Below are 62,791 nucleotides of genomic sequence, written 5' to 3' on the forward strand. Positions count from 1 at the left end.
ATGCCATAACCACATTAACACGGCAAATCTCCGTTAGCGACTTAGCGCGGATCGCCCAGTGCGTGGGGCTGCATGGTGTCGACATGTTAGCGCGATTCAGCCCCACGCACGGGGTGTGAGATTAACGATGACAGCACTATAAAAATCATATTTTACTTCGTACTTCTGGCACTTCGGAGACTGAAAACTTTGTACTTACCTCATCACAAATGTGAAGTGCAAGAATCAAAGCCATAAAGCCAGTGGATGGATAACGTCCCTTATTTCCAAGCCAAACCTCATGTACATATTTCATAAAAGCTGGATTTACCACCATGACCTGTTAGAAATTAGAATGAACCTTTAAACAGCTTTTATTTTTAAATATTACCATTGCCACCAGGAAGCTTTGCCATTGACGCTACTCACCAAATCCTTGTTAGTTTTGATCTTTGATTTCACTGGCATATATGACCTGTTGGAAACAGCATGACTTTGAAAAATATGAAGTAGGTGTTTAACAAAAACAAAGCTAAAAAAGGCATGGTCCGTCTTGAACATGGAGAAGGATCAGAGTAATGGTTTGATACAGAAATTCATCTTATTTCACCTGAAACTACATCCATTATCCAAATCCTTTTAAACTGTGTACATGTTGAATTCATGCACTGGCATTCTATTTTTGCATTTGATGTAAATTCTGTGCTGTGATGTCTTCATGGAATACATTACAGAAAGACTCAGGTAACAAGCGTCATATCTATACTCATTTGCTAACCGAGAACATGATACCTTCATCTCTGACAAAAATGTGGAGAGGTGTGGTTTGTGAGGATTTCCTTATGTACCCATGTTCAGGTTTGGAAACCGCTTCACCCATTTTATAAAGGATAGTTAGATAGTTAGTCACACCAGGACAAAGCTGTATCTTGTTTATTGCATCACAGATTACAGATTACACAAATGAAGAAAATCCCTTTTCTCTGTGGCTGCTTTCGTCCCCATAAAGTGTGAGTAACCACCGGACGAGCTATATTTCAATAATTTTTTTTATTGAACAACAAGAGGGTTGCACCTCACGACAAACGAACAAATACTGTTAACTATAAAAACACGTCCACAATCCACATATATTCATCTTTCTGTCCGATAAAGATCTTGGCATATTAGTTCCGCTCTCTGTCACTTATTAATGTGGACACACCCCGATTATGATTTTCCCCGATTATGAATCTTTTCCTTATAAATGTCACATGATCAAGATTATGTTAATTGATGTTATGTTTATCGATGTTATCCCCAATTAGCAGTATAATTATCAGTAGTGAGTAATTATCATTACTGTTAACCATAGCCCAATTAACTGGATATGGGGTTCCTGGGCAAAATTCTTCTGTTGGACTGTAATGGTCTAATGGTATGCATTTATTTTTAGGGAGAATATAGCTGGAAAAATTATTAATTAAAATTTTATTTATATAGCACCTTTCTCGACAGAATCACAAAGTGCTGCACATAAGATAACAAGTTATAAAAAGATAAAACTGTCATGGTTCTGGGTCAGTTTTGACCTAGTATTTGACCCAGTATCAGTGTGTCCAGCTTTGCTCCTCCTGTCTCGTTAGCCCCAATTTCTCCCAGCTGTGTCTCCCTCCTGTTACCCATTCCCTGATTACCACCCTGTGTATATTGGCCCCGTGTTTTCCTCAACCCAGTGTTGCGTCGTACCCTCAGATCCTGCCTGTGTGTTCCTGCTTGGTTTAATGGGTTGGTTTCTGTTTTGGTTTCATGCCAGCAATAAAAGCTGTGGTTTTCAGTTACATTTCATCTCGGAGTCCTGCATTTGGATCCACATTTCCACCTGCCCGCACGCAGAGCCCTGACAAAAACAGACAATATAAAAAAGCCTAGAATTAAGCAAAAGCAAAAGAGTCCAGAGTTTGAGGGAGAGAGTTCCACAGTCTAGGGGCCACAATGGCAAAAGCTTTATCACCTAGTGATGGGCAGATGAAGCTTCATGAAGCACTGAAGCTTTTCATCCAATTGGTTCACCCCAGCGCAAAGCTTCTTGAAGCTTCATTTGCTCTAGTAGGACACCTACTGGACGTAAAAATATTAGTTGGCATGAATTTGAAGAGTGTGGCCTTTTGCACACAGCCTGTAAATGTCAACAACAAAAGGAGTGTGTAAAACATGTATATTGTAGTATATATGGCTGTATACTGTGTATTTATACTGGCAGTATGGAAAATGATCATTTGGAAATGCTTAAAATGGAAATGATCATTTACTGTGAGGTGAGGTGTGGTTGGGGTGTGGACAGTGGATGTGCTTTTGTAACGTTGAGGTATAGACAGCTACACACTGAGGCTTTGAGCCTCAGTCCTGCCCACATTTTATTCTGTAAAAACTAAATTTCCACTGCTTTTATGGCCTTTTTAGTGGGGAGAACATAGCTAGGATTTAACGATTTAACAAATCTTTTAAATCCGTTGTCCTCCACAATGCTAAATGGCTGGGAGTCCTCGATCACCATGCTAACCAGGTCTTCATCTATTTGAGATTGTTCTCCTGAGGAAAGACAATAAAGACAAAGCACAAATATAAATATCACACACGTAACTTATAACAGCTGTATAATATTGTTATATCATTTAGTAACATTAATGCATGCTATATTATCATGGCATTTGATGGCTCACCTGATCTTGCTCCACAATCGGTGTTTCCCCTATTCTCATGCAAAGCTCTGTAGTGCCTAAGCATGGATGAGGTGTTGTTGTTATATCCCAGCTCCCTGGCACATAGCAAACACTTCACCTTGTACAAAAGTAAAGACAGCTTAACATAAATTGTATTGCACCATCAGTATTATGAAAATACATTTTCTGTTGAAATTTACATACCTTGTTGGGAGGAATAAAACCAAAATGTTCCCACACAGGGGAGGACAGCCTCCTCTTCTTAGCTGGCTCCATTCTCTCCTGACTTTCTCTCCTCACTCTCATAAACCTCCAAACTGTCTACAAACTCTCACTAACCGCAGCTCTCCATCAAACACCCACATTTTGAATAAGTCTGAGGGGTTTATATCTGTCATAGCTCGTGGCAAAGTTTGAACCACTTCGTGAACCAGTCACGTGGTACAGCCGGGCAGCGAGGCTTCGGATGTCATCATTTTCAGCTCCTCCCATAAATGAAGCAAGCCTCGATACGCGCATTGCGTTACTCGACACAAGCTTCGAAGCCTCGATACAGAATGTCACATCACTACTATCACCCTTAGTTCTCATCTTAGTTTTTTATAGCAAGTAAGCCCTGATCAGATGACCTCAGGGACCTGCTAGGGACTTAAGGCTGTAGCAGATCAGAGATGTAGGCTGGTGCAATCTGTGCAAAGCTTTAAAAGTCAAGACCAGGATCTTAAAATGGACTTTGTCAAAAGCCTAGCTGCAGCGTTTTTCACAACCTGCAGACGATGCAGATCACCTTTGCTTAGACACATAAACAGTGAGTTACAATAGTCCAAGTGTGAGGAAATAAATGCATGTATAGCAATCCAGTTTCCAGTTCAGAGCGAGATAAAATAGGGCTTAACTTAGCTACATTTCTTAAGTGATAAAAACAAGACTGAACCAGAGATTTAGCATGACCGTCCAGTGTCCAGTCCCTACCCTCACCTATGGCCACGAGCTGTGGGTAGTGACCGAAAGAACGAGATCGCGGATACAAGCGGCAGAAATGAGCTTCCTCCGAAGGGTGGCTGGCCTCTCCCTTAGAGATAGGGTGAGAAGTTCGGCCATCCGGGAGGGGCTCAGAGTAGAGCAGCTGCTGCTCCACATCGAAAGGAGCCAGCTGAGGTGGTTCGGGCATCTGACAAGGATGCCCCCTGTGCGCCTCCTGGGTGAGGTATTCCAGGCCTGTCCCACCGGGAGGAGGCCCCAGGGCAGACCCAGGACACGCTGGAGAGATTATATCTCTCGGCTGGCCTGGGAACGCCTTGGTATTCCCCCGGACAAGCTGGAGGAGGTGGCTGGGGAGAGGGAGGTCTGGGCCTCTTTGCTTAGGCTGCTGCCCCCGCGACCCGGCCCCGGACAAAGCGGATGAAGATGGATGGTCCAGTGTGAGAGTCGAGTCAAAAGTGACACTTAAATTCCTGACAGAGGATTTAACATATACTGAGAGAGGACCAAGGGCTTTCACTATGGGATAAAGATCTGTCAGGAGCACATATAAGGACTTCAGTTTTCCCCTCATTGAGTTGGAGGGCATTTGCAGCCATCCAACATTTGATCAAATCTAAGCAGTTTGTATTTGCTGAAATTACCAGCATGTTTAGTACATCAGGTTTGGTTGTAATTCATTTCCTGTTTTGTTTTATTGGCAAGTTGTTTCATGTGTCTTGTGGCTAGTTTAACTTCCCCTGCCTTTTAAGGAGTTTTTGCTGTGAGTAATCAGGCTCTGAGGACAATGGTACCCTGATTTCACCAAATAGAAAGAAGTCTGTCAGATTAAGTAGTTAATTTTTCCCAACATGTATCTTGTGGATTACTGGATGACCCAGACACTGCATTCTTTGTCAGACAGCTGCAGAGCTCACCCAGCACTCCATCCACACCATCAGCAACACAGAGAGAATCTGCATCAGCATCCTCCTCAGCCAGCCCTGCCTCAACACCGACCGAAACAGCCCCAACCCCAGTCAGGCCACCTGATTCAAAAAGAAAGAGGTGTCAGGTCTGCCCAAGCAGTAAGGACAGAAAGACAAATTTATTGTGTTTCAACTACAAAAAATATCTCTGCAAAGAACACACAAAAAGTATCACTTGTCACCTGTTCTGCTTTTCTTTTCTTTTTTTCAGTTTATATTAAAGTTCTATTGCTGGAAAAAAAAGACTTTTTTGCCCTTTCTTCATGTAAATATCTATGGGTCCAAAATTGACCCATAAAACCATAGATGTCACTTTAGTTGTTAATATTAAAATAAACCTTTATTTAAGAGATCTTTTCTATACCCCTCAGTATTAATCAGGTAACAGGTGACAACCTTTTATGTACTAATATGATTCTCTTGAGGTTCATTTTACCATTTTTTTTGTAATTGAAAATGAGGGGTATTCTGAGAAAAAAAGGCCCCACCACACCAAAAGTATTGAAACCAACATTTTCATGGATAAGGAAACCTAAGAAGGTAACCAAGAGATGAGAAACAAATTGGATGATAGCTTGTTGTTTTTAGTGTATTTTATAGCTGATTTAATAAACAGGTCAAAACCAACCCGTTAACATGAGCGATGATAACAGAAAACTAACACAAGAAGAAGGGTAAAGGTAGCTAGGTCCCAGCCTGCCCCAATCCCAAGGAGAAAGGGCGCTAGACTCCACCGTGTCCCTGCACCCAGGACCAGAACCCTCCAGACCCTCCACTGCTTTGCCTGAACTCATTGTGTCTCCTGTGACAGCCCACTACGACACTATTGCTCTGACTGGTTTCTCACCAGAACAATCAGAGCTGGCTATCCCGGTGAGTTTTCTGTTCCTGTGTTTTCTGCTCCTGCTTTCAACTATCCTGGGCCATTCCAACTAACCTAAACTGGCTAGCTAATTCTGTTCAGTTCCAGCAACAAGCGCAACCAGAGAGGCACAAAAGGAGCATTTAGGTGCCAAGCAGCTAAAGCCTGAACTTGAGTCTTGGGTGTCATATTCCCTGAGCCTGATATTGTGCGTCATTGTCTCAGCTGTTTAGTTTTCTCTCCTGTTACTGTTTGTGTATTTAACGCCTCATTCTCCCCTCAGTTATTTGTCTTGTCATACTGTGCTATACCCTGTTTTACTTCCTAGTGTTGCTGGTTTCACTTAAGTTTATAATATTTTTTACAATCGGAATAGTAAATCGTTTTTTTTGTATTTTTGTTTGCTTTGATTATCTTATTTTTGATTATCTTGCTTCTCTATTAAAAGTAATTTTACCTTTCTGAGCTTTGTCTTGTCTTTCTCCTGAAACAATTCATCTGTCAGGCAGGCAGGCACTGCCATGCTTTCATTTACTGTAAGGTTTCTCTAGAAGAGTGAGTGTTTGTCAATCACAACAAAACTATATCATCATGTTGATAAATATTAGTACAGATTGTACATATGAACCAGGGTCAGGACACTGTTCCAACTTACTGCTTCTGTCATGGTCCTGCGGCCATGACTCAGTGACTTTGTGTTTGTGTTCCTTATTGTTATTATTCTCTTTATTATTCTTGGGCTGTTTTGGGATGGTTTGTGTTTTGGGATTTTAGATACTGGGTTTTGGGTTTGTGCTCCCTCTATTGGTCCCTGGTGTTAGTGTTCCCCTGTCTCGTCAGGTTAATCAGGTCCAGCTGTGTCTCCCACCTGTGTGTGATTTCCCAGTGTCTCTTTGTGTACTTATAGTGTGTGTTTTCCTCTGCTCCTCGTCGCGTCGTCTGTATTCATACCTTGTGAAATCCCCTGCGTGCTCTCCCTGCTGTTCACCCTTCATGTTCAGGTTTGCCACTCCTTTGTGTAGTTTATCCCAGTTTAGTTCGTCCTTAGTTCTGTTTGCCATCTCCACTTTATGTCTGGTATTGTTAATAAATCACCCTTCACGTCTGAATAAGTGCTGCATTTGAGTCCTCCTTCCACTCTTCACACGGCCGCTGCCCCGAACCGTGACAGCTTCTCACATGCAGTAACATAGTATTTATTGACAGTCCAAATTGGTGAGGAGGTCTTTGATCCAGGAGCAGATGGCAGGGGAGATCTGAAGGTGGTACAGTTTGGTAGTGAGAATGTCCGGTATTTTGGTGTTGAATGCTTAGCTGTAGTCCACAAAGATCCTCACCTAGCTCTACCTGTTCTCCAGATTTCCCACTGCTCTGTGAAGGGTGATGGTGATGGTATCCCCCGTGGCCAGATACGCTCTGTAAGCAAACTGGTGGGGGTTGAGAGAGGGAGTTAGGCAGTCTCTGATGTTCCTAATCAACCTAACCTAATCACTCGCAACACTTCATGACCACAGGTGTGAGGTCTATAGGTCTTTAGTCATTGAGGCTGTCTATTCCAGTCTTTTGGGGGATGGGAAAGATGGTGTGGGCCTTCAGACAGGTAAGAACAGTGGCATGAGTCAGGGAGAGGTTGAACAGCCCAGTGACGATCCCTGCTAGTTTGCCCACACAGGCTTTTAACAAGAGGCCCTGTGATGCCTTTTTTTCCTGCTTCTATGTCAGGGCTGGTGAAGACCGGGTGAGCAGTACTTACATGTATTATATTACAAGGGAGTGCCAACTGCTTCCTGGCTAGTCACATGTTTGAAAAACTTATCATGCTTAACACATGAGTCATTTTTGCATGGTTTCATCCAGTGCTAGTCAAAACTACTGTATGTTAGCATGTTTACTGGTTCCTTTGAGGCAAATCCTGTTCTAACCATGCAGAATGGTGTGGCTGTTCCACTGTCTCTGTTGAAAGTGAAATATATCAATAACTATTATTTACATTATTTTATATAATTATAGTTATAATTTGTTTATCTCTACATTATGACTCCTGTTAGTAAGTGGGATACATTAGGGAGCAAGTGAACATTTTGTCCTCAGCAGTGATTTGCTTTTTTTTTTTATTTCTGAGTTTTGCAGTTTAGCACTGATTTGTTAAAACCAGGAAAAATGGGCAAGTGTAAGGATTTAAGTGAGTGTGAAAAGGGCCAATGGATATGCTGAACAAGCAAGTCAGCTCCATGGAGCCCCCACCTCACAGCTTACAGCACCTATTACCCACATAGCAAAATTGGTATGGCCTGAATCTGGCCCCCACAATGTGCTTACACACAGCCAACATACCGCAAAGAATGACGGCCCTTTGGTGGCCCATGTGTGGTTTACCTCTGGCAAACCTGATCTGGGCCACCAAAGTGTCGTCATTCTTTTTGGTATTTTGGCCATGTGTAAGTTGTGTGCAGCCACGGGCCAGTTGCAGACACTATGCTGGCCCTGTGCTGGCCCAGAACAGTTTCACCTCTGGCTCCAGATGTCAGCCTAATGTGTACCTTAACAGAGCCATGTAATAACAACATAATAGTGCAAAAGAAACATGGCGAAACTATATTCAGACAGGGAATGGACTGATTCGTACATAGGGCTTTTCTGCTTTCCCGGATTACTCACGGTACTCTATACAACATGCCACATTCACCCAATCACACTAGGTTTTTGATAAAGTAAACCCTCACAAACCTGTCAAACCTGCATTTGCAACGTTGGCTACCATAGCAGTATAGTATTGCAACGTGGCAGTTAGGTCTTCTAACTAAAATAGGAAAATAGGATCATAAATAGTGCCATCATTGTCAGACCTGGCCCACATCTGGTTGACATACACCCTGCCATGACACCAGCCAGTCAGAAGTGCCAGCTTGATGCACAGGCCAGACCTGTTTTCTATGAGCGTGGGCCATGTAAACCAAACCGAAATCAGGCCAGATGTGGCATGCCATCACACAAACAGTGCCATCTATGCCAGGCCTGGCCCTATCTGGATCACATACCACTTACCATGCCAGAAGTCAGCCAGCAGTGCCGGCTTGACACCAGATCTGGGCCAGACCTGTCTGCTAAGTGGGTACTATCTATCTATTAGCAAACCCAGGAGTTGAAGAGGAGTTGGAGGAGATTAGGAAATCGCTTAATTTCATGCCTGATGAACTGAGCAAAGTGGCTAAACAACAAGGTATGCTACATCACCAATGGATGAAATAAAACAACTAAAAAACCTCATAAAGGACAAGGACAAGAAAATAGACGACTTGGAACGGCGAATCGAGACCCTTGAACAATACACAAGAATGGATGATTTAGTCATAGGTGGACTGGAGACGCAACACCGAACCTACGCCAGAGTAACAGCTGGCGGAGGTAAAGACGGTGAAGATGCCCCAGTAGAGGAGCTGCAAACGCTTGAACAGCAAGTGATAAAATTCCTTCAAACGAAGAATGTAAGTATTCAGAGCCATCATATCGCCGCATGCCACACGCTCCCCAGAAAAGACAGTTAAAGCCATCAATTATTCTTCGGTTTGTGAGTCGCAAAACAAAGATTGAGTTACTGAAACAGGGAAAGAAGCTAAAAGGGACTGGTGTGTATTTAAATGAACATTTAACGAAAAAGACTGCTGAAATTGCAAGACAGGCACGCAGCCTGAAACAAAATAAGATACAAGAGACATGGACGAGGAACTGCAAAGTAATGAGACTAAATGGCACTCCCGAAGAAGCGAAAGTTGTGATGATAAGAGAAAGACTTAGAGCAATATAAATAATCAGGAATCTGCTATGGAATCTATTGGAAAAGTGACGATTGGATAATAAACAATGGGTATGGAAAGTGTTTCTGGCCTTATGGCTCAAAAACAATGGAAAAGACAACAACAAAAACAAAAAACACATAAATGACAAGTTTGGACACAGATTATAGGTTTCCATTCAGAGATATTGAAGAGGAAGAATTTGATTAAGAAAAGGACTGTCAAGGTGGTTATTTTGGCACACACTGAGAAAACGAACTTCAAAACGTTTAACTATGCAGAGCACAACATGCATGACCCTGAAAGTAACATTGACCCAGATAACCACTTCTACAATAACAACAATAATACTTGTGAGTACTATACAGATGACCAATTCAATATGAATATTAAAATGGCAAATGCATTGTCGGTCATACATTTCAATAGTAGGAGCCTGTATAAATTTTTTTCTAAAATTATAGAATGTTTAAGTAAGTTAAAAAAGTTTAATATAATTGCAATATCAGAAACATGGCTCGATAATGAGAAAGTTAGTGAAATGGGACTGGAAGGATACCAATTATTTACAATGAACAGGGTGAATAAAAAAGGAGGTGGTGTTGCTTTATATATAGATAAAGTTTTGAAATGTAGTCTGATTGAATGTATGTCAAGCACCATAGATGACGTATTGGAATGTGTTACTATTGAAATCCATGTTGAAAAAGCTAGTAATATAATTTTAAGTTGCATCTATAGGACACCAGGTTCATGCCTTGAGACATTCAATGAAAAACTTGCTGCTATGTTTAGCAACCTAAATAATAAAAAAGTGCAAATAATTTGTGGTGATTTTAATATAGATTTGCTAAACCCAAATGGACATCAGAAAACAACAGATTTCATAAATACAATGTATAGTAACTCCCTTTTCCCTGTAATTATAAAACCAAGTAGAATAACAACTGATAATAACAACTGATACAGCTACATTAATAGATAATATATTCACAAATAAAATTGACCATGAAATAGTAGGTGGACTTCTTATAACTGATATAAGCGATCATCGTCCTGTTTTTGCAATTTTTCAAAATTATTTTGGGATTAAAACTAAACAAAAGAATCAAACATTTGATATGATACGACATAGAACAACAAGAGCCATTGCTGCCCTCCAGGTGGACTTAAAGGAACACAATTGGAATGAGGTTTTTGCAAATGAAGATTCAAATAGTGCATATGATGCATTCCTATCAACTGTAATTTCACTATATGAAAAACATTGTCCTTTAATGAAAATCACTAGAAAGCATCACAGATCAAATAAGCCATGGATCACAAAGGGGATAGAAGATGCATGTAAAAAGAAAAATAATCTATATAAGAGATTCATAAAACAGAGGACAAAAGATGCTGAAATAACATACAAGTTATATAAAAATAGATTAGTGAATATTACCACAAATTATTGGAGCAAAGTAGAAGTAACACACAAGAAACATGGAGGATATTAAATAGTATAATCAAGAAGGGCTCAAAAAATAAGAATTATCCAGATTATTTTAAAAAAGATAAAGATATTGTGCTTGATAAAACTAAAGACATTGCAAATGAATTTAATGATTTCTTTGTAAATGTTGGCTTTAATTTAGCAAAAGAAATTCCAGAGTCAAGAAATAATAACGACCTAAATAAACGTATTACTCAGATTGTGTCCTCCATGTTTATTGATGCTGTAACTCATAGAGAAATAATTAACATTGTGAAGACATTTAAAAATAAAAAGTCCACTGACTGTTTTGGTATTGACATGATATTAGTTAAAAGTATTATAGAATATATGGTGCAACCTTTCGCATACATTTGTAATCTGTCCTTTCAAACTGATGTATTTCCGTCACAAATGAAAATAGCAAAAGTTATTCCAATCCATAAAACGGAGAGAGATGTCAGTTTACCAATTACAGGCCAATATCACTACTTCCACAATTCTCAAAAATGTTAGAAAAGTTATTTGTTAATAGACTTGATAAATATATTGAGATGCATAATCTCCTAAGTGATAACCAATATGGTTTTAGAGCGAAAAGGTCCACTTCGATGGCAGTGATGGAACTTGTTGAAGGGATATCTAATGCTATAGATAATAAGGAATATACTGTTGGTGTCAGGCTCAGGAGGGACTCGGAGGCAGACCGTCACTTAAGTTCGTGATTTATTTACACACACAGACACCAGGTGCGAATATATACGGGTGAGGGGGGGCACAGGAAGAGGGTCTCCGGGGAACACAGGCACGGGAAGAAGAGGGCTAGGTACAAAATCCACTGAAGCGCAGGTAGCTCGGACTCCGGCTTTAGCTCACCAACGGCGGTCCTCAGGCTGGCGAGAATTCTGGCACAGAGAGGAAAGGCAGGTAAGTAGTGGCACGACAGAAACTCGTAAAACGGCTCAGATAGGTGATGACACTGACGAGTGTTACACAATAATCCAGCGAGGAAGCACTCTCAGCAGCCGCCTTAAGTGGGTGAGATGATTGCTTGCAGGTGTCCGAGCCAGGGGCTGGAGCCATCACGACTCCGCCCCGGTAGAGCGCAGTGCGCGGGAGGGGAGAGAGAGAGATGCAGCACAACAAAAACACTTGTAGCCATACAGAGTCAGCCGAGAAGGCACAGGGTCATGACAGTACCCCCCCCTCAACGGGAGCCCCTCGGCGACCCACCCGGCTTACCCGGATGCCGCCGGTGAAACTCGCGGAGCAGACCAGGAGCCAGAACCGCCGACCGGGGCACCCAGGAACGTTCCTCTGGCCCGTAGCCCTCCCAGTCCACCAGGTACTGAACGCCCCTCCCCCGCCGCCGAGAGTCCATAATGCGGGTGATGCCAAACACTTCCTGCCCATCCACGAGCCGGGCAGGCGGAGGGGGCCCGGAAGGAGGGCACAACGGGCTGGAGAGCACGGGCTTGACCTGGGAGACATGGAAAACATTATGGATACGCATATTGCGAGGCAGCTTCAGACGGACGGATACCGGATTGACCAGGGCCTCAATCTCGAACGGACCGATGAAAGCCGGGGAAAGCTTCTTCGACTCGGCACGAAGGGGAACAAAGCGTGAGGAGAGCCATACCTGTTGCCCAACTGTATAGGCAGGCGCAGGGATCCGGTGGCGGTCGGCGATCTCCTTATTGCGCTCCGCCGTCCGCAGCAGAGCGGCTCGGGTGGACCGCCAGGCCCGGCGGCACCTGCGGAAATGATGTTGCACTGATGGAACGGTATGCTCACCTTCCACGGCCGGGAACAGGGGTGGTTGGTAGCCTAATGAGGCTTCGAACGGCGACAGTCCAGTGGCTGAAGAGGTCAGGCAGTTGTGGGCGTACTCAATCCAGGGGAGCTGCTCGCTCCAAGTGGTCTGGTTGAGAGAGACGACACAGCGGAGTGCCGCTTCGAGCTCTTGGTTGGTACGCTCGGCCTGTCCATTGCTCTGAGGGTGGAAGCCCGAAGAGAGGCTGACCGCGGCACCGAGCAGCATGCAGAACTCCTTCCAAACCCGAGAGGTAAATTGGGGTCCCCGGTCGGAAACGATGTCCATCGGAATGCCATGAAGCCGGAAGACGTGGGTGGTGAGCAGCTGGGCGGTCTCCAGGGCTGTAGGGAGCTTCGGGAGGGCGATGAAATGAGCCGACTTAGAAAAACGGTCAACAATAGTGAGGATGGTGGTGTTACCGGATGACGGTGGGAGCCCCGTAACGAAGTCCAGCGCTATGTGAGACCAGGGCCGTCCTGGCGTGGGGAGCGGTTGAAGAAGCCCGGCGGGTGGTCGGTTGGGACGTTTGTTCTGGGCACACGTGGTGCACGCCATGACGTACTCCCTGGCGTCCTTGTCCAAGGAGGGCCACCAGAAAAACCGCTGGAGGAAGGTGATGGTGCGGCGGGCTCCGGGATGACAGGTGAACCGGGCAGTGTGGCCCCAGTGTAGTACCTGAGGTCGGACAGCAGCAGGGACAAACAACCGAGCAGGGGGGCCCATCCCCGGGTCGGGGTCAGTATCCTGGGCCTCGCGCACGAGAGCTTCGATCTCTCATGTGACAGCTCCAATAACACAGGTAGCTGGAAGAATCGGTTCTGGATCGGAGTCTCCCTCCGTACTGGAAAACTGACGGGAGAGTGCATCGGGCTTCACGTTGCGCGACCCTGGTCTGTAAGTGATGGAGAAATTGAATCTTGTGAAGAAGAGGGCCCACCTGGCTTGTCGTGAATTTAGGCGTTTGGCGGACCGGATATACTCAAGGTTCTTATGGTCGGTCCACACGATGAACGGGTGTTCCGCGTCCTCAAGCCAGTGCCTCCACTCCTCCAGGGCCAGTTTGACCGCTAGCAGCTCCCGATCACCGATGCCATAGTTCTGTTCTGCGGGTGAGAGACGACGAGAAAAGAATGCACAGGGATGGAGCGTACCTTCAAATCGTTGCGACAGAACTGCTCCCACTCCAGAGTCCGAAGCATCCACCTCCACCACGAACGGTTGCCTGAGGTTGGGCTGACGGAGAATGGGGGCGGTAGTGAACTTCTCCTTCAGTAGGGAAAAGGCCTCCTGAGCAGAGAGGTCCCACTGAAAAGGAACTTTGGGAGAGGTAAGTACAGTGAGAGGTGAGGCAATCTTACTGTAGTCCTTTATGAAGCGTCGGTGGAAGTTGGCGAATCCTAGGAACCGTCGGAGTTGCTGGCGGTTCGGCGGTTGAGGCCAGTCCACCACGGCCCGGACCTTCTCGGGGTCAGGTTTGAGATCCCCCCGAGAGATGATATAGCCAAGGAATGCCACCGTGTCAACGTGAAATTCACATTTCTCCGCTTTCACGAACAACCGGTTCTCCAGGAGGCGCTGCAGGACCTGCCTCACGTGACTCTCGTGCTCCGCCTGGGACTTAGAGAAAATGAGAATATCATCAAGGTACACAAAAGCACATAGATTAATAAAATCCCTCAGAACATCGTTAACAAGGGCCTGGAAGACCGCGGGCGCATTGGTTAAGCCAAAGGGCATGACGAGATACTCATAGTGTCCAATATGCGTGTTGAAAGCGGTCTTCCACTCATCTCCTTCCCGGATTCTCACCAGGTGGTAAGCGTTTCGTAGGTCTAGTTTGCTGAACACCGTGGCCCCCTGGAGTAGTTCGAAAGCAGAATTAAGGAGGGGAAGAGGGTACTTGTTCTTTACAGTGATCTTGTTGAGGCCGCGGTAATCAATACATGGCCGGAGCGTCTTGTCTTTTTTTGCAACAAAGAAGAATCCTGCCCCCACGGGGGAGGATGATGGGCGAATTAACCCAGCAGCCAAAGAGTCGTTGACGTATCTCTCCATGGTTTCCCTTTCGGGCTGTGTGAGGCTGTAGAGGCGGCCAGAGGGGAGAGGCGCCCCAGGGAGAAGATCAATGGCACAGTCATAGGGCCGGTGTGGTGGAAGCGAGCCCGCCTCATCCTTACTAAAAACTGCTGCGAGGTCATGATAGACGGAGGGAACCGAAGACAGCTCCGGTGACTTTGAAGGCTTCCCGGGGGGGGGAAGAGGGAGCAGATGGCGTGGCGGCCCGAAGGCAGGTCATGTGGCAGCCCACACCCCACCCCATAACTTGCTCTTTCCTCCAGTCGATGTGTGGGTTGTGTTGTGAAAGCTATTACATTATTCTGTTATTATATGTTACCTTATATATGTAATCAAAGTAGTTGAAGTATGATACTGCTGTAGATCATATTATACCCTTTAATATAGAGTGTGTGAGCTGTATGTAGTTTAGTTCTTATTATACTTTTGAGTTAACAGAACATATTCACTTATTAGTTTATTAGATAAGTGTGCATCACTCTGTATCCTTGATCTGCTGTGAATGTGTTACATGCTTAATTGTTGAATCATGAAGAGAAGCTTGTAAGCAGGAGACTCTGTGTCTAAGACAGGGGAGATAGACAGACCACATTCCACACCCCCACCTTACAGAAAGCAGAGAAACAACTGTCGAGGTCATAACTTAGGCGCTGTAACAGAGAAAGAATGTGATGTTTTGGCTTTTACGACTAGATGGGGGCCACTAGAGACTATAAAAAGCTGAGCAACCCGTCACCATTTTGAGACTTGCTGTGACCCTCTTCAGGCAGCTCTCCCCATCATGATGGTCCTTATGCTCTTAAGTGTTGAATTGTATGGAAATAAATGATTGTTGATTGAGCATAAATACACCGAGTATTGTCCTTCCTTCAGCCCAAAGATTCAAAGAATTGGGAGATTTCAACAAAGCCATGGATAACCTAGTACAAGCGGGGTTACTGGAGCCTTAAACACACAGAAACAAACGTTCTCAACGTGGTTACCGGAGAGAGTGAGTGTGACGGGTAGGGTGACGTGTGTTATGTCAGGCAACCGGTGACCGGACAGGGCAGACACGCGGAGAGGATGAGGCAGTGGCTGTGTGCCAATGTTGAGCTTGGAGACTAGCGACGCATCAATGAAATTCTGTTCTGCACCAGAGTCAATTAACACAGAGAGGGAATGGGACAACGACCGGAGGGTGAGTTTTGCAGGCAGCAAGAGACGGGGAAGAGGCTTGTTGCTGGACAGGTCGCCCACCAGTACCCTCTCAATTACTGGCGGGCGCCCCCTTTTGCCAGCGCCGAGCAGGCAGAGATGTAATGCCCCTTGCGACCGCAATACAAACACTCACCCGCGGAAAACCGGCGTTGTCGCTCCGCAGGAGTGAGTCGAGAACGTCCCAGCTGCATGGGTACCTCCTCCTCTGTTCCAAACGCTCCAGCCTCCCGTGCGTCGGGTTGGGGCTCCCGAGAAGCCAGAGGCTCGCGAAACTGCCGCCTTCGTGAGCTCTGGCGCGCCCGCAGGCGATCATCCACCTGAATACACAGGGACATTAATGCATTCAGAGAGGCAGGAAGCTCCCGCATCATTATCTCATCCTTGAGCTCTTCGCAGATATTATTTAACAGAGTGGTCTTCAGAGCCTCAGGTCCCCATTTGGTCTGTGCAGCTAGGGTCCAGAAATCAACAGAAAAGTCAACCATGCTTCGCCTACCTTGCTTCAGATTAATCAAACGATAGCCAGCTGCCTCCGTACTAGAGCCTTTATCAAACACCGACTTGAAGCGCGACAGGAAGTCGTCATAAGACATTCCGGGGCAAGCCTGCAGCTGGGCCTGGGCCCAGGCCAGGGCTCAATCACGTAGTAGCTGGGTGACGTAAGCGATCTTAACCCCGTCAGAAACAAACACATGGGGCAGTAATTGAAAGTGCATAGAACACTGCAACAAAAATCCCGCACACTTTCCCATCTCCCCAGAAAAAGCCTCAGGTGAAGGCAAAAGCTTATCCAGCGAAACCGCGGAGGCTACTGAAGCTACCGCGCTAGCAGCCTGGGTAGCTGTGGCTGTTGTAGTGACGGCAGGAGCGTGCGTTACCTGGGGAGGGGCCGCGGGAGGCTGGTCCTCGGCCAGCGGAATCCGTTGGGCGAAGGCCTGCGTTAGAGACGCCACGTCTCCGCTGAGCTTCACCAGCATTTGTTCGTGTCAGTGCAGAAGCTCCTCCAGAGACATGGGGGCTGTCGCTGCCGAGGCTGGGCCTGCTGAGTCCATAGCGGTGGCTGGATTATTCTGTCAGGCTCAGGAGGGACTCGGAGGCAGACCGTCACTTAAGTTCGTGATTTATTTACACACACAGACACCAGGTGCGAATATATACAGGTGAGGGGGGCACAGGAAGAGGGTCTCCGGGGAACACAGGCACGGGAAGAAGAGGGCTAGGTACAAAATCCACTGAAGCTCAGGTAGCTCGGACTCCGGCTTTAGCTCACCAACGGCGGTCCTCAGGCTGGTGAGAATTCTGGCACAGAGAGGAAAGGCAGGTAAGTAGTGGCACGACAGAAACTCGTAAAACGGCTCAGATAGGTGATGACACTGACGAGTGTTACACAATAATCCAGCGAGGAAGCACTCTCAGCAGCCGCCTTAAGTGGGTGAGATGATTGCTTGCAGGTGTCCGAGCCAGGGGCTGGAGCCGTCACGACTCCGCCCCGGTAGAGCGCAGTGCGCGGGAGGGGAGAGAGATGCAGCACAACAAAAACACTTGTAGCCATACAGAGTCAGCCGAGAAGGCACAGGGTCATGACAGTTGGTGTTTTTATAGACTTAAAAAAGGCGTTTGATACAATTGATCATTCTATATTAATGAATAAACTAGAGAGATATGGCATAAGAGGGTTAGCATACAAGTGGATGAAAAGTTACCTGGATGACAGATATCAATATGTTGAAATCAATAATGTAAAATTTAATCAGCTGAAGGTAACTTGTGGTGTTCCTCAGGGCTCTGTGCTGGGCCCTAAATTATTCATATTATATATAAATGACATATGTAGTGTTTCCAAACTGTTAAAATGTGTATTGTTTGCTGATGACACCACTCTGTATTGCTCAGGTAAAAACCCAGAACAGCTTCTGACTACAGCGGAAAAAAACTGGTTTGATGTAAATAAGTTATCGTTAAATATAAAGAAAACAAAATAGATTATTTTTGGCACTAGACAAATGAAAAATGTATCTAAAATCAGGATTAATGGAATTGAAATTGAAAGAGTGTACAAAAATAAATTTCTTGGAGTGATAATTGATGATAAGCTGAGTTGGAAGTCTCATATAAACCATGTGAAAACAAAAATGTCAAAAACCATTGCTATTCTCTATAAAACAAAGCATGTCCTGAATAAAAAATCGTTATACACACTTTATTGTACTCTGTTGCTTCCATATATGACTTACTGTCTGGAGATATGGGGTAATGCATATAAAACGAACACTCTTCCTATTTTCAAGTTACAAAAAAGACCGGTGTATTACAGTTTTTCTCGATTGCTAAAACACGTTTCTTGAAACTATGCCTCATATTCTCACAACAGTAAACACAAATCCATAACATCTCACTCAATTTCCCAAACATCCTATTTCCAGGTCAAAATGAAGCTCTACACTCAAAACTATTCACTCTTGCTGAAAAACCAAACTTTGCCCTCAGACATCAAACACAAGCCTTCAAAACACACACACTACAACAGAGTTTTGCACACTGGTACAATTAATTCAAAACAATAGTTCCAAAACAATTAGGTTGCTTATGGTTCTCCCCTTCAAAAACCTTTTCACATGATAAACACAAAAGACGCAACCAATGTATGTACAGTGGCACATTTTTATTCATGTACTATACAGTACAACACACACCAAAAAACATTATTCCACCTCAGCATCTTGTCTTTGGTCTGGGTCAGGCCAGAGAATCTCATCCACATCACAGGCTATATTGGCCCTAGCCAGGCAGCGGGGGTAAAATCCTCTTGCATGCCTGATCCACCCCTGGCATGCATCTACTGATATGTCTAGGCAGGCTTCTTCCATGGCCTGAAGGAGGTGAACACGGACATAAGGTTCTCGGTCATACACTTTCCACCGCCATGCCGAAAATAACTCCTCTATCGGGTTTAGAAAGGGAGAGTATGCAGGCAGAAAGATATTAGAAAACTTTGGGTTATTGGTAAACCAGTCACGAACCAGAGCAGCGCGATGGAAGCTGACGTTATCCCACACAACAACGTAGTGAGGCTGCTCTGGCTGTGCTGGTTCCCTGTAGTCCAGCTGGAACATATGTTGTCTTAAACCATCAAGAAAAGCAAGGAGAAGCATAGTGTTATAGGGTCCTAGTACGGCATGGCGGTGGAGTACCCCTCGTTGGCTGATGGCTGCGCACATAGTGACATTCCCTCCACGCTGACCAGGGACATTTACAATAGCCCGATGGCCAATTATGTTCCTCCCCCTTTTCCTTCTTTTGGTCAGGTTAAAACCTGCCTCATCCACAAAGATTATTTCATGGGGAACAGGCCGTCCTTCAATCTCAAAGATTCTCTGCAAAACACATAACACAGTAGAGTCAATCGGTACCCTGAACCACAGTTCAAGAGTGCTGAAATGGCAGCATAAACTGCCATGCTGTGATGGTACACAATACTTTATACAGTATCAAAACTCATACCTGAACATATTCCACACGTTGGTTTTTCACTCTGTCAGAGTTTCGTTCGAAAGGGACTCGGTATGCCTGTTTCATCCGGAATTGATTCTTTCGGAGGATGCGGTTAATTGTGGAGAGGCTGATGGCATTTATGCCTCGAAAAAGATGATCATCCTCAATCACTCTCCTTTGAATCTCTTGCAGGCGGATTACATTATTTGCAATTACCATGTTTACAAGTTCCCTCTCTTGCTCCTCCGACAAAAGCCTTAACCTGCCTCCACCAGGTGGTCGTCTCTGTGTCCTACAAAAATAGAAGCACTCATTACTGTAACTGTCACACATTCTTTTTACAGGAAAATAATGGAAACATACTGAAACTCAAGAAACATAAGTTCAGTAACTTAAAAGTTACTGTACAAAGCAGTCTTACTGCAAGTACACCTACCTGTTTTCCTCCCTGAAGGTTCTGATGATGGAGGCAACAGTGAAGCGACTCAAATTTGGTTGTACTCGTTGCCCAGCCTCCCTCATGGACAAGGACATGGTCAACTAAAGTGGCTCGAATTTCATCCGAGACTGACTGTCTTCTTGCCCTTGCTCGTCCCCTTCCTTGTCGCCGTCGTTCTCCACCTCCACCTCCTTCACCACGTCCTCCTCCTCCTCCACCTCTCCCTCCTCCTCCACCACCTTCCTGTTGTCCTAGACCACCTCCTCCTCCTCTTTCACCACGTCCTCTTCCTCCACCTCCTCCTCCTCTTTCACCACGTCCTCCTCTTTCACCATGTCCTCTTCCTCCACCACGTCCTCCTCCTTCACCACGTCCTCTTTCTCCACCACGTCCTCTTCCTTTGCATCTCTTTGGATCCATTGTTTCAAACCTGAATGAGCTGACTTTGGCCCTTTTATCTATCCATCGAAGGTTCTGATTGGTGTGTGATAAATTTTGACTCCTAGTGTTTCCACCTGGTTAATTGTGTGCTAATTGAGCTCAAGCTATGCTGACTTAAGTTAACATTATTGAATGCTAGTGCTTTCTAAATGACTACATGGTGTAAGCACTGAAAAATGTAGGGATTTGTGTGTAGAGTTTTGCAGTAACAGTTCACCAAATTTGACTCATGTGTCAAAGCAGGGAATAGTGTTTATAGTTCAGGGAAATGGGTGAGCTTTTTGAAAAATAGCGTTACGGTTTTGAAATTTTAGTTTAAAAGCCTGGTTATAGTGTTTAAGCAATCGAGAAAAACTGTAAAGTAAAAGCCAAAACCTCAGCTCTCCGTGGGTCTAGACCCGGAGTGGGCAACTCCAGGCTTCGGGGGCTGGTGTCCTGCAGGTTTTAAATCTCACCTGTCCTGCAGGTTTTAAATCTCACCTTGGGTCAACACACCTGAATCAAATGAGTCGTTCGTTACCAGGCCTCTGGAGAACTTCAGGACATGTTGAGGAGCCCACCCCTGGTCTAGACAAAATGTCAGCGGGGCAGCAGAGTCACACCGTGCTCCTGTACTAAGGTTGCTTATGCAAACAGCTGATTATGAACCATGCTCTGGTGAAAACATCTTCTAGTAGCTCCTTTTAACAGTGGACAGTGAAGCCAACGTGGAAGTGACTAAAAAAAAATAAAAAAATAAAAAAATAAAAAAAAGTTACAAAAAAGAGCTATAAGAATTATAAACCAATCAAACTATATAGAACCAACTAACATTTTGTTTATTAATCTGAATACCCTGAAATTTTATGATTTAGATGAACATAAAATGGCACAGATAATGTATAAAGCACAAAATAACTTGCTTTGCCGCAGTACTCAGAAGCTGTTTAAAGTCAGAGAGAGTCAATAAGACTTAAGGGGAACAGATTTCTTTAAAAAAAAACAAGATGAGGACAAATATAAAGCAGAGATGTGTTTCTGTTGGAGGAGTTAACCTGTGGAATAGTTATGACAGTGATTTTAAAAGGTGTAGTTCATTTTCCTTGTTTAAAAATATGTTTAAAATAGAGTATTAGAAAAATATATATATCAAGAATGAAAAGAGCAAAAAAAAAAAAAAAACCCAAAAAAACTCTTGATTCTTTTGCTTTGATGTAGTTACTTATCTAAGGCGGAAAGTTTTTTTTTCTTGTTTGTTTGTTTGTTTGTTTGTTTGTTTGTTTGTTTTGTTTTTGCTTTGTTTTATTATTTGCTTCGAGCCCTGTGTACAGGAGCTGCATGCAAAAAGATCTTTTGTTAAAAGGGTTGGCGTAATAAGCAAATGCTTCAGCCAATACCTTTTGATTAGCCTTGTCTCGTGCTTTCTTGCTTTGTGGTAGATCTTTGTTCTGTATTCACTGAGATATTTGAATGCTAATCAATAAAATCAAAATCAAATCAAAAAAATCATATTACTAACATCTTTTTGTCAGGTACTACAGCACTCTTTCAGGGGTCTAGCGGAGTCCATGCTTCGACAAGTAAGGGCTGTTTTCCCATATCAGTATCACTTAGCAATTTAATTCCTTATTGATTCTCTTATCGATTCTTATTGGGTTTTCATTGGCTCCACCATCACTAAGCAGCGTATCAAAGACATTACTAACATGCAAATTAATTGCATGCTGTGTGTTCAAATGTTTGTACATGTTGGAGGGATTTCCCCCCTTTGTTAAAAGGTGAAAAAACAAAACATTGTCCGTATCCCTGCTGTAGAATGCACCACTGTTTTCCTCCTCTGGCACACAACTGAAATCTGTTAATTGTACAAGTGCGATAGTAACCGATAGGCACAATCCAAAGAACTGAACTACTGAGAACCAGTTCTCTGAAAAAAATCCTCCCTACATGCAGAGAAATAAATTGACTTTTACGGTATCTCTATATCTGAGACTGGCTTCAAGGAGCCCCTAACTTGTAGCTGTGTTTTATTATTTTCATATCTGACTAATGTGAAAATCTCCACAGAATGAGAACACCAGATGATGGCTCAAAAATAAACTGTTTACTTTCATGGTAGCATACATGTTCACCAGTTCACCTATGTCCTATCTAGAGTTGGTTTTGATTTCATCTACATGAAACTAGTGTCGCGTTTAAAACAAATAATCTCTGCCTTCCCCCCTTCGTTCTTTTCAGGTACTCCTATCAATTGCTTTGGTGTTTGTGCTGTGCAGCACTTTGGTGCATCTTGTTGGCTGTAAAGTGCCATATAAATAAAGTTGACATTGACAATGACTTTGACATTTTAAGAGTACAGTGGTTGTTTTTTTCTATAGCTGTTTTCTAAACAGGTAAAATTTAAGCAGACCAAAGCCTTTGGTCCTAACTCAAAATATTTTGAGAATAAGCAAATGAATGTTGAGGTCAGCAAAAGAGCAACAGTAGAGATAAATGTAAATAATTGCTTTATGCAAAAAAGGAAAGAAGCCTAACAGGCTGTGCAAGTATTCCTGTCTTTGTCCAATGTGATGAAATTCAAAACAATGACACAAAAGAATTAGAATAGAATTAGAATTCAACTTTATTGTCATTGCACATGCACAGGTACAGGGCAACGAAATGCAGTTTGCATCCATCCAGAAGTGCTTAGTGATATAGATATATTACAATATATATTAGCAATAATATAGATATGTAAGTATATTACAGAAATGGGTCTATTATGGTATGTTATAATGTACACGGTATGAAGTATGTTGTGAATATTCTATAACTATAAGTATGTACAGGCTGTAGTGAGTACAAGCTATGTACAGGATATGGACAGGATATAAATATGAAAAACTATACAGAATATGAAATAAATAACTTTACAGGAATCTGAGATATACAGCTATACAGAAATGGGAACTATGCAAGTTGTAAACAGTTGTAGGGTTAAAAATTATCGTATGTACAGAATGATTATTACAGAGCTATACAGTAGTGCAGTTAAGGTAAGTGAGGGTGTGGATAATTTCTACAGAGGCTATATAAAGTGCTAGTGGTTGTGAGTGGTGGTTCACTCCATGTTATTATTGTGTGTTTGAGGGTACAGTTGTCCACTGTGTGTGTGTGTATGTTCAGTCCATGAGTTAACGTGGGTCAGATGTCAGGAGGCAGAGTTCAGGAGTCTGACAGCTGTGGGGAAGAAGCTGTTCCGGTACCTGGTGGTCTTAGTCCGGAGGCTCCTGTAGCGCCTCCCAGAGGGCAGGAGGGTGGAGAGTCCATGTGATGGGTGACTGCGGTCTCTGATGATTTTCCCAGCCCTTTTCAGACACCGCTTCCTGTAGATGTCTTTTATGGCAGGAAGTGGTGCTCCGGCGATGCGCTGGGCAGTTTTCACGACCCTCTGCAACGCCTTCCGGTCCGAGGCAGAGCAGTTCCCGTACCAGACTGTTATACAGTTGGTCAGGATGCTCTCGATGGTGCAGCGATAGAAGTTCACCAGGATGTCTGAGGACAGGTGGTTCTTCCTCAGAGTCCTCAAGAAGAAGAGGCGCTGGTGAGCCTTCTTGACCAGCTTGGAGCAGTTGGTCGTCCAGGTGAGATCCTCGGAGATGTGGACTCCCAGGAACTTGAAGCTGCTCACACGCTCCACAGCCGTCCCCTTAATGTGGATGGGTGGATGTGGGTCAGCATTCCTCCTGTAGTCCACGATGAGCTCCTTGGTCTTCTCTGTGTTAAGCAGCAGGTTGTTTGTGTCGCACCACTCAGCCAGACGATCCACCTCCTCCCTGTAGGCGGCCTCATCGTTGTCACTGATGAGGCCAATCACCGTGGTGTCATCTGCAAACTTAATGATGGTGTTGGAACCATCAGCAGGTCTGCAGTCGTGGGTGAAGAGGGAGTAGAGGAAAGGGCTCATCACACAGCCTTGTGGTACACCGGTGTTCATCGTGATTGTAGATGAGCAGTGGTTATCCAGCCGGACGTGTTGGGGGCGGTTGGTCAGGAAGTCCAGTAACCATTTGCAGATGAGGGAACTGATGCCCAGGTCTGTCAGTTTCCTGATGAGTTGTGAGGGGTGGATTGTATTGAATGCTGAACTGAAGTCTATAAACAGCATTCTGGCGTAGGTGTTGTTGTTGTCCAGGTGTGAGAGGACAGAGTGCAGTGCGATGGAGACTGCATCCTCTGTGCTCCTGTTCTGGCGGTATGCGAATTGGTGGGGGTCCAGGGTGGGGGGGAGACAGGATTTGAAGTGTGCTAGGACCAGCTGCTCTAAGCACTTAGTGATGATGGGGGTGAGTGCTACTGGGCGGTAGTCATTGAGGCAAGATGGGTTGGAGTTTTTGGGTATCGGGACGATGGAGGTGGATTTGAAGCAGGCCGGTACCACAGCGTGGGCCAAGGACAGGTTGAATATGTCTGTCAGCACTCCTGCAAGCTCCTCAGAACACGCTCTGAGAACACGCCCGGGGATGCCATCGGGACCTGCAGCCTTGTGGACATTGATCCTGCTCAGCACCGCTCCTACATCGGTGGGGGAGAGAGTCAGAGGTTGGTGGTCTGGCGTCACGTCTGCTTTGGTTGTGGTTGTGGGGTTCCCTCGCTCAAAACGAGCATAAAAGTTGTTGAGCTCGTTGAGAAAGGAGACATCAGAGGATGCGGGGGAGGGTTTGGTGGTCCTGTAGTCTGTAATGGTCTGGAGTCCTTGCCACATGCGTCGGGGGTTGGAGTTGGAGAAGTGTTCTTCTACCTTCTTTTTGTAATGGTGTTTGGCTTTTTGATGCCCTTCTTTAGATTAGCCCTGGCTGTACTGTAGGCGTGTGCATCTCCTGACCTAAAGGCGGTGTTGCGGGCCTTCAGGAGGAGACGAACATCCCGGTTCATCCAAGGCTTCTGGTTGGGGTACATGGTGATCCGTTTCTGGGTGGTGACACTGTCTGTGGTTTCGGAGATGTAATCCAGTACAGATGAGGCGTACTGGTCCAGGTCTGTGTGGGTGAACATATTCCAGTCTGTGTTTTTAAATCTGTCCTGGAGCACTGCCTCTGTCCCCTCTGGCCACACTTTAATTGTCCTCACAACAGGTTTCACACGTTGGATGAGTGGTGAATACCTAGGTGTAAGGAACAGGGAGAGATGGTCCGATTGTCCAATGTGGGGGAGGGGTGTGGCTTTGTAGGCTCCAGCCAGGTTGGAATACACATGGTCTAAAGTCTTGTCTCCTCTGGTGTGGCAGGAGACATGTTGGTGGAATCTGGGAAGGACTGTCTTTAAGTTGGTGTGGTTGAAGTCGCCAGCAACAATAAAAGCAGCCTCGGGGTGTTTATTCTGGTGTTTGTTAATGGCTGCAGAAAGTTCTTTCATGGCCAACCTAGCATTAGCGTCGGGGGGTATATACACGGCAGTGAGTATGATCGAAGTGAGTTCTCTGGGGAGATAATAAGGTCTGCATTTGACCATTAAAAACTCCGCATTAGGTGAGCAGTGACTCTCAGTAGTATTGGAGTTCATGCACCAAGCATTGTTAATATAAATGCACAAACCTCCACCTCTGGTCTTGCCGGAGTCATCTGCTAGCCTGTCGGCTCGGTGTGTGTGGCGTCCTGCTAACTCGATAGCATTGTCCGGGCAGCTGTTGTTCAACCATGTTTCGGTGAAAAACATTACATTTGAGTCCATAATCCGTCTGTTGTTAGTGATGGAGAGCCGTATCTCATCCATTTTGTTTGCCAGAGAACGGACATTGGCGAGGAAAATACTGGGTAAAGGCAGCCGGTGTGGTGTTAGCTTTAGCTTAGCCCGTAGCCCTCCGCGCCTACCTCGCCTTTGTTTACGATCTCGGCGCCGTCTGCGTGCACTTCCGCCCGGCCGGGTAGAGTGGGCAGCCTCCGGTGTTCTGGAGATCTCTGGGATGAGTCGGAGATCGGCGATAAAACTGTTAGAGTTATGAGTCCAGATGTCCAGAAGCTCTTGTCTGCTGTAGGTTAGGAACGCACAGCAATTCTGGACGAATAATCCGGTTAAAAGTAGATAAAAAACCGCTAAATAGCAGATTCTGGAGAGACACTGAGCCTCGCGTTGTTCACGCGCCGCCATCTTGGAATTGTGGTCTATGTTCATTGAAATTCTAGCACTTTAATACCTGAAACTATGTGCCACAGAGGTCTGGCTGTGGACCAAGGTGATGTATTCAACAGGAGTTGAATACATGTGTGTGCATTTTTCCGCACTATATGATGAAGGACATAGACAAAACTTGTCGTAAGTGACAGAAGTGGATGATCTGGTTATATTACAGTATTGTGATGCACAACAGATCCTGTAAATATACTTGTTGCTTTGCAACACTTTATGCACATCACTGTGTTTTAACAAAGGAAGACACTTACCTTACTCCTCTCTCCTTACCTACCTGTCATTTAATTACATCTATGTAATACAGGCAGTGTTGGGAAGGTTACTTTTAAAATGTATTCCATTACAGAATACTGATTACATGCCCCAAAATGTATTCTGTAACGTATTCCGTTACGTTACTCAATGACAGTAACGTATTCTGAATACTTTGGATTACTTAATATATTATCATGCTTTTTACAACAACGTGAATGTACTATTGCTGTGTGATTTATTACTATTACTGAAGGTCCGCGACTCCGAACTGTAATAAAGGGACCTCTGACTAATACGGCGGGTCCCTGTCGGCTCGTAGCCGAAAAATAGCTTTACTTTGTTGTGTGGGTCAACTTTTCTTGCGAGAGACAGAGAGAGGCGTCGAAAGGCTGCTCCAACGGAACTTATTGTTTTCGGAGGAAAACACGAACACGGTGTACAGTCGAGTCTTAATAGCTTACTTACAACTGGGCTTGTCAGGCACTCTTCTTGGCTGAAGTGGAATACAGTTACTCATATTTTGTATTTTAAATACGTAACGTCAGTACATGTATTCCGTTACTCCCCAAAACTGAATACAGGCAATCTATGAAGCAAGGATTTTGTCACTACAGGGTACACCGGTGATGAAGTAGATGTAAAAGCAGGACATGGAGGAAGACAAAACTGTGGTAAACTAAAAGTGAGCCGTTTATTGTGGCTGATGAAAAACATGAACATACAATAAGGTAAAATCAACAGTGGCGAGAACTAAAACTAAACCTAAATTGGGCGAGACTAGACTATGGCAACTATGATACCTGACCTTAAAATGGTAGTGAGCAGGGGCATGATAGAAACTGTGAGGAAAAACCAAGACTTGAAACATGAACATGCCCTAAATACACTAGAAACTGACATGACTAGGGGGGAGTACAACAGACGACCTGACAATGACTGAATGGAAACACACAGACTAAATACACACACGGGGTGATCAGCTGAAGTGGAAACACATGAGGAAAGAGCTGACACAATAGATCATAATGACACAACAAGGAAAGTGTAAGCTAAGTACACAGAACATGGAAACAAGACTTTCAAAATAAACAGGAAAGATGAGGGGACACAGATAGCTTCCTGTCTGACAGACGCCAAGTGGTCAGACTGGGCAGCATCACCTCATCCCCCATCACACTGAACACTGGTGCTCCACAGGGGTGTGTACTGAGCCCTCTCCTGTACTCACTCTACACCTACGACTGCACAGCCACTAACAACTCCAACATCATTGTGAAGTTTGCGGACGACACTACAGTGGTTGGTCTTATCACCAACGGTGATGAGACGGCTTACAGGGAGGAGGTCAGCGCCCTGACCCACTGGTGTCAAGACAACCATCTCACCCTCAACGTCACAAAGACAAAGGAGTTGATAGTGGACTTCCGGAGGTGCAGAGAAGTACACACCCCCATCACCATCAACGGCGCTGCTGTGGAGAGACTGAGCAGCTTCCGGTTCCTTGGTGTACATCTGGCTGAGGATCTGACGTGGTCAGTACACACAAACAAAACAGTGAAGAAGGCGCAACAGCGCCTCTTCTTTCTCAGGAGACTGAAAAGATTCGGCATGAACCCCCGCATCCTCAGGACCTTCTATCACTGTGCCATTGAGAGCATCCTCACTGGATGCATCACCACCTGGTATGGCAACAGCACCGCCTACAACCGCAAAGCTCTCCAGCGAGTAATGCGGTGCTCTGAACGGATAATTGGAGGTGAGCTTCCCTCCCTCCAAGACATCTACAGGAAGCGCTGCCTGAGGAAAGCGGGGAGGATCATCAAGGACTCCAGTCACCCCAGCCATAAACTGTTCAGACTACTTCCATCAGGAAGGAGGTTCTGCAGCATCCGGTCCCGAACCAGCAGACTGAGAGACAGCTTCTTCCATCAGGCCATCAGACTGCTGAACACGTCATAGACACCTCAGCTTCACTACTGGAACTTTAACATTATGCACTCCATACTGTACAGTAATGCCATTGTTTTGCACATGTTTCAACTCTGTATACTTTTATATATTTTATTTATTGTTGACTCTATTTAATTTGTAAAATATGTGTATACACACACATGTAGAAAAACATTTAGTATACACATCCAGAAATTTATTTATTTTTTTGCATATACTATTCTATATTGTACATATATTTATTAGTTTCAGATTTAGCCATTCGTATATTTTGCCTGTTTATGTTATTGTATTTTGCACAACTCTGTTGCTTGTGAAGCTCGCACACAAGAATTTCACTCGCATGTGCTGTACCAATGTACCTGCACATGTGATGTGACAATAAAAGTGATTTGATTTGATTTGAAACGAACTTGACAACATAAACCACACAGACATGAAACATGACAGGTTAGACACACTAACCAACAAGGGAGACTTAACACAGGGAGTGATGACACAAAGGAATCTAAATAAACAAGAACTATAACTAGGCAACCCAGGAGCTTATGACTAGATGGACTTAAACATAAACAATGAATAACAAAATACAAGGAAACTCAAATCCAAACTAATAACAGCCACAGCAAGATCTTAACATACCTACCTACCAATACCTACCAATATACCTAAGAAATCACAAAAATATAACAATAAACTCTAAATGCTGGGTCACAGACCCAGTCCCTGACAGGTATATTGTCTTTTTTCTGCCCCAGTTTTCTTTTTTAATGATTACCCAGTGTAGCGGCAACCTTTGGTCCTTCTTTGCCACTTCTGCAGGACGTAAAGTTTCTGACTTGTGCTCTTCTTGAATCGCTTGTATGCCTTTCGGTAGCAAAAACAAGGCAAATGTAAAAAAAGGAAAACATTTATTCTCCATACAAACCGAAAAATACAAAACAAATGCCTCTGGTGGGAGCTCTGTTTACATTCCTTTTATGTTACAACGAAACCACAATAAACGGCGACGATCAGAAAACTGTTGCTCCACGTCCTGCTTACTTACTTAACCTTTCATGGTGCCTCATGCCTAACACACCCCCTTTACGACACCTACCAACACTTTACAACAAGCCAATAGATTAACAAGGCAGGACAAATTTGTGGAGCATATTGTTTTATGTTGTAATGCAAAATAATCAAGATTATAACTACAAACTCAAAATAAAGATCACAGCAAAATGTTGGCCTAAACCGTTTAAGCTCCAACACCCAGTTCCCCAACATAAGGTATATATAAAAACAACTGACTTAACCTGCTAAGACTCTTAACCTCCTAAGACCCGAACTCTTTCATGGCATGCATTTTTAACTCTTTACTATTTAGGCTGATTGGGACCTGATGAATGTAAAAACAAATAGTCACCGGATTTTATTTTTTTTTACCGGATTTCTTTTTCTGAGAAAAATGAAATCCACATATGAAGACATTCGTTTTAAATTTTGATAGAACACTGATAGTATAATGTCCTCATAAATGGATATCAGGCCCTTGTAGAGCAAAATTTTGTATTTTGGTCTAGACAACCCAAAATGTGATGTCCACATATGTGGACACCAGGTCCTAGGAAGTTAATTGCATAATGGAGATAAATGTTAGGTAAATAATTTATGTTATGTTTTGTGTGTTCTGTTCCCACACAGGAACCGTTCTCCGTACTCCTGCATAGGTCCCTCCAGGTACTCCATCACCCTACATGACAACCTGTAACAGATGGAGAGATGAATGGGTACAGATATGATTTTTATATACAACCACTGTAAAGTGTTGTTCATGTAGTCAGTAGAGTTGGATGTCTCGAGACCGATCTTTGGTTTTGGTCTTGTCTTGATCTCGGATCACTCGGTCTTGTCTTGGTCTTGCTGTCTCGGTCTTTCTGTCTCAGATCGAGATAGTGGTCGGGAGATTTGGAGTCAACAGTATCCATGACACACAACGTAATGTTCGATAATGTGTCATGCGCAAAAGCATCAGTTCTAAGAGCCATGCTTAGAGAGTGCTTTGTAGTGAATCAGAAGAGTCGACTCCCATTAAGCGAGAGCCGGCTCCTCACTTAATTTCCTTTCGCTGCTCAGCTCTCACACAGTGGCTCAGCTATGCTCCAATCTCTACACATTGTGGCCAATCACATACGAGGATATAGGATAATATCATTATGTGAAAAACAGAGAGGGTGTTGACTACAAGTCTAGTAGTCAGTTTTGGAAATATTTGTTTTCTAAATGGAGATCATCCTTTTTATATATCCACTTTCTTTACATTCCATTAACAAAACACCTCTATTCATAACAAAGTTATGAAGGTTTTGTCGAAGGACACATTTTATCATAAATCTACATTTGATGTGTGTCTTCATTGTTTGACTCTAAGGGTGTGTTTGGAGTGTTTGTTGTTCCGTAACGTGTTGCTACTACCTCTGAGTCGACTAATGACTTCCTCCTAATAAGTCATCAACTGACTTGTGTTTCTTGACAATAGCTAAGGTTTTTCAGATCAAATGTTATTAAGGTGCAGTTTTTTGATATCATGTCACTTTAATTAAAAACAATACAAATATAATGAATCAATATTTGTAGTAATTTCAAAAATAATATCAGTTTTACCTTTCCATAGCGCCTTTCACAAGTCTCTTTGACAGGCTGGTGACCTGCCCAGAGTGTTTTGACCTGTGACAGCTGAGATAGGCTACAACAGAAGAGAATGGACGGATGAACAGCATTTATGGTTCTGTCTAAGTGAGAAAACTGGATTATCTGTTGATAAAAAAAAAAAGCTTAGTGAAGTATATTATATCTTGTTTTGTGGTGTGAAATATTTTCCAATGAATTCTTTTCACTGTCTCTGGTGACTGTTTATGTATCTGTGCCTCAGTGAGTGCTTTTCATTAAGCTAATGCTGCTTCATCTTAGTTTCTCCTGAATAAAGGATGAGTGAGTTTTAGGATAAAGGATATATTTGTTTTTCACCATACACTTCTTCAAAAGCCTCTTCTCATCTCCTTGAGATCCATTATGGGACTAAAAGGTACATCTTCACAATAGCAGAGTGAGAATAGTCTTTGAATGTTCTTATGTGCTCATGGGGATTTAAACCTCAAAGATCACTCACCCATGGGAACTTGTTTCACCCCCTTTGAACTTGTAAGAAGTGAGGCACAAATTGCCTTTGAAGGGTCATGACTGGGTTGGGGCTAAGTAATGGAGTTCAGGTTTGATTTTGTTTTTTTTTTCATTATTTTTTTTAATCATCCTCATTACCTTAGTCCAGTCATCTTCTTTGAGCCTCCACTCTGTGTGCTTGAAATCTGTGCTTTCCATCATTTTCCCTTTGTGCAACCAATCTCCTCCCTGTCTTCATCTCACCTGAATTGCACAGAGCTCCATTTAAGCTCCAGCATCTAGACTCCTTGGGGTCCTGTCCTAAAACCTGTCACTGCAGGGATTCCATCTGCTGTTATGGGTAATCGGAGTGTAGTCACCAAATACATTAGTTTCTCTGCCATTAAATCATGTTCAGTTCTTTCAAGTGATCTTGCCTCACTGAACTCTCAGTTACTGCATTTTTTTATTGAGTTCATGTGATCATGTTTTCTGCTCTCTGCACAGCAAAATCGCCAGTGTTAAATTGACACTGTGAGTGTTAAATTTAACACTAGAAAAGTGTCTATATGTGTCCACTCTTTTGAGTGTTAAATTAACACTTTTCAAAGTGTTATATTTTTAACAACGAGCTAGTGTTATTTTAACACTGCACAGAGTTAAAAATTAACACTGAGTAACACTGACCAGTGTCAAAAATATTCTACACTGGTGTTAAGTGTTTAAAATTAACACCGAATAGTGTTGGTGGTACTTTACACTAGCCCTGGTGTTAAAAAATTCAACTCTGAATAGTGTTAATTTTCTAACACTAACACTAGTGTCAGTCAAATCATTAATACCACCAGATTACAATAAACTCCCATTAATCTCTGATATCTCTACTGCTACAATTAACCCCCAACATCCACCCATTACAAAGAAATACAAGACATTAACGTTCCAAAATACTTTGTATTCAGATACACCACAAGTAAACAAGTCATACAAAATTACAGTATGGGACAATGTACATTTTGTCATCAGTGCCATTTGAAAATTGCCTATCATAAGGTCTATAGTACACCAGATCATCTACAGAGATCAGTGCAAAGACATCTAATCCATCCTCAATAACAAATGCATTTAAGTGATCATTGAAATATACTGTTGAGACCTTACAAGTTAGAAGATAAGTATTGAAATCGCTAACAATTATACTGACAATCTTACTGAACAAAGGCATCTCATTTTCAACACCAGAACAAACATACATCCCAACTTGATATTCTGTACCATAACTTTTGACCCAGGAAGTTGTAGAAACAATAGAAGAAACATCAAACATTTTATTCAGTGCTTCACTGCCTTTTAAGCTGCTGGCCAAGACTTCATTAATGGGGCTGAACTGTAATCTTTTAAAATAAAAATTTTCAAAATGAAAGGCTAATTGATTCTGATGTTTTTTTCACTTTAGATCATCAACAAGTGGCTTTAGGATAGGATCAAACCCATATTTTTTTAAGTCTTCTGAATGAAAAAGGGCTACAAGATGAATGTTCATCAACACAGAATTTAACTCTGGTGGCAAATTTCTCAAAACAAAATAAATACAACCAAGTTTGTGCACCCCCTTTTTTGAGCCTAAAGGATTAGCAGTTTCAAAATCGTCATAGTAGAGCTGGATCTGGAGAGCATGTTCTTGTTGTGAGAATAAACTGTGATTTTTGAAGTAGGAGCCGTCATTTAAATCTCTGTACAATCCCTCCATGTTTAGTTTTTTTTTCTGGAAACTGCTACAAAGTTCACTGTTTCGAAACATAGATGAAAGGGATCCCATGATAGGAACGTACATGAATTTATCATTGACAGGAACTTGCCTGTATGTCCCTGTTGTTCTATCTTTGCGTACATCAAAACGCACACCAAGAACATGCTCTATGGGTTCAACTATTTTCCATTTTTGCTCAAAATATCTTATCCTTTTAGATTCTGTGTTAAGACATGAAAATGGATTTTCAAGCTGATCAAAGCAATCCTCAACTTTTTCTAAGGTTTCTCTTGATGTATCAGTTGACAAACAGTCGACAACAGATTGTTTTGCATGTGCATGGATGTCATTAACCAGTTCCTCCAATGAACCAACTAAACACTGTACAGTACTTTCAGGAACTCCTGATGATTGTACTTGAGCAATAACAGAGCTGCACATGTTCAGTATTTGCCTTTTTTCAACTGGAACTGGTGTAGTTATTGTCATGGGATGAGCCACATTTACAGGCTGTGAAACAGAGGTTCCATCGTTAGGTACAGGCTCAAAATTGTTGATGACCTCAGAGTGAACGCAGTCTCCATGTGCTCGGAATAAGTGCCGCTTGTAACCAGAGTACGTGTGAAAGATAAATGAACATCCAGGCTCTCCACAGGTCAAACGTAAAAACTTTCCTGGGTACAAACCATGCTGGAACTTCAAATGTCTAAATAACACTGAGCAACTTGTGTGGTGTATCTTGCAAATGTAACAGATGAACATTTCCAGTCAAAGTGCTGAATAGTGGATATCTTTAAACCGTACAGTGAAGACTTCCTCTTGTTTCATTGACCCGAGGACTGTCCTTCACGCTGCCAACATCAATGCCATACACTTGATGGTCTGGATGAATGTGTAGAAGTTGTCCAATGCCTTATCAAAGGACACGGCAAATTAAAAAATGTGCCTTGAAAAGTTTTGCCTTGTCAAAACCTGCATCTCCCATCTGTGTCACACAGGGAATGACCTTTTGATCTAGGACAATGTAGAAACTTTGGGTAGAAACTTTGGATGATGTTCTTTCTTTCTCCAACCCACAGGACGAATGGCTGAGTGGGGCCAGCCTTAAGAAAAGCCTCTGTGCTACCTCCCACCTGAGGGAGAGAAAGAAACCAAGTGATTCACATTAAACAAAATTGATAATCTGATGTTGAGGCATTGCTGTTTGAAATTATGACAATATTAAAATGTTTCACTCCGCGCACACAATTATTTTTGTTTCAATGTGTACATTTAGTTTTAATAGAAACAATGACATGTCAGTCCTGCAACACCAAGCTTGTCTGGGATAGATACATCTGCTGCAGGTTGGATCACCTTGCCATCTTAAAATATCAGCCGTTGATAATTTGCATCTGTTCTCATCAAAAGAGAAATATACAATTCTAAAAAGCATACCTTGATGAATTTCATTAGGTGGTGAGCAGCATCTGATGTGCTAATCTTTGAAGACGTCCTTCCCTTAGATGTTGGAGTGAAGTGAAGCAGCAAAAGATGGCAGCCGCCTCGCAGTCCCAAACTACAGAATAGAAATTAAGATCATCACAATTACTGTCATTTAAAGGACCACAGCAGTCATTTTTCCACGTTATGTAATACCATGATGACATTTTAGACACCTGATAATTTTTCTAATAAGGCAGTTTTCCAGCGCCTTGGTATAAAAATTCATTTCTAGAGACTTAAAATCTTCTGGCCACCAAGTGAAGTAGATATCGAGTCATAACAATAGTAAGATTATGTAACTTTTTTTGTGTTCAAACTACATTAAATGTCATTTCAGGTTTAACATGTTTGTAAGCTTGTTTTCATACCATACAGAAATGAGTGATATATTGTGTTGTGGGAATTAAGCAAATGCTGTAAAGGCATGCAAAATCTACCATTTCCAACTTACACTTACCAGCCTCGTTAGAGTAACGCTGTGCAGAAATGAGCAGCTCATCCAATTCTGTACTCTGGGACAGATTTTTGCAATCTTTGATGATCCTTGGCTTGAAGAATGTTGGCCACTTTGCAAGGAACTTACCAGACACTTCCTCCCCAAAAAACAGCATTGTGAAGTCTTGGTCAATCTTAAACACAAAGTGTAACAACAGAAACAACACATTAACAAGAAAACAAACAAAGCAGTCATTAAATTATTTTATGCCTTACCAAGCCAGGTGTATCCAGAAATCTTGGGAAAAGGTCCAGGACAGTAGAAGCTATGGCAGGTTCTTGAACCACTTTTTGCCTATGTTGAAATGTCACCTTCATGTTGTCTTTGACATGTTTCATGTCAGTTGAGTGCCTCTTCCTTGCATTTATCACCTGACAACGGCCTCACATTTGAACACAAGTTGCGAAGAGTCTTGGGGCTGTCTTGAAAAGCTGACTTTGATTAGTTCATCTCTTCTCGGGAACCAGCATATCACCACCTGCCAAGAGTAAAATAAGGTCCAGCATATAACACCATTTCTTTGCAAAATATCTAGCATGTCTAGTCCCTTCAGACTGAGTTAAAATTAATTTTGTTAAGAAAAACATCCTTGATCCATTTTTTAAGTAGTACAAGCTGTGTAACATGACTGCAATACAGTATTCTCTCAACTATCACAGGGGTTAGTAGGAACCATATTTCTATTTTATTATTTTTTATATATTTTAAGCGATAAAAACCCTCCCCACAAATATTCCTGACAATGTAGCGTTTGGTTTGTTTGTTTTTAAATTTCAAATATTGTATAACAAGACAAAACTGCAAATATGAACGCATCCCCCCCTCTCCCTCTTAACTAACCGATGCCTTTAATTGAACTACCAAATTAACACAATGGTCCTCTCTTTCTGGTCAGACACTTTGCAGCACTTCTGCTGTAATTTTATTCATATTTAACAAAATAAAAATGCAGAAATAAGTGTACACATTAGTTTTTGACTCTCACTGAACTAACAAAGCCAATCCCTCCACATGTTTGTACTCTCTTGTTACCTCGGCCAGGTCCACGGCTCTGAACCGTGGTAATGACACCTCTGGCCAATACGCTGGGTTGTCGGGCTTGTAGCTTTACTGTCAGCGAACACAGTGTACAGTCGAATCTTAACAGCTTTCTTACAACCAGGCACTCATTTTGGCGGCAGTGGTTATTATTATATTTACATGCTCTCTTCTTCCATTTCTCATTGGTAACAGCTCTTACTTTCTCCCTCTCTCGCGCTCAAACACACAACGGGAGGGGCAGTTCCACACGTTCTCCCCGCAGCACGGACTACACTACCCATGAGGGCCGGTAACACTCTGCCCTCATTGCCTTTATATTAAATCATTTTTGGCTAATGACAAAAAAAAGTCACTTTAAGGGCCAAATTGCATTATACTTCTTCACCTCACCTGACGTGGGCCGCAAGTGGCCTTTGGCCCACGAGTGGCCTCTGGGCCGCGAGTTTGAGACCACTGACCCTAAGGCTTTGGCAGTTTAATTCGGAAATAAATAAAAGGCATTTAATAAAAACTGTGAAATATATTAACATGTAATATTCATTACAGTCTGCCAATAGCCAGATTATGCTAAATGAATATTAGGAAAGAAACTGGTACTTTGCAGAGTTCTAGCTAGCAGTAGCCCAGCTTAACAAAAACAGTTAAAATTCAAATATGACACTTAAAGATGATGTATTTTGATATAAATACTATTTCTTTTACTAGTTATCATGTTACTTGTTCTAACATCAATCTAAAACTTAATATTTAACCGAATAAAACTTACCGCATCAGCAAGAAAAAATGGCGACCGAAGATTCTGGATTGCGAAGCTCCACAGGAAATGAAGGTGTGGTCTAATTTAACACCCACAGTGTTAAAATGCAGTAACGACTAAAATCTACACTTACACTTTTCAGGAATCAACTCCCGATGTGTTATTTTAACTCGATTAAGTGTTGAACTAACTCGGAACTCTGTTGAAATCTACTAACACTGAAAAATCAACACTGGCATTTTTGCTGTGTGCAGTCAAGCAGTTATTTCACAAAAAGCTCCTGTTCCTATTTAATTTGTTATTATTATTACTATATGAGCTGACAATTGGTGTACTGAACTTTTGAAATGCCTGTCAAGACAGTGTAACCACAATAGAAAATGTCCCAGGTGCTATTTACAGAGTTTTTAAAACGGTTGGTGTGTGACTAGGTATGCTTGCACATGTGTAAGATAATATGTTGTTCCACCTCGTTCCTTATGAACAATTAGATCAGATTACCTTAGATAATCCAAAGACAACAATATGACCTTGGTTTTATTTTTTCTTCACTTTTGAACTGTTTTGTGCATGTGGTTATTTTAAAAGCAGATGGAAGTTGTTTCAGTTTTCTCATTTATTCATTCACATCTCACATTTCTATATAGTTTTCTGTCTCATACTAGATTTCTTTAATAAAGGTTTCACATTTTTTCTTATCAAGTATATTTGAATGAATCAATAAATGTAGAAGGAAAACATGGAGAGAGATTTTAGTGATTAAACCACAGTGTGAGGCACATACATTTCAAGCAATACATTTCTTCATTTCATTACATATTGGTTGCCATTCCGTATATAAAAATATCGCCCATCATAATGACTCACATTTGACCTAAAATTACCCAATTTGATACTTTTATTTCTTCCTTTTCACCTCTATCCACAAGATTATTTTCTTTAACTCATAATTCACTCTCACAATCTGAACAGGTTTACACTGGTTTTATTGCCTCCCTAGCATCACAAAACACTGAGTTGTTGTTCATCAGAAGTGACTTACATGCATGTCTACATGTGTTTTATGGACTTGGAGAGGGAATTTGACCCGTGTTAAGTGCTGTCTTCCACTCATCCCCCTTTCTTAACAAGGTCATTAGCATTACAACACTAATTTGGTGACTTCACAGAGTAGTGGACAGCACCTCACTTGCCCCCTTTTTTCCTTCAATGACTCTACTGCCTCCTCCCCCCATCAGGAGCTAACCACCCACACCCTACACTGCAGCCTCTCCATCACAGCTGACTATAGGAAGGAAGATGAAAACCAGGAAGGCCACGTGTCTGGATGGAATCAGCTCCAGACTATTGAGGGACTGTGCAGATCAACTCTGTGAGGTTATCACATACATCTTTAACGTCAGTCTCAGTCTGGAGAGGGTCCCCGTTCTGTGGAAGACCTCTTGCATGGTGCCAGTCCCAAAGACAACATACCCTAAGGAGCCGAACCACTTCAAACCCGTTGTACTGACTTCACACCTGATGAAGACCATGGAAAGGATCATAATTCACCACCTTCGCCCACTAGTCGGGAGAAACCTATCGAGGTGAATGACACTGTCATCTAAATGCAGCATCAGGCCTTCTCTCATCTGGAGAGTGCCAGGTGCACTGTGAGAGTCATGTTTTTTAATTCTCCAGTGCCATCAACACAATCCAGCCCTCAGTGCTAAGGGAAAAGCTACAGGGAGTGGACCATAAGTTGTCCTTGTGGATTGTTGAATACCTTACCAGTAGATCCCAGTATGTGAGGCTGCGGGACTGTGTGTCTGAGGTGGTAGTCTGTAGCACGGGGGCCCCACAAGGAACAGTACTCGCCCCTTTCCTCTTCAGCCTGTACACGGCAGACTTCCGTTATGACATGGACAGTTGTCAGACGACACCGCCATTGTGGGTCGGATGTCGGAGGGAAACGAACTGGAATACAGGGGGGTTATCAATGACTTCATCAGCTGGTGTGAACAGAACCATCTTCACATTAATGCCAGCAAGACGAAGGAGCTGGTGATTGACTTCAGCAAAAAGCCACCCCCTATTATACCAGTGAACATCCAGGGTTTGGACAGTGAAACGGTGGAGCAGTAAAATTACCTGGGTGTTCACCTCAATAATAAATTGGACTGGTCCACAAACACAAATGCACTCTACAAAAAGGGTCTAAGTCGTCTCCACCTGCTATGGTGGCTGAAATCCTTTACGATGAACAACACTCTTCTAAGGAGGTTTTACGACACTGTGGTGGCATCTGCTCTCTTTTATGCTGTGGTCTGCTGGAGTGGTGGAATAGCAATTCAATTTTATTTATATAGTGCCAAATTACAACAACAGTCGCCACAAGGTGCTTTATATTGTAAGGTAGACCCTACAATAATACATACGAATAGCAGAGAGGGACAGGGGGACACTTAACCAAGAGACCCAGCTCTGTCCTGCACTGTCCGCTGAAGTCCATCGAGCAGGTTGGGGAGGAGAGGATGTTGTCTAAGCTAACATCCATCATGGACAACACCTCCCACCTCCTGCATGAGACTGTACGAGCACTGAGCAGCTCGTTCAGCAGTAGACTTTTACACCGACAGTGTAGGAAGGAGCGCTACCGCAGGTCATTCTTACCAGCAGCTGTCAGACTCTATAACAGAGTTTCACATTTTTTTGGTTATCTTACTCATCAGCTTGTTTGTCTTCAATAAAATTCAATAAAAGAGGTGATCATCACTGTTATATGTTCAAGGAGGATGTCATAAGGCCTTGAGGCAATCAGATGTAAAACAAAATATTTATGAGTGGTTTTAAGTTGTAAATTGGTCAGTTGATTTTAATCCTAACTCTTCTTATTTGTTCTAGATGTAAATGTCTTGGGTTTTGTGAAGCATGGCTGGATGAAGCAGCTGTCCAGTGTTTGCAAGTGTCCTATAAAGACGGAAACTTTAATTTTGGCTACCTGCTCTTTCAGGACAGCAGTCTTTGATCAAACAGCTGAAACAAACACTCATTGTTTAGAAAATCCAGTGTATTCTTGTGATTCTTTGTACTCTTGGTATCAAAGTGACTTATAGAAATGTTCATAGCATTTTTGTTAGTACTACTGGTAGTATCTCACAGTGTAGTTTCACAGATTGTTGTGAACCTCTAGTGATTATTTTCATTTCATACAAAGTGACGTGTAACCTAGTAAATTTTCCCCTGAGCCGGTTTTTAGGCTCTCGCCTTTAGCTCATGTTTAACCCGCTAAGAAACAGAGAAGAGAGAAGACATACACTGAAATCAGTGGCAACAAGTCCATGGAGTGAGAATTCTTTCTTGCATTTGCACAATATCTCTAAAATGGAAAAATATCAATATTAAAAGTATTAAAAATATCCTGTCTGAAAAACCTGTTAATGGTTCCTTTCCTTGGGGGGCTCAACCCGGGGTAGCGGTCATGTCCGGTTAGGGGCTCTGTTGGCTCTCAGGTGACTGTTTCCTCGCGGCTGCGTGCAGCGGGGCTAGGGGAGGGTCTGTGCTGACGGACGTGGGTTACTGACCTGGTAGCCTGGCTGCCCCTGGGTGGGTCCGGGATGAGCGTGAGGTTCTGGGGGCGCTCCGTCTCTGGGCTGGGGCCCGGGCCGGGCCTTGGGGGCTTGGGTCCTGGTTGGTGCGTTGCCGGGGTTGTGGGCGGGTGGGTGCATGGGGGCCCAGCCCTGGAGCAGGGTGCCGCCGGTGCATCGAGCCACTGGTGGGGAAGATTGTCACATCTCGCAGGAGCTTTCCTCTCCTCAGGGGCTCTCTCTGCAGGAGGGGGAGACACAGGAGAGGTGGAGGAAGATCTCAGCCTGGGTGTTTATTGTCTCATGTAGTCTGGAAGATGAGTGGATGACGGGGTGGGTGCAGTTTTCTCTGTGGTGGGGTTGGGTGGACTGACCCGGGCTCTGTGGGGCCGGGAGGCGCTGCTGCGCCGGTCTGGATGGGCCTGGGCCCCCTTTCCCTGGCGGGTCGCGGAGTATGGGGGTGCTTATGTGACAGGTTGAAGGACTACTGCATATAAAACTGTTCAGTTAATACTAATTCATATCAACAGATATGAATAAGGATGAAAATAATGTAAATATGGTAAGAAAGTGGTTAAGAGTTTATTATTTTTCATGTTATATTAATGGCTTTCATGTTACTTAAGAGAACTACAATCTATACATCAGTGATCGGCTAGTAAGCCTTTTCTGGGCTCGATTAGTAGTGTCTCTATTCTCCACTAGGGGGCTTTCGCGCGTTCTCCTCACTGCAATAAACTACTGCATGAGAGACGCAAGTCATAATCACTCTCGTGATTCTTTTCCCCCTGTTTTCAGGGGTGTAACATTTGGAGGCACCGCTGGGATAGCTGCTTAGATGTCCGGTGTCCACAATCTGCACATCGTAGTCCAAGCCAGCTAAATCCCCCCCACTACAACCCAGGCAGACTGCAGTGAGGAAAGTGTTGCTGTCGAGGCGAACTGGTAGCTGTGTTTTAGCGCATGTTTCCTGAGGCCAGCCAGAGATCATCAGGGGCTGCAAAAGCGACTCAGCTCAGCGTCACCCGTACATGCAAAATTCTTCCAGCCTACTGCCACAATGTCTTCGGTGGAAGAGCTGCGAGAAGAGGTTGTGCGTGAAATGCACACTCTGTCCAAAGACCAACTAGTGTCAATCTGCGAGTTCCTTGGCATTGCAGAGAAAATAGATGTTAGCAGAAAAACACGACTGTCACTGCTAACACACATCCAAATACACATTGAGAGAGAAGGTATAACAGTACTTGAGGATGAAGGAATGTCTGAACTGTTGTTGCTTAATGATAAGATTGCTGAAATAATGAAAGAGACAATTGTTGAGACTGAACCAAATGCAAATGAAGAGGGTGATTCAGGACACAGAGAGCAACCAAATACTTCAACCTCACTGGTAACAGAGACAGCTAATGCAGTTAACACAGCAATTATTTCTCACTCCCAAGGTAATCGCTTTGTCCCTAACTCATCTGTGTCAAGTACCCCCCAACGACCAAGCCCTTACTGGCAGAAAGATTTCAAAATATCAGGCCAGATTGGCGAACCAGGTCAAAAAGACAAACTGACATTTTCCAGTCTTGCTCACCAGATCGAAAATGGACTGAGCAGCGGTTACTCAGAGCTTGACATTGTAGATGCTGTCATCAGAGCTATCTTGCCAGGTCTACAACTACGCAGCTATTTGGAGGGAAAAGCTCAACTCACCCTTCCGACTCTACGCCGCATACTGCGCTCCCATTTCCAGGAGAAGAGCGCCACCGAACTGTATAAACAACTTGCCTCTGAGGTGCAGACCCCAAAAGAGACTGCTCAAAGCTTCCTGATGAGAGTTTTAGATCTAAAGCAGAAAGTCTTATTTGCTTCCCAAGAATCAGAGTCAGGACTCAAATACGACCCAGCTTTAGTCCAGCGTATGTGTTTGCACACCATACTCACAGGCTTCCAGAGTGACAGTGTCAGGATAGATATGCAGCCACTCCTGTTAGACTCTAAGACACCTGATGAACTCCTGTTAGAGAGGTTAAATATGGCTTGTGCCAATGAGGCAGAAAGGAAAAACAAGAAGAGATGCTTAGCATCACAGACTGCTACAAGTGTGAGTGCAGTGCAGTCAGATGATGTGTCACCAGCTAAGAACCCTGTGAAAGAAGCTAAAGCTAAGATACCACCCGAGCTTTTAACTGAGTTAGTGGAGCTTAAGACAGGTGTAGCCTCCCTGAAAGGTCTCAGTGCAGAGATAGCTCAGATTAAAGAAACTCTACAGCAGCCGGTGCCTGGTCCTCAGTCATATGCCCCACCACCAGTTATGCAGTATGATAGGGACCAGCAGTATTATAGCTTCCAGGGCCCCCGTCAAAGACCACCACCCCCTCAGTATCCTGTACAGCACTACACAGGTAGTCCAGCCCGCCGTGAGAGGAGGTGCCACATCTGCCAGCAGAATGGAGTCAACGAGCGCTGCACCCACTGCTACCTCTGTGGGAGTAGAGAACACTTTCAGGCTGGATGTAGAAGCAGAGGTATGAGACCATATAAAGAGAAACATTTAAACCAGCAATGGTTACCACCGAGGGACGAGTGTTAACCATGCCCATCATCCACAAGTCCCAACATTGCTCCAACTGTAAACAAGAAAAGTCAGGCATGAGACAGTGTTCAGCATGTAAAAACGCACTTTATTGTTCAAGAACATGCCAGAAACAACACTGGAGACAACATAAGAGACAATGCACTGGCTTAAAGACTAAGAAAGAAAATGAGACTGTCCAGGTACCACTGTCGCCAGCTCATGTAAATTCCCCTCACAAAGTCACATCTCTGGTGGGCAGGCAATGTCTGGTTGAGTGTTTCCTGGACGGCCACAGGCTTCAAGCTCTATGGGACTCAGGCTCACAGTTATCAATCATCGATGAGAAGTGGAAAAAGGACTATCTGCCACACACAGAGCTGAGAGATGTAGCAGATATCATGGACACATCTGAACTCACCCTGACCGCAGCAAATGGGACCAACATGCCATATCTTGGGTGGGTTGAGACAACCTTCCAACTTGTTTCCGGAACTGAACAAACTGAGAAATTGACCATCCCCATGTTGGTAATGAAAGGCTTTCAGCTCACATGCCCTATTATAGGCTACAATGTAATTGAATACATTGTGAATAAGACTGACCAAGCTAAACTGTACAGCACAGTGAGAAAAGCATTTCCCAGCCTCAAAAGACACAAGGTGAAAGCTTTTATACAGGCTGTTAGTGCAGATGCAGTTGACGAGTACAAAGTGATGACAAAGAAAGACTGTATTACTGTACCAAAAAAAAGCCACATGCATGTTGAGGGTCGTATAGCAGCAGGGCCATTTAAACAAGATATGGTCATGATATTTGAGCCAGACTTAAACCCCCAGTGGCCAGACAATCTTGAGTTTTTTGACACTTTGGTTAAAGTTAAGAAGGGTACTTTACCTGTCATAACACTAGGTGTCTCTAACCCAACTGACCATGAAATTGTCATTCCAGGCCGTACATTAGTTGGCTCGGTTCAGACTATTACAGCTGTTTTACCTGCCCAGGTGTTTGAAAAAGCCACATCTGTAGCTACTGTTAACCAGACAAATACACAAGCCCAGTGTAGCGCTAGCGAAGAGTGGGACCCACCTGTAGATCTTAGCCACCTGGGTGAAGAGCAGAGAGTATTAGCAAAACAGATGCTCAGAGAGGAATGCCAGTCTTTCTCTAAAACAGACAATGATATAGGCTGTATTGAAAAACTGAAAATGACCATATCACTCAAAGACAACGAACCAGTCAAACGAACATACCTGTCTGTGCCACGGCCGCTCTACCAAGAGATGAAAAGTTACCTGCATGATTTAATAGCACAAGGCTGGGTCAGGAAGTCAGACTCGTCATACTCCTCACCAGTTGTTTGTGTCAGAAAAAAAGATGGTACTTTAAGACTGTGCATAGACTAAAGAGACCTGAATCGGAAAACCCATCCTGATCGCCAGCCCATCCCACGCGTCCAGGACATTATGGACAGTTTGGGTGGAAACTCCTGGTTTTCGCTTTTAGATCAGGGGAAAGCGTACCACCAGGGGTTCATGTCAGAAGAAAGTCGTCCACTCACTGCTTTTGTGACCCCCTGGGGATTATATGAGTGGATTCGCATCCCCTTTGGACTTATGAATGCCCCTGCAGCATTTCAGCGCTGTATGGAAGAGTGCCTGGATGGGCTGCGCGACAACATCTGCATCCCCTATCTGGATGACACATTAGTTTACAGCAAAACGTTCAAAGATCACTTGGAGGACGTGAGAAAAGTGCTCCAGAGATTGAGAGGCTTTGGTATAAAGCTTAAGCCAAGTAAGTGTGACATGTTTAAGTCTGAGGTGCGCTATTTGGGCAGAATAGTGTCTGCAGAGGGCAGTAAAGTGGATCCTGCAGATTTTGAAGCAGTCAAAGCACTCAAAGGTATAAAACCACAAAATGTTGGTCAGCTCAGAAAAATGTTAGGCCTTCTCTCCTACTACAGACAATACATAAAAGACTTCTCCAGAAAAGCAGGTTGTTTGTATGAACTGTTAAAAGCTGACAAAACCACAGAGAACTCAGACACCACAAAAGGGACAAGGGCAAGACCAAAGAGAGCCAGTCAAGTTGTGCCCTCCTCAAAACAAATCGTGTGGACTGACCAGCATCAACGTGCGCTTGAGGAACTAATAGACTGTTTGCTCCACCCACCAGTGCTGGGGTTCCCAGATTTCACACAGCCGTTCATCGTACACACAGACGCCTCACACAAAGGGCTAGGCGCAGTGTTGTACCAGAGACAAGATGGTAAGCTGCGAGTTATTGCTTATGGCTCCCGTACTCTAACAGCGGCTGAAAAAAACTACCACTTCCATGCAGGAAAACTAGAATTTTTAGCATTGAAGTGGGCTATCACTGACAAATTCAGAGACTATTTGTACTATGCCCCAACATTTACTGTCTATAGCGATAACAACCCGCTAACGTACATTCTGTCAACAGCCAAACTGAATGCCACCACATCAAGATGGGTCGCTGAGCTCGCTGATTTTCACTTCACCATTAAGTACAAACCAGGGAAGGAAAACAGTGATGCAGATGCTTTATCAAGAATGCCACTTGATGTCGAAACCTTGATGAGAGACTGCTCTGAGGAAGTGCCACCGGACACTATTGCAGCTGCTATCCAGGCCATTGAGGTACAGAAAGACACACCTGCCGCATGGACACTCTCAGCTGCAGCAATGTCAGTCACAGCAGACGGTGAGCCAGCAGAAGCAACATTCACACCAATACCAAAAGAACAGCTTAATGAAGCGCAAAAGTCTGATCCTGTTATAAGCCCTGTATTACAGTGTAAACAGACAGATTCAAAACCACTGCCCAAAGAGCTAAGAACATTTGACCCTAAGACAAAATGCTTGTTCAGAGAGTGGGGCAAGTTAAGACTAGATAACAATGGCATCTTGTACAGGCTCACTTCTGCCCGGAAACAGCTAGTCCTGCCAGATCAGTTCAAAAAGACTGTACTTGAAGAGCTGCACAATAATATGGGCCATCAAGGTGTTGATCGCACAGTGTCTTTGATACGTGAACGCTTCTTTTGGCCACACATGCAGGCAGACATCGAGCATTATGTGACCAACGTTTGTTCCTGTGTAAAGCAGAAAAAGCCCAGCCATGAAACAAGAGCTCCTTTAACAAACATTGTAACTACGCAGCCCTTTGAGCTGGTGTGTATAGACTTTCTCCATCTTGAAAAATGCAAAGGCGGTTATGAATATATTCTAGTGATAACTGACCACTTCACACGTTTTGCCCAAGCCTATGCCACCACCTCCAAGTCAGGCAAAACTGCTGCAAACCTGATATTCAATGACTATGCCCTAAAGTTTGGCTTCCCCTGTCGCATTCACCATGACCAAGGAGGTGAATTTGAAAATCAGCTATTCAGTCAGCTCAAGAAACTGTGTGCCATGGCCGGTTCTAGGACAACACCCTATCACCCAATGGGGAACGGTCAAGTTGAACGTATGAACAGGACATTGTTGCAAATGCTTAGAATGCTAACTGAAACACAAAAGTCAAACTGGAAGGAATCTATCAATAAGCTAATGTATGCATATAATTGCACACGTTGTGAAGTCACTGGCTACTCCCCATTTTACCTACTGTTTGGACGGTCACCCAGGCTACCAGTAGATATGCTCTTTGGACTGTACTCAGAAACAGATTTTAGTGACCACAGAGACTATGTTGAAAAATGGAGAAAGAGCATGGAACAAGCCTACTCTATAGCAAATGAGAATGCAAAGAAAGCTGCTGAAAAGGGCAAAAGACACTACGACACAAAAGTAAGGAGTTCTGTGTTACAACCTGGCGAGAGAGTTCTGGTCAAAAACCTGACACCTAGAGGAGGCCCAGGGAAACTGAGAGACTATTGGGAGGACACTGTTCACACAGTAGTCAGACAAATGGGGCCTGACCTCCCTATCTATGAGGTAAGACCGGAGAGAGGCAGAGGGCGCTCTAGAGTGCTTCACAGAAACTTGCTTATGTTATGTGACCACTTACCTTTTGAAAAAGTGCCTGAAAAGGATAATCGTACAAGACATGAACAGAAAAAGACTGATAAACCCGTCGCTGTTGTGCCAGACTCTGATGATGAGGGCAGTGTTGATGAATACCGCTGTCATTACGCACCACCTCAACCTGTGTCCCAGCCATCAGAACAAGAACTTCTCACAGCAACTTCTCAGCCCGCAGCTTCAGTCCCTGCTCTTGCACCAACACCAGAGCCTCTTGCTGGAGACCATCTGGAGGCGCCTGACCCAGCTGCCGTGGAGACAACTTGTGAGGAGGCAGAGCCCACTGCAGGTGACATACCTGCCCCTCCTCCACCTGTTGTACTTGAGGAGGAGACACCTCAGCGGCCACAGCGAGAGAGACACCCGCCAAGATGGATGACGTATGACCAACTGGGCACCCCATCTTGCTACAGTGTTCAGCCAGCACCGCAACTGCTTCCTGTGTACCCGGGCCTGGTTCCATGGTTTCCAGCTGTGCAGTCATACTGCACCCAGCCCATTGGTTTGTATGGACTCCAGCAAATGTAAGTTGACACTTTTTCACTGATGACTTGAGAACTGTACTTACAGACTGTCATCAAGAAAAAGACATGAACTTTTCCCCATCTGTGGATTATAACCATAGACAATAGACTTTGTGAAGACTCACATATGGACTGGTTATAGACTTTGTCTTCAGTCACCAGTGATGGACTGTGGTGAAACAGGTGTTAAACCTACAGAATTGAGGACATTGGTTCACTCTACTGTTGATGTCCTGACTACAAGAGAATATAGACTGAAAAGCATCTTGTCGGTATAATGTCGGGACGACATTTTTTGAGTGGGGGAGAGTGTGACAGGTTGAAGGACTACTGCATATAAAACTGTTCAGTTAATACTAATTCATATCAACAGATATGAATAAGGATGAAAATAATGTAAATATGGTAAGAAAGTGGTTAAGAGTTTATTATTTTTCATGTTATATTAATGGCTTTCATGTTACTTAAGAGAACTACAATCTATACATCAGTGATCGGCTAGTAAGCCTTTTCTGGGCTCGATTAGTAGTGTCTCTATTCTCCACTAGGGGGCTTTCGCGCGTTCTCCTCACTGCAATAAACTACTGCATGAGAGACGCAAGTCATAGTCACTCTCGTGATTCTTTTCCCCCTGTTTTCAGGGGTGTAACATTTACTGGGGTCAGTGGGGGAGCTGGCCCCAGGGAGGGGTCACTTGCCCCTCCCTTCCTTCCCTCCCCATCTCCAGCTGCCTCCCTCTTCCCGCTCCACCACAACCACCCACACATGCAAGACCTTGGAGTAGGGGTATGTCACCAGGGTGCAGAGGAGGCTACCGCCCCCCCCCCCCCCCGTCCCCTTCTGGCTGCCTCTGCCTCAATTTTATCCCACAACTTAGACATTCACATTACTCACACTCTCATTACACATACATATAGGATCTTGGGGGAGGGCACGATACACGGAATCCAAAGTACCATCAGGGTGTACACCCCACCCCTGGCGTCGTTGCCCACCTCTCAATGTTAAATACACGTAGACATTGAGGGCTAGCAGGAGGGACCATGCGCTTACCTGCTGCTCTCTGGCAGGTAGCTCCATGCCCTCCTGGGTTTTAAATGCACCTTAGAACACACATGCATCAACACTACAATGAGCGGGTGGAGGGAGGTTTGGAGTCTTCTCTCACCCCCATTCTCTGCGACCTGCTGGAGCGGGGGGGCTAGGAGGAGGAGTTGGCCGTCCGACTGCGGTCTGGAGTGTGGGGCCTCCCTGCTGCTGCGGAGTCGGGGCGGTCTGCCTCCCCCCACCGCAGGGAAAAGGGTAACACCACCTGGGTCTGGGTGCAGTTCCCCCCTCCAGGGGCAAGGGTACCTAGACCCGGTTTGTAGAGTATGCTTGGGGAGTGTGATCGTGTGTACAGCGTCTCTTTATGTCTGTCTCCACGTTGGTTGAGTGTGGAGTAAGTGCATATGAGAGCATGAGGGTGGGAATGGATGTTTGTATATGTGTGTGCCTGTATTTCTGTGTCTATATGTCAGGTTGGGTGTCAGGTGCCACCTCTCTGGGGACATCTTAGGCCCTCCAAGGTTTGGAGGCCTATCTCCCCCTACCACCACTTCCCCTGCCAGTGGCGGACTCCCTCAGACATCGGTGCGTTGGTGGTTCTTTGTGTCCGGGGATGGGCGTCCAGGTACACACCGGCTCACTCCTTGGCGGCCGCTTATCGGGGCCTGGAGCCTGGGGCTCGCTCGGGCCCACTTCGGAGGTGGGGTGCCCCCGGCCTCTCGGCCTGGGGCTCGGTCACTCAGGCACGGCTGGCTGCCGGCGGAGCTCACGGGCGCGTCACTGCAACTCCCCCTGGCTTCTGCTCCGCGGCTGCTAAGTGAGCCCTCATCTGGGACTCTCCTCAGCTCTTTCTGGGTCAGTGGCGCGGCTGCCCCTCTGTTGGTCTTCCTTGGTCTCTTGTGTTCTGGGGGCCTCTGGATGTCTGGAGTTTTGATCTCCTCCATACCTGCTTCATGCCCTGGAGGACGGGGCTGTGGCCCCCCCACACCCTCTAGCAGATCATTACATGAAGGAACCTTTTAAAAAAAAAAACAAGCGCGTCCATGCTCACAGGTGTACACAAGGGTGATCACACCCACAAACTACACCCTTTTTGGCTCCTACCTCAAAGCACACTGTGTTCTGTTGATCTTATGTGCTGCACAATAATGTTTAATATTTAGTATTTACTGTCATATTCCCATATATCATTGTGATGTTGTTTATTCTATTACTCTTGTTCTCTTCTGCTTGTTTTCTTTTTTCTTTCTCAGCAGGTGATCCAGGTGATTGATATATGCTTTTTTTTCCTTTTTCTTTTTTTCTGCTCATTCTGTTGGTTTTTGTCTTTTGCCCTTCTCCCCCGTCCCTCTTCTCAGCTGTTTCTCTTTCCCTCTTTCTTTCTCCCCTTCTTTCCCCCAGTCAAGTCTGTCCCGTATTCAGTAAGTGAAAATAAAATAAACAATAAAAGGTGAATCAAATGGACCATTACGGCAAGGCTGGGATGGTCAATTTGGTAAAGTAAATCCGTTGGGCATCTTTCTTTGCCTTTAGACAACAATTCTGATGGCAAAAGAGCCAAACGGGACAGGCAAAAAAAAAAAACAGAAAAAAAAAAAGAAAAACCTGTTAATGAATCTATTATTTCTAGACTGGATTATTGTACAAACAGGATGTCCTTCGTGCATGTGCAATGCTGATAGACAGAAGGCAGAAGTTAACCACAATTACAGCACAGGTGTCACAGGCTGTGTCCCAATTAAGAGACTGCACACTTGAAGTACGCATTTTGAGTGCGATTATGTCACAGCCACGCGACGACGGCTGTCCCAATTCGAAGTGTACTTCAAATGCATACTCCAAATACACCGTCGATTTCCCCAAATATCAAGCGTGGTCCGGTGCACGCTTCGTGGTCTCATATATCCCACAATCCATAGCGCGGCGGTGGGTGTGGATAATTTTGCTGCAAAATACGGCAGAAGGGAGCAGCCGAAGAGTGAACTGTCAAAAGTAAGTACTGAATATGATGTCACTTATTTATGTGCGAATGTTTAATAATGAAGAACATTAAAACATTACTGTTGGCCGCATGTCGGCAAAGTTATGTGACATTAGTGATGTTTGTACTTTCAGCGTTAACTTGGTTTTTAAAGCCTCTACTTCAAAATATATATATAGTTGGCCCTAAACTTACAGAGAATGTGATGGTTTTATGGATAATTAAAGTCAGTCATATATCCACAAACACAACAAGCTGAAAGTCAGTGAATGCTGCTCGGTTTGCAGTCCTGAATATCACGGCACAAGCAGGATCCACTGCACGGTTACTGAACAAGATGGCGCCGAGTATGGCAGCCTCGTCGCGAGCTCCCCCAAGCAACAGCTTTTTTCTGTGTTTAATTTTACTTTTCCTTCATTTTTTCACGAGTGGCACATGTCTCCTTGTGTACGACCGACAAACCTTACTGGACATAAAAGACGGTCTTTCTTATAACTTTCCGGAGTTCAAGTTTTGCAACACGGACGCTCCGTTTGCAGACCCCCCATTCATCTCACCTGAGACGCCTTTGTTCTCTGGCCCTGGAGGCCGCAAACGCCGACGCAGAGGGAAAAGATCTGGCGTTCTGGTTCGACTGAGACGGCGCACTAACAGACCACCGTTACCCAGTTTATTACTGGCTAATGTACAGTCTCTGGAGAACAAGCTGTGCGAGCTTCGGGCACAGATCTCATTCCAGCGAGAGATGCGGGACTGCTGCGTGATCTGCCTCACAGAAACCTGGCTATCGGACAAGGTACCGGACTCCGCAATACAACTACCGGGGTTCTCCGTGCATTGCGCGGACAGGTCACAGGATCTTACTGGGAAAAGCCTCTTTCTTGGGTTTCTGCTGCCTGAGGTATTCACTGAGCACTCGGTCAGTTGGGGCCATCTTCCCAATGTATTCTTGGATGTTCGTTGTCTCATCCTGGACTGTGGTGCTGACACTCACCAGTCCCCGGCCCCCTTCCTTCCGCTTAGCGTACAGCCTCAGGGTGCTGGACTTGGGGTGAAACCCTCCATGCATGGTAAGGAGCTTTCTTGTCTTTTTGTCAGTGGCTTCTGTCTCCTCCTTTGGCCAGCCTATTACCCCAGCAGGGTACCTGATCACGGGCAGGGCGTACGTGTTGATGGCCCGGATCTTGTTCTTACCATTCAGCTGACTCCTCAGGACTTGCCTGACCCTCTGCAGGTACTTGGTGGTTGCAGCTTTTCTAGCGGCCTCTTCATGGTTCCCATTCGCCTGCGGGATCCCCAGGTACTTGTAACTGTCCTCTATGTCTGCAATGTTGCCTTCTGGTAGTTCAATCCCCTCAGTTCTGACTACCTTCCCTCTCTTTGTTACCATCCGACTACACTTCTCCAGTCCGAACGACATTCCAATGTCATTGCTGTATAGCCTGGTAGTGTGGATCAGTGAATCGATGTCTCGTTCACTCTTGGCATACAGCTTGATGTCATCCATGTACAGGAGGTGGCTGACAACTACTCCGTTCTGTCGTCGGTATCCATAGCCAGTCTTGTTAATGATCTCACTGAGGGGGTTCAGGCCTATGCAGAACAGCAGTGGGGACAGGGCATCTCCTTGGTAGATCCCGCACTTGATGGTGACTTGTGCTATGGGCTTGGAGTTGGCCTCTAGTGTTGTGCACCACATCCCCATTGAGTTCCTGATGAAGGCTCTTAGGGTCCCATTGATCTTGTACAATTCTAGGCATTCCAGTATCCAGCTGTGGGGCATTGAGTCATAGGCCTTCTTGTAATCAATCCAGGCAGTGCACAGGTTGGTCAGTCTGGTCTTGCAGTCTCGGCTGACTGTTCTGTCTACCAGTAGCTGGTGTTTTGCGCCTCTGGTATTCTTGCCAATTCCTTTCTGTGTCCCACTCATGTATTGACCCATGTGCCTGTTCATCTTAGCCGATATGATGCCTGACAGGAGCTTCCATGTAGTACTGAGGCAGGTTATTGGTCGGTAGTTGGAGGGGACCGGTCCCTTCTTGGGGTCCTTGGGGATCAGGACCGTCCGACCTTCGGTTAGCCATTCCGGGTGTCTCTCGTTAACTAGCAGCTGGTTCATTTGTGCTGCCAGACGCTCGTGGAGTGCAGTCAGCTTCTTTAGCCAGTAGGCGTGAACCATGGTGCTGTCCAACTCTTCATACTGGAGACCCTTTCTTGGATATCTGCCACTGTGATGGTTACTGGACCCTGTTCGGGGAGGTCACTGTGGTCTGCCCTCAGATCCACTAGCCACTGAGCATTGCCGTTATGGGTTGCGTCCTTCTCCCATATGCTCTTCCAGTATTGCTCGGTCTCCAGCCTGGGTGGTGCTGTTCTCTTATTATTATTGTTCCCTTGCCACTGAGAGTACACCTTTGCTGGTTCTGTGGAGAACAGCTGGTTTATTCTCCTGCCTTCTATCTCTCTGGTGTACCTCCTTCTTTGCACCTTCTTTGTCGCACCTTTCTGCAACTCCGTTAGTTGGCTAACCTCCCTCCATGCTACTTTGATCTTGCCCTCTAGCCTCCTTCTCCATGGAGGGTACTGCCCCTTGTGGCTGTTCAACTTGTAGCCAAGCATCTCACTGATCACTGCTGCCGTATTGTAGATCAGCTTGTTAGTATCGGTAATCGTGGTTGTAGGTATTGTCCGTAGTGCTGCATTAACATCATCTAGCAGACCTTCTGAGGGTACTTCACTTAATCTTGGTAACCGACTAGGGGGGATCCAGGTTTCAAGCTTGGCCATGATCCTCTTTTTCAGGTCAGTTCCTCTCGCACTCAACGATCCTTCTCCTATTGCACTTGGGGCTATGTACCCAATCTCGGGTGGGGGTGATGATATCTCCCCCCTGACCTGGCGTCCTGACTCCTCCTTGCCGTAGCATTTGTGTTGTACCTCATCAATCTCTAGCTGTGAGAGCAGTCCCTTCTTTCGAATGTTGGAACACTGAGCTACTACTTGTTTCACCGTCATTGTGGATGTTGGGTATCGAAGAATCCATAGGTCCATCATCCTATTCATGTAGCCGCTTCCGCCGGGGTTACTTGCGTAGTAGCATTCCAACAACGCCCTGTTTTCGTCTCTTGCCCACCGATGCCTTCTTGTTCCAGTAGCCCACTTTTCGTCAGGGTGCCCTGGTTCCTCAACACCTGACGCGGACCTTGTTGATCCGGGCGACGTCCGAGCCGGCATGCCTTCATATTTACCTGTCTCGCTCATGTATATATATATATATATATCATATATATATATATATATATATATCATATATATATATATATATCATATATATATATATATATATATATATATATATACATATATATATATATATATATATATTACATGTGTATATATATATATATATATATATATATATATATATATATATATTAGGGGTGCAACGATACACAAAATTCACGGTTCGGTTCGGTTCGGTTCGATACTTTGGTGTCACAGTTCGATATTTTTTCGATACAAAAAAATGTTCATGCCTTTTTAATTTGTCATTTATTAAAATTATAAATATATATTTTAACTCAAAAGTACAGTTTTTAAATTTAACCCTAACCTTGTGCGTGTTTTTTATTTTGACAGCGAATGCGCACCTGCGGACCACTTATGTGCAGCCCTGGTTATTTAGCTCGTCATATTGCAGCCACAGAAATTATTTTGTCCATGAAACCATAAAGCTGCACTTTCTTTTTGCCTTATAGTCTGATTTGTCATAACTTTTCCGTTTTGTGGTAAGCTTTTCTTTGGCTGTCACTTCTTCACCCTGACCTGTCTTATTTGGCTCAGCAGAACTAAAATATATATCTGTCTGTGAAGGTTCTCAGTCATCCAGGTCATCGTAGTCAAATATAAATCCTGCTGCTTTTACACACGCACTCACATAAGCTCAGCGATTCTCTGCGCGATCAACCTCTCACATGTTTAAGCTGCGGGAGATTTCACTTGTCATGTTTGCATAGTAAGCTAACGATTAATAAGACGATGTCAGAGGAATTGGTGCGCAAATTATCATCACTCACAGATCAGTGCTGTCGCTCTCTATACACAGTTCGCGCGATTGCAAAGTGAAAGCAAAAAAACAAGCGCAAATTCAAACGCGATTTCAATATGTCACATATTGACAGTGGCTCACCGATGCCAATTATATAATTACCCAGCTACATTTCCGAAAGAATGCAAAAGCATTGACATATATTTTTCCTTCCTACGATAGCCCAACGGGCAGGGCAGAGATAGATTTTGGTACCCCGACTGAAAAAATCGCTAGCCCCGGGACGTTGGGCTAGCGATATTGCGAGCCCTGTATCTGATTGAGGAATCACTCATCTTTGGAAAAGAGAGTTTATTACAGAGAAATGTCTCTTTCCAAAATAAAAGCTATACTATCCGCTTCTTCTGGGCTATATTCTCAGCAGCATATTAAACAGCTGTCTAAATGACTCAGCTAAAGTTAGTAGCATGCTTGCTTGTTTTTTTTCTGCTTCCACTTGTCTTTGCACTAGGATGATGTCGGCGTAAATGTGCAGTCATATTCGTTGTGTTCCCACTAGTGCTTTCAGGTTAATCTCGTTGAAATGACCTTAACGCCACAACATGGCAAATCTCCGTTAACGAGCTACCGCCAATCGCCCCGTGCATGGGGCTAGACGGCCAACACGTTAACGAGCTAACTGCGCTAACACACTAGTTCCCACCCATGTAATTGAGCATTGCATGGCACATCCAACATTCTGTTTTACTTTAGTCCATGACTCGCTTACCTTCAGGGTCATACGTCACATGAAAACCAAAATAATTGCAAACGCCAGATCTGAATGAGAGTGGGGGAGGTCCATGTTGTAAGGAAAGCTTAACTTCTGTCTCGCTAGCTTGCCCTGCGCTCTTCCTTCTGACGATGCTGTCTGTGTTGAGCGCTCAGTGAATCTGCGTTCGACTACTCCGCCTAGGCTGCACTGTCGACCCTAGGCGGAGTAGTCGAACGCAGATTCACTGAGCGCTCCACACAGACAGCATCGTCAGAAGGAAAGTTGATAAAATAAATTACAAATTTTGTATTGTTCGATACATATGCGTACTGAACCGAAAGCACTGTATCGAACGGTTCAATATCGATACGAATATCGTTGCACCCCTAATATATATATATATATTACATGTATTTTTTAATCTATTGTATTTACCAACATCGAGCAAAGAGCAACCACACCATGGTACATGTTTAACTAAAAAGAAGTTTATTGATCAAATATATTTATTAAACAAATAGAAAAAAAACAGCCAAAAAATACATGTTCAAAGCAACACAAGGGTAGCCCATTATCAGACAGAATTGTGAAGTCCACTCTGTAAAGTGGGCAGTCATAATAATGAAGCAGTACACTTTAATTTCTACATTCAAGACGTTCTTCATATTTTTGGCCACCAGATGTCACCAGAGAGGACTATCTTAAAACGCTTCGATTAATGAACCGTTTTTAACACAAGCTTCAATGCTTCAGAAAGCTTCGTTTGGCCATCACTAGTTCTGGTTCAAGCTATCCAAATACAATGTTCTCCTATGGCCTATTCCATTCAATTGAGAAGACTAAACATTACCATCATAATCATTTACTTATGATGCTACTCTTTACCAGCAATAAAACACACTTCTAAGATATAGCTCTTACATTTTACAACAACACATATAACTCTCAAGCAAACAAGATACACATCCATTTGGCTTTCAGTTCTTTTCTTACTGAGTGTATGGCATTCAATCACATTTTTTTCATTAGGCCTTCATAGAACTTAATTTTTTGTTGCTGAGCTAGTTGCTGGATGATGTTATACTCATAATTTCCAGGATGTACTCCAGTTCTTAACCTTTTGTTTGTGAGTATTTCCCAGTAGTGACTCCAGTTTCCATCACTGTCAGCGCCATAACCAAACACATCAACCTAGGAAGACAAAAAATGAACATATGAATGAATGGGAAACAAATGCATGAACAAAATGTCCCTTTTTTAACTAAAATCCAAACAATGGCTGCTGAAAAATGAAATGAACAGTTGGACAGCGACCTGAGCACTAAATGGAAACACCATGATTATACCATGAGTATACAATGACAAAACCTCTTATTGAGAGGTTTAGCTAAAAAGCTTTCCATGAAGGAATGTCTTCTAGGTTGTAGTCTAGTCAATTTAAGAAGGGGACACATCAAAAATACTTGCGACAGCTTTCACTTTCATAGGGCATGTGAACTGAAATTTAACCATTCACAAAACTTTGTACTTACCTCATCACAAATGTGAAGTGCAAGAATCAAAGCCATAAAGCCAGTGGATGGATAACGTCCCTTATTTCCAAGCCAAACCTCATGTACATATTTCATAAAAGCTGGATTTACCACCATGACCTGTTAGAAATTAGAATGAGCCTTTAAACAGCTTTTATTTTTAAATATTACCATTGCCACCAGGAAGCTTTGCCATTGACGCTACTCACCAAATCCTTGTTAGTTTTGATCTTTGATTTCACTGGCATATATGACCTGTTGGAAACAGCATGACGTTGAAAAATATGAAGTAGGTGTTTAACAAAAACAAAGCTAAAAAAGGCATGGTCCGTCTTGAACATGGAGAAGGATCAGAGTAATGGTTTGATACAGAAATTCACCTTATATCACCTCACACTACATCCATCAGCCAAATCCTTTTAATCTGCATACATGTTGAATTCATGCAGTGGCATTCTATTTTTGCATTTGATGTAAATTCTGTACTGCAAGACGATCTAGGGGAAATCTTTTGAGATACTTTGCTTAGTAGCAGGTGTCGGTAATTTTAGCAGCTGGGAGAGAAGAAGGTAGTGTATGCTGACTGTAACATCTAAACCTAAGAGTGTTATTTTTTCTTTTAATGGGGTGGCATTGGTGGGACCAAGAAGAAAGCTGGGCAAGCTCAGATGAAATCAGAATATTTTATCTGAAACAAAATAAAGTACAAAATGATTGTATGATTTTCATGTGCCCAAATTAGTGGCTGCACAACTGCCTAAAAATGGTTTACATAAAATAACTTTTCAACAAGCATTAAGAGTCTTTATTTAATTTTTTTATTTTTACTTTATATTAAGTCACAATCCTAAGAACAGTACAAAAGCATACTTAAATGAACTACAGTAAGATGAGTTGTTATGAGGACACTTCATCTGTCTGCATGTTGCATAAAAATGTAGTCATAGTATGATTTCAGGATAATCAGTTTGTAGTGAGCTTATTAAGAAGGTGCCATCATTTGAGGTCTGTCTTAGTGGAATACATTACAGAAAGACTTTGAGCTCTCTCGCTTAACTGATTTTGCTTGTAGATTTAAAAGACGTCCCAGTGCTGATTTTCATCACTGGGAACTTGATCTTAATGAGGCAGATTTTGCTATTTTATTTTTTCTATTTTATTATTTTCATTTAATTATGTTGTCTAAAACAGGTCTCTTGTAAATGAGACACTGAGTCTCGTTAAATAAATGTCAAATACATGTGCATGTAGCCCTGAAAAAGAGAACTCACCTTCCAGTAAACCCTGTTGTAGAGGCATTAATGAGCCACTCAAAGTCCTGTATCTTAAAGGGAAACAGTACAAAATGGGTGTTGTCATCCAAATCCACAGCACTCTCTGGATACATGACACGATGAGTTGTCTTGTTTCCAACGTCTTTTTCAAAGCCTCTGGTAATACCAGTGTTCATTCTAAACAGCACAAAGGGATATATTTCACATCAGTTTGGATCTTTTGTGTAGGAGGGGATATTTCACTGCATTTCACTGCATATCTAAGCATTTCACTGCATATCGTACTGTGTACGTGACAAATAAAATTTGAATTTGAATTTAATGGTAAAGAAAAATTGCTTTAGCTTAGAAAGTACCTTATGACAACTTCATGTAAATCTATCAGCGGTCCATAATGCGATCTCCTTAAATTACCAGAATTACCCACCACAGCACAAGTCCTGCAGTGGTCATATTTGGGTTGTATAACATCTGGATTCTGTGGGAAGATCTGAAACAAGTTGGCCACTGTTGTTTCATAAACTCTGAAGCTACGGCTTTCAGCCTGCAAATCCTGTCAGACATTTCAAATAAACTTTGTTGTTAGACCAAATGAGCTGGAGGGGGATGTGTAAAAATGTCATCCTTTCCTGGTGACTACTTACCTTCCACCAGTTGAATTCATTCTGTGAGAGGTTTATGTTTGCAGTCAAAAATGGTTGAACACTTCTATTCGATCGATCCAGAAGCAACTGCTTATCCTCTGATAAACATTTTATGCAAGCACACAGCTTTTGGTCCACAGCATAATGAGTCAATTGGTAGCCCGTTTTGACATACACACCAATACCAGTGAAAAACAGCAGGAAAACCAGCACCTTTGATTTTGAAATCATTCTAGATGTTTGACTGGGAAACATTAACAATCTGCAGACAGAGTGTGTGGTGATATAATCAGCAAAGTGTAACAAGTTATAGTTTAGAAAGTCATCATATATAAAGCAACATTACAAGACACTTAGCCATGTCTCATTTCTATTCACTTATAAGATAATAAAGAAAATAACATCAGCGAAGATTAAGCTGTTTTTACCGCATCATCTGGTAAAATATGATACTTTTATAAATGACTTACCCGAGCTACGAGGAAATTGCTTTCTGGTTCAGTTTCATATAATACACGTACAAACGATGCGTAGACTCTATCGGTGAGAGCTTTTTCACCGTTTCACTCACAGGTAACAAGCGTGACATACTCGTTTGCTACCAGGGAACGTGATACCGTCATCTCTGACAAAGAGGCATGGTTTGCGCAGAGTTCCTCACGTACCCATGTTCGCGTTTGGAAACAACCCATTTCGAAATCAGTCACACCGGGACAAAGCTTATTTATTGCATCATAGACTACAGATTACACAATTTAAGAAAACACATTATCTCTGTGGATCCTTTGGTTTCCATACCATCGTTAAAGTGTGAGTAACCCTCGGATGAGCTATATTTAAATCATTTTTATTGAACAACGGGAGGGCTGTTAGTTCCGCTCCCTGTCACTTATTAATGTGGACATACCGCGATTATGATCTTCACTGATTATGAATCTTTTCCTTATAAATGTGACTTACACAGTAAGCCACCAAGTTTCTGTATAGATAGAAGTAGCATGTTTGTTAAGGGAGGACAATAATCTAGCAATATTTAAATAGCTTTACAGAGCTCAGGTGATTATTACGTCTCATAAAGACATGATCCAAATTATTTTCTGGCGTTCATCAATTTTATTCCCAATTAGCAGTATAATTCAGTAGTGAGCAGTACTAGCAGTAGTGAGCATAGCTGGACTGGCCACGGGGCATACTGGGCATTTGCCTGGTGGGCAGATGGGGATTTTTCGTTTCGTTTTGCTTTGTTTTTTGTAACGGTATAAACAATGACAGGTGGTGGCCAGATTGGCCAGATGTTGGCAGATGTGTAAAGAGAACTCAGTTGTTTTCTATGGCGGAGCTTCCACAGTTTCAGTGGATAAGGGAGGCAGGAGGAGGAGAGACATGAGGCGCGGCCGGTCCAAGGGGCAGGTGAGAAGTTGGTCTGAGTGGGTCAGATATAAACCAAGTTTAGTTGTAGTTTATTTTCACATTTTTATTTCCTCCCAGTTAAAATAACTCGTACTGCGTACCAGCTAGCATGACGGATTTTTTATACTGCTAGACGGGTGCTATGATATTACTGATTTATTTTATTCACAATTAGTTATTAGAGCTGCCAACCGTTCTGTAAAAACGGAATCATCATGTATTGAGAGAAAATATTAATATTACTTCTCTCACCTTTAGTCTTCTCTGTAATGTCAGGTTTCCACCATGTGTTGTAGATAGTTTAGGAGGTTAACTCGACCAAGCAGTCTTTTGGTTTCTGCTAAGTACGATTTAGAATACCAGAATATGGAGGATGGTGTAGGTTTAAGTTTATTAGACTTGTGCATATATACCAACAAGACAGTGTACATCATTGTCATGTAACCCAACCAGTGCAGGGGCCTCCCTACACCCCGGACTCTGCGTTGTGTTAGTTTTTAAGATAAGATAAGATAAGATAAGATAACCTTTATTAGTCCCACACGTGGGAAATTTGTTTTGTCACAGCAGGAAGTGGACAGTGCAAAAGTTATGAGGCAAAAATTAGAATACAATAAGAATAAATACAGTACACAACTGTACAGAATAGAATAAAATAAAATACTATATACAGTAGAATAAAATAAAATAAATATACAATAAGATAAAAATAGAATACAAATACAAATACTATATACAACTGAGTAAAAATACAACGATGACAGAAAGGATTATTGCACTTAGTATTATTGCATATGTATGGATGTGTGTGCTTGATCAGTTAAAGTCTTTATTATGGAGTCTGACAGCAGTTTGTGTTGGATTGGGGTGCACCGCAGAGAGACCAGTCGGACACAGGCGCTCGATTTGTGGCTCGGACCGTGCCGTTTATTCGGAAGCAGGGGCAAACACCACTCCAACTCTGCTGCTGGCCCTTTTTGAATCACAGCAAACACTGAACCAAGATGGCGCCCGCGCGAACAAGAAATCTGAAGTACGGTGTCCTGCAGAGGACAAATGGTCAAAATTGCTAAATTTTACACCATATATGCAGCTCAACAGCGACACCTTGTGACTTATTCCAGTCACTACCTTACATCCGCCCCTCCTTTAAGTGATGGCGTCCCAGTCATCAAACAAAACAAAATAAAACAGAACAGTCTCACTATGTATACAAGAATAACGGTGGTGGAAGATGTGCAGTGTAATGCGAAAATGTCTATGTGTGTATCCTATGTGTTTCCTGCAGCCCTTCTTGCTTTGGCCCTCTGCCACAGCTTCCATCCCCTTTCTATCTTCTCCTGATCCTCCCCTGGTTCGTTAACTCTCGACCCATAAGTCAGTCTCTAAGGGGGATGCCGACTCCTTGGCAAGTTGGCAAGTTCCTCCTTGGTTCACTTGGTCTGGGAGGTGAGTGGGTGACCCTGACAGTTTCATTCCCCCTCCAATCTTCACTCTCTTGTCCTGTCCCTTTCCTCTGGTCCCTTGGGGGAAAGTGATCCATTTGCTGCTTCAGGTGAAACTCCCTCCACACCTCCTTCCAGGCTATCAGCCTCCCCGTCCTCGATCATGTCCGACTCTTCATCCTGTCTGATTACTTCACCAGCCTGCTCTCCACTGTCCTCTATGTCCTCAATCCCTCCTCCATGAACCTCCTCCACGTCAAGCTCCATTTCCTCTCTTGCCTCCTCTCCCACCTGCTCCACGGGAAGAAACATACACTGCGTGAGTAGGTTGCGGTGGACCACTCTCTCTGTATCACCATTTTCCGATCGCACCACATACACCGGCATGTCTGGCTGTTTCTTCACCACAATGTATGGACGGGACTCCCACTTGTCTCCTAGTTTGCTTCGCCCCTCCACATGACACACTTTAACCAGGACTCTGTGACCCGGGCTGGAGCTTTGACTCTTTGCTTGTCGGTCATAGTATCTTTTCTGGTGACCCTTAGCCTGGCGAGAGGCCTGATTAGCCTGTGCATAAGCCTGTGACAAGCAGTCATGCAGGGTCTGGACATAATCGCTATATCCCCCCGACCCATTAGTGGTTGACAGCCCAAAGACCAAGTCGACAGGGAGCCGTGGATGCCTGCCAAACATCAG

General features: G+C 43.7%; 2 protein-coding genes and 2 long non-coding RNA genes across 5 annotated transcripts in view; all 4 read right to left on the bottom strand.

Annotated features, from left to right (window-relative positions):
• Positions 1–468, bottom strand: part of LOC145423536 (uncharacterized) — a 1,127-nt gene extending 659 nt beyond the window's left edge. Inside the window, exons 1-2 of the long non-coding RNA XR_013904588.1 lie at positions 409–468; positions 200–319 (exon numbers count right to left, since the gene is read on the bottom strand). This is a non-coding gene — a long non-coding RNA (uncharacterized LOC145423536). The remainder of the gene's footprint in view (positions 1–199; positions 320–408) is intronic.
• Positions 469–18,502: 18,034 nt separating this feature from the next.
• On the bottom strand, positions 18,503–19,942 carry LOC145423680 (uncharacterized). Of its 2 annotated transcripts, none has more exons than XM_080296389.1 (3): positions 19,784–19,942; positions 19,564–19,639; positions 18,503–19,229 (listed from the first exon to the last, which is right to left on the bottom strand). In XM_080296389.1, exons 1-3 carry the CDS (start codon positions 19,879–19,881, stop codon positions 18,558–18,560), a joined length of 846 nt encoding a protein of 281 aa, XP_080152515.1. In that variant the 5' UTR covers positions 19,882–19,942; the 3' UTR covers positions 18,503–18,557. The 2 variants fall into 2 exon arrangements, with proteins under 2 accessions (XP_080152515.1, XP_080152514.1); XM_080296388.1 differs by having other exon boundaries at positions 19,357–19,639; positions 19,784–19,941.
• Positions 19,943–32,657: 12,715 nt separating this feature from the next.
• LOC113014731 (uncharacterized) lies at positions 32,658–37,392 on the bottom strand. Its single transcript, XR_003270991.2, has 5 exons — positions 37,262–37,392; positions 35,670–35,932; positions 35,416–35,587; positions 34,911–35,031; positions 32,658–34,606 (listed from the first exon to the last, which is right to left on the bottom strand). It is a non-coding gene; the product is annotated as an uncharacterized LOC113014731 (long non-coding RNA).
• An 18,863-nt stretch (positions 37,393–56,255) lies between these two features.
• LOC113014305 (CMP-N-acetylneuraminate-beta-galactosamide-alpha-2,3-sialyltransferase 1-like) lies at positions 56,256–59,521 on the bottom strand. The gene is made up of 6 exons (XM_026155738.2): positions 59,238–59,521; positions 58,950–59,146; positions 58,591–58,770; positions 57,529–57,574; positions 57,320–57,439; positions 56,256–56,978 (listed from the first exon to the last, which is right to left on the bottom strand). Exons 1-6 carry the CDS (start codon positions 59,490–59,492, stop codon positions 56,799–56,801), a joined length of 978 nt encoding a protein of 325 aa, XP_026011523.2. The 5' UTR covers positions 59,493–59,521; the 3' UTR covers positions 56,256–56,798.
• Between the last annotated feature and the right edge of the window lie 3,270 nt (positions 59,522–62,791).

Source organism: Astatotilapia calliptera, chromosome 22 (genome assembly GCF_964374335.1).
Source record: "Astatotilapia calliptera chromosome 22, fAstCal68.1, whole genome shotgun sequence".
In the NCBI taxonomy this organism is placed as follows: Eukaryota; Metazoa; Chordata; class Actinopteri; order Cichliformes; family Cichlidae; genus Astatotilapia; species Astatotilapia calliptera.

Bases quoted from the DNA above. Each gene is read 5' to 3' on its own strand.
- LOC145423680 (XM_080296388.1), bottom strand. From the start codon at position 19,881: ATGTCCTTGTCCATGAGGGAGGCTGGGCAACGAGTACAACCAAATTTG. The intron at 19,640-19,783 runs GTAGGTGTACTT...CTATTTTTGTAG, and splicing joins ACCTTCAGGGAGGAAAACAG to GACACAGAGACGACCACCTG. The intron at 19,230-19,356 runs GTATGAGTTTTG...TGTGTTTTGCAG, and splicing joins AACGTGTGGAATATGTTCAG to AGAATCTTTGAGATTGAAGG.
- LOC113014305 (XM_026155738.2), bottom strand. From the start codon at position 59,492: ATGTTTCCCAGTCAAACATCTAGAATGATTTCAAAATCAAAGGTGCTG. The intron at 57,575-58,590 runs GTGAGTTCTCTT...TGTTTCCAACAG, and splicing joins ACAACAGGGTTTACTGGAAG to GTCATATATGCCAGTGAAAT. The intron at 56,979-57,319 runs GTAAGTACAAAG...TTGTCTTCCTAG, and splicing joins CACTTCACATTTGTGATGAG to GTTGATGTGTTTGGTTATGG.